The sequence below is a fragment of the Nothobranchius furzeri genome, chromosome 18, assembly GCF_043380555.1.
Source record: "Nothobranchius furzeri strain GRZ-AD chromosome 18, NfurGRZ-RIMD1, whole genome shotgun sequence".
NCBI lineage: Eukaryota > Metazoa > Chordata > Actinopteri > Cyprinodontiformes > Nothobranchiidae > Nothobranchius > Nothobranchius furzeri.
Window position 1 is genome coordinate 23,632,980 of NC_091758.1, and position 71,292 is coordinate 23,704,271.

Below are 71,292 nucleotides of genomic sequence, written 5' to 3' on the forward strand. Positions count from 1 at the left end.
ACGGCAAACATGGCCGTACGAGTTAAGAGATTCCCAAATCCACTCATGCTTCCAGGCAAGCTTAGCTCGACTGACTGACAAAGGGGTTCTAGCGCCCTATTTATAGGCTGGCAGGATGACGTAACAAAACGACGTAATAACGTCAAAGCGTAGAGTGAGAGGAGGACGCAAACGCAGTCAACAAGCTAAACAGGCAGCGTCACGTGCGTCTTCAGCGTTTGTGAGATCTATAGAGAAGGACAATGGAAAATGTAGGAGAAAATGAGGATGAACTTCTCTAGTAAATGTTCACTGATGAGTTTTCGTGTTTGTGAAATTACAAGTGGTCACTCACAAGTTGCGTTTTCATAAAACAGTGTTTCCATCTGAAAATAAGTCAGGGTTTTATTTTAACTTTATTTCTCAGTGTTGCAGCTGGATGCTCTTCTGCGCACCTCTAACAGGCTGCCAGACATTTGAGATTATTTTCTAGTTATTGAATTAAATAAAAATTGTATGATGAATATTTTTCTAAAGCAAAGTTTTAATAAGTTATTAAATCAGACACATCAACAGGTGGTCATATAATAATCAGACTGTTACCAGTCAGTCATTATTACCTAAAGCTCTTCTGTTTTATTTATAAACAAATCCCAATTCTTCTGTTTAAATTAGTATTTTCTTTATTTTTGGAGTAAAATATTCATTTCATTTCTCAAAAATTAACATTTAGAGGTAAAAACTGTTCTTATGGTTTAAGATTACCCCACATGGCTTTCAGTATCAAATTTAATGCAAGGGGGTTTAAGGTCCACAGGATGGTGTTAAATCACTTTCAACTGAACCATGATCAAATCCTAAATAACATTTTTTACCTGGCCTCCAGAAATAACATTGCAGATCTTCTGACTGAACACATTTGCTCTAATGACATTTGAAATAACTTACTGGCTAACAGATGAAGCTAAATGTGCAATCTGTGACATTTGCCAACAATGAAAAAGAGTATCAATCAATCAATCAAAGCTTTATTTATAAAGCGCCTTCCGCAACCCTGTCAGGAAGCCCAAAGCGCTGAACATGGTACAGTTGTAAGTAATTATACTGAATAAATCAACAATAAAAGAAATTCAAATTACAAAATACAAATTACAAAATACAAAATGGAAATTACAAGATAGATGAAACATTCCGGTAAAATACAAATGTGTGAGACACAATTGGATTGAGTGGATGGATTGAGTGTACCAATGAAAGAATGAAGAGTAGATCTGAACAGGCTTGAGTTTCATTAGGGGAAATCCCCCTGGCAGCCATAGCTAAGAGACGATTCAGATCATCTGAGCCTGCAGCAAGCAGGCTCTTAAAGCTGACTCTTACTGCTGAAAATGACGTGTAAGCTCGAGTCCACATGTTGGATTTAGTTCAGGGTTAATGTTTTAAAATGATATTACCTGCAAACATGATGCCTCAACTTCAGTTTTAATCCACAGAGTTTCAGCCTTGCAAACACAAAATTAGTGAATCGTGTGTTTTATAATAGATTATATTCGTGGGACGTCTTTGAGAACCAGAGAAGTCCTTGAAAGGCCTCTGAAAGTTTTGAAAAGACTCTGATTCAAGGCCACCGTTTCATTCAGCCTCCAGCTGGGTATTGTGTGGCTTTTAGGCATAATTGCTCCACAATTTGAGCTCATTTTTGGTCCTTTAACGATAGTTTCTGTGTGATTTAGATAATTTTTCAGCTTATTTTGAACTAAGTTGGGTTCATTTAGTGACGACTTTTTTGATTTAGGCATGTCTGCGTGCATCTGTGTCCCATATTTAGTCTGTTTTGTCATTTTTCATCTGTTTAAAAAAAGATAATCACTATTTATTGTTTCCCTACGATTCTGCATGCAGTATTTGCTAATTTAGGCTATGCTTCATAATTGTCTTATATTTTCAAACGTTTTAATTTATTTTATGTCTCATCATGAAAAATTGTTGCACCTCTTTGGATGCAGACTTCTTTTTATATTGAGGCCTTTGTCTCACATTTATGGTTTGTATTTCTTCAGAATTGTCTCATTTTGGCTCTACACTCTCCAGATAAGTCACACTGGGTTGTTTTATTACTGTTGATGATTTCTGGAATTGTGGGTTTTTTACAAGGATGATTTTGTTTTAGGAGTCAGATATAAAGTTAGTTTATTAAAAAAACACAAAAAACATGCATTAAGACTTATAAAGTAGGTAAACTGTGAATAAAGAGTTTCTTACCTCTTAATTGTTTAGATTTTGCAAGTAAACTGCAAAATAAAACAACAAATAATAATAAAATAACCGCAATGTCATTAACTGTCCACATGATGGCGCCAAACCACCATAAACTGAACCACGACCTTGTCTAGAGTGTCTTTGAAAACAAATTTTGTTCTATTTAACAATACACATTTAGTTAACAACAGAGATAAATTTGTGAAGCTAGCAGTAATGTGTATCAGAAAACAACAATAATGAACCCTTAACTATCTTTCTCTTTTTTCTTCCTTTCTTTACTACCCTTCATCCCTTCTCCATTAACAAATGGAAAACATAACAGTTAAGATCAAACTGAACATTTTTCACTTTTCTGGCACAATTTCCGAGTTTCTTGGTAACATTGATAAAAACAAGAGATCAGTTGGTCAGTAAATTTGAATCACTATCTCAAAATCACACAACCGAACAGCAAACTTAATGATAAAAGTCATCGGTTGAGTGAGAAACTACCTCCCATGCCATGTGAGTAATTTAACAATGAACTAGAAAGTTTCTGATCAACATTTGCATGAACAGGCCACCATTCAGCAGGGCATGGATGATGAATATAGTGACATTAGAACAGATCAGTGTCAGGCATGGGTCTACCACGCCCCTCTCATATTTGGAAAAGCAAAATAACCATTGCGATGAGAACTTGTTGCCAAATTCACAAGACAGAGTTTTGGATTTATTAATCTTGTTTTCATTGATTAAGTTGTTTTTATATTAAGTATGACATTTTCACTTAAAAAAATCTAAATTTCTGCATTTAATTAACTAACGACTTAATTTCAGGACTCAGTTCTCCAACCATAATCTCTGGTTTCTGTGATCATCTGAAACTGGAGTTAATTTGCCTTTTTCAAAGTGTTCTGCATGATTTTTCTGCTTCGTTGTGCCTCAGAGTTTAAGTTCTTTTACAGAGTCTGAACTGTTTTCATGTTCTCAGACTAAAAACTGCATCAGGATGTTTCAAATTATTCAGATTTTTCTGTTTTTTGGGTCTGCGTGAGACAATGTAGTCACTAATGTTTTTGGATGCACCTGTTTGTCTTGGGTTACAGTTGTGTTATTCTTTACTTAAACCAAATGTAAAAGTCTTTATTAACAATGTTTGTGCCTGACTTCAGCTTATCAAAAAGTTTCTGACTCAGAGTGAGAAACTGAAGTCAGCCAGCGTTAGAGGGACCGGCTACCATCAGCCTAATCTGATCTGCCTGAATACTGAAAATAAATCAAAGATTGTTCCATTATCTGACAATCTGATTATGAAAAAACAACTTCAAAAAAGAAAAATAACTGAAAATGTGGATTTTTTTTAAATAAAATTGAGAACTTATTCAGATTTAGATGTATATTCTCATTACATTTTTTGCAAAGAGGTTTTAGGTTCAAGTGATTTTATAGAAGCAATATTTTAAATAAATGTCAGTAATAAGGTCTGACTTTCACTGATGATTCATTCAGAGACAAAAACCCAGATTGAGGGTGGACTGTTCCCAGGTGATGTCGGAATCCATTGTTAGAATGGAAGGAAATGAGCTCTTGGGTCAGGGTGGACTCAGTGACGTTAGCAGACATTGGCTGACTGCAGCATTAAGAAGTGATGCTAACAACTCATAAAAATAGACCAGCAACTGCAACCCCTAATAACAATGACATGCAATGATTACTGTAATATTTAAAATTTATTATAACAACAATTAACATAGAAATCAGATTTCACCTTGAAAAATATGCATAGAAAATCAAACTAATTTTACACAAATTAAAAGTTTAATTTTATTGTTCCTGTCAGAAAAGTCCGGTGAAATATCCGTTTCATGAATGGGGTTGCTTGAGGGTGGGTAGCAATAAGCAGCAATAATCTCTGAATGGCAGCGTTAATGCTGAAGTCTTCCCTCTAACCTCACTAATCAACCTGGGCGGCTGTGAAGGAGCCTTTGTTACTGGGGGATATGGATAATCCTTTTAGGTGATGCTTTACCAGGAATCAGTTCGTCAACACTCCCTCTCAGACTGGATGAGCTCCTCCGTGTTTAACAGGACCCACAATAGGCCAGGTTCTCAGGTTGTCCTCCTGCTCCTCACATTCCTGTGGGATACGTCCAGATCTTTCCAACCAACTTGGATATCCGTGGTCAGTCAGCGGAGCGGGGGGGCCAGCAGGGACACGGACTGAGGCTGAACCAGGATGGAGATGCTGAAGGGGCTTTACAAACGTACGTTTTCTGTGAAAGTCAGGGAGTACGTGAGGGACTACTGCAAGAGGAACGGACTGCTGACGCTTTCTGTCTTTGCTGTGGTTACTGGCTGTGTGCTTGGATTTACTCTGAGGACATTTAACCTCTCCACACAGGTAGGGGTGGAAAGATAAAAACAAAAGCAGATGCAAAATAACAGCAAGGACCTTTACGTGTTTACAGAATAATGTGGAATAAACTCAAGCAAACTCAAGCAAAAGTAAACCGAGTGATGTGCCTTAACCCTGAGGACTTAGTTATGTAAGCATTTGAGTAGACTAGCTGTAACAGAGGTTACATCAGAGGTAAGCACAAATAGAAATAGTTAAAACTGCTACCATCAATAATGTACATTAATAATGCATTATAGAGGAAAACTGCCTCATAATAATCAAGACTCTAAATTAGCTTTTTTAAATATTTGTTTTTAATTAATGAGTCAAAAACAGGGTCCACAAAAATCAAGATTGAACTTGTCTTCTTTAGCAACCAGAAAGTTTTTAAAGCTTTAAAATGTATAGTTATTTCTGCAAATGAACACAATTTTACTACTAATCATTTTCTCTCATCAAAGTTTTCCTTTTTTCAACTCTTAAATGACAGTACTGACGCATTATGGAAAATACTGACTTTTTGACTCTACAGGGATCTTTATGTTCATGCACATGTACGTGCACATATGCATGTGTGTGCATGTACATGCGCACACATGCATATGTGCATTCATTAAACACACACGCGTGCAAACACACTCACACATTTTTAAAAGTTGGGCTTCCAACAAACAAGAAACTGCAAAATGAAAAATAAAATAATCCGAATCAGGTAAAATCCCTCTCAGGCCTCTTGGCTTTAACTCAACGTAAACAGGATAAATTAAAAGGTAAAAATAATTTCAAGAAATAAAATATTAAAACCTCTATTCTCATAAAAGCTCTAAAAAACAAGTCTAAGTAAAAAATATGTCATTTGAAAAAGTGCATGTATTTGTATGTGCCTAAAATACACCTCACTTAAAACGCTTAGGCTAAGACCATTCTACTGTAAGTCCTTTTCTAACACACATCTGTGTCTAATCATCAAACCTTTTAAAGATTAAACAACTCAATTTCTAAAAAGTCATTCTTGAAGTAAACAAAGATCAGATTTGTGATCACAATCACATGACTGATGAAGTAAACCTGTTGTATTAAGCATGAGCCTTTAGTGATTAACCAGCGTAATATTAAAAAAACTCAAACATTCATAACCAGAGATTTCTGTTTTGCTCGCAGGCCAAGATCTACTTTTCCTTTCCTGGAGAATTACTGATGAGGATGTTGAAGATGCTGATTCTGCCGCTCATCACCTCCAGGTTAGAGCTTGTTGGGTTTTTTTGAACAAAGACAGTCAGTTGGTAGAAAAATTAGCCAAAATAAATGTAGAATTATGGTTTTGTGAGTATTTTCTTCCTTTTTTTATCTATTTGCCCATCTACAGTGAGGAACAGAAGTATTTGAACACTGCGATTTTGCAAGTTATCCCACTTTGAAATTATGGAGTGGTCTGAAATTCACTCCCACTGTGAGGGATTGCATTTAAAACAAATTCAGAAAATCACATAGTATGATATTTAAACTAGTTGTGTTGCACTGCTGTACATTAGTGTTTGAACACCTGGAAATCAGCAAGAATTCTGGCTCTCAAATACCTGAAACTCCCCCTTTAAAAAGTTCACCTCTACTTCCCCTAATTAGTAGCACCGGTCTGAGCTTGTTAAAGTCACCTGTCCACCCCACAGTCAGACAGACTCCAACTTCTACCATGGCCAAGAACAAAGAGCGGTAAAAGACACCAGAGACAACATTTTGGATTAAGGGGCAATTGCCAAGCAGCTTGGTGAAAATAGATCAACTGTTGAAGGTGAAGATGATGTCAGTCTCCCTCCGACGGGGGCTCTATGCAAGATGTCACCTTGTGGGGCATCACTGATGATAAGAAAGGTAAGGATCCAGCCCAGAACTACACAGGAGGAGCTGGTCAATGACATGAAGAGAGCAGTGTTGTTTTTGGCGGGCATCTTAGTTTCAGTCTTAGTCTTCATGACACAAATACATTTTAGTCTTGGTCAAGTTTTAGTCAACTAAATCAAAAAAAGTGTTTAGTTAGTTTTAGTTGAATAAAACCCAAAAAGGTTTTAGTCCACAAAGATTTTTGGATTCAGTTTTACAAAAAAGTATAGCCTTGTGTATCCGTGTCTCTCTTATTCCAATATGATGCGTGGTAGTACTTTTTCCACCACTCTTAATAAAATTTTCTTCCAGAGACTAAAATTTTTGACTATGTATCAAGTGAACATTTCTCAAGTATGAGTCCTCATTTATAAAAGTTAACTGACGACAAATACCCAAACCGTTTAATTTATATTTTAATGTAAATTCATCTATTCACTCACATAATACGCGACTGTCAATGGATCTCCATCCCCTTAAATATCTCTCTTGTCTAGCTTTAGGGGTGCAATAGTATGGAATCGTTTTTCCTATCTGGCAAGCCGGTGTTTTACAGTTGAGACTTTTATCAAATTCAATTTGAAATGTTTTTTTTAGGAGGGCATCAATTGTTCATTATTTCGCAAATCTTCAGACTGTCTTTTATCCATGCATCCTATTTCTATACCTGCTTATCCACGTAGGGTCGCAGGACTCTCTTTTATTATTGTCTTAACTTTTTGTAATCAACGATTTTAAGATTTTTATGTCAGTGTTTTTGGTGAAGGCTTCAGTTAAGGCTCACTGGCTTTTAACCTCCTCCAGCACTGCAATTTGAATAATTTTATACAGTTTATTGTTTCTTTTTTTCTGTTGTGAGTTTCATACCAACAATATTTATTTTAGGGCTAAAGAAGATGGGACACAATCTTAGACGCCCCACATTTTGTCCAGTAAAACAACAATCCCCATATCATTTTTTTTACTTTACTGATAATCGTGTGACTGTATATCATTTAGTGACGATGAAGGTGTTTGTGAAAACTTTTAAGCCACTCCTGCCAAACCAGCATGCAGAAAAAAATGTGTGTGTTACGGAAACCTGTGAAAACCTGTAATTCCTTTCATTTATCTGCAAAATATTGACTTTTTCAGGAAGCACACGGATACAAAACATGGTAATGTTACAGATACATTTAACAGTAGCCTTGCTGCTCGTAGTTCTAACAATAATAATAATAATAATAATAATAATAATACATTTTATTTAAAAACGCCTTTCTTGACACCCAAGGATACTTTACAGCCATGGGAAAAAATAAAACAATATTACACATTATAAAAAAGTATAAAGACACTACGATGTAAAAAATACAAACAATGAAATTAAAAGTTAAAGCTTGTCTGAAGAGGTGGGTTTTGTGGTTTGATTTAAAAAGTTGTAGGGAGTGAGTTGTGCGAAGGTCAGAGGGAAGAGAATTCCAGAGGTGGGGAGCAGAGCGCCTGAATGCTCTACTCCCCATGGTGACGAGGCGAGTGGGGGGAGCCAAGAGATGAGAAGCAGAAGAGGAACGAAGTGAGCGAACAGGAGTGGCGATGTGATGGAGATCGGATATGTAGGATGGAGCCAGGTTATGAAGAGCTTTGAAAGTGATGAGCAGAGATTTTAAAAATGGATTCTCTGTTTAATGGGCAGCCAGTGAAGTTGTTGCAGGATTGGGGTGATGTGATGAGATGACGGAGTCCTAGTAAAGACACGTGCTGCAGCTTTCTGGAGAAGCTGCAGTTTATGAAGGGATTTGCTCGGGAGACCAAAGAGAAGTGAGTTGCAATGATGAATCCTGGATGTGACGAGGCTGTGGACAAGGATGGCAGTGGTGTGAGGAGTAAGAGATGAAAGGAGACCGGAAATATTACGCAAGTGAAAATAAGCAGACCGGGTAATATTGTTTATGTGAGATTGAAAAGAAAATGTGCTGTTGAGGATGACACCCAGACTCTTTACACGAGGGGAGGGAGTAACTGCTGAGTTATCAATATAAATGGGGAAACTGTTAGAGTTGGAGAGAATATGAGGTGTGCCTCAGGAGGACTTCAGTTTTAGAACTGTTAAGTTTGAGGAAGTTGGAAGTGAACCAACAGAGGGTAAGGGAGGAAGGTGGGAGTGAAGTTGAGGGTTTAGTTGCAATGAAAATGAATGTTGTGTTTACGGAAAATGAAACCTGGTGGGAGAAGGTAAATGATAAACAGAAGGGGCCCCAGGTCACAGCCCTGGGGCACACCAGCAGAATCATTTACTCCCTCAATAAGCGGCTGTGCTGAGCGCTGTACATTCCCATGGCAGGGAAGCGCTGAGCAGGTCTGCAGAGCAGAATGCACGTTGTGGCTGCATGCAGGTGGGACACAGCCTGCAGCAGCAGCAGCAGCAGCAGCAGCGCTGCTACTTGTAGTTTTTGCGAGACAGGCAGAAATGTTCCTTTTGACCATAACTTTGGTCTAGTCTGCTCTCGTCAATGAAAACATGAAAATGGAGTTAGTCACAAAAGAGCTATTTTTAGCACGCCAGCCTCTCGTTTTTATTATATGAGAAAGAAATATGTCAACAAAAATCAAATCGTCATTGTTGATGAAAACAACACTGCTCACAAGGATGAACTTGGATGTTTTGGTCCGTGGGTTGTGGCTGGAACTAAATGCACTATGGCTTAAGTTTTACCATATACAACATAAGCATATCCCTATGTTGTTTAACGCAGTGATAGCTTGGTTCCGTTGTATTTTTGTGCATCCCTTTTTCTTTCTTCCTGCAGGTCTAGAGCACATTCTTGTACACAACCCCCGACCACCTTTTCCCTTTCTCTCCCCTCCTCTCTAACTCTTTCCCTAATTTCTGTCTCCATGTCTGTCGGGATTAAAAACAACCAAAAGCATTTCTAATAAATTTTGATATCATGCAGAGCATTATAGCTGAATCATAACGCTCCATCTGTTTTCGGCACTCAATTCAATTCAAATTCAAAGACACTTTATTAATCCCAGAGTGAAATTAAGAGTTTCAGTATACACAATTCTGAGATCAGACATACATACATAGGCATAGACCCATAGATGTCAGCCAAACAGGACACAGGAAATAAGTATTTTAAAACATAAAATGTGATTTCCTGAACTTTTTTGAATGTTTTCTCTCACAGTGGGAATACACCTACAATGTACATTACAGACCCCTCCATGATTTCGAAGTGGGAGAACTTGCAAAATCACAAGGTGTTCAAATACTTTGTGCCGCCTACACATCTGGGTCATTACTGTTGGGGGAGGATCGCGCTAGTTCGGTTTTATACGGGCAGTTTTTGTTCACATAGTTCCGATTGAGTTCTCAGAAATGCGGATCACACAGGCCACGTTTGAGATGCGTGGGAAAGTCCTGGTGTCCTTAATAAGATAAACAAAGGTGAGCATGAGCTGTGTTGCTTTTAAAGACTCTGAACCACAATATTTTATTAATTTGAGGAACGTGTTCTCGTAACACTCTCTGTCCTCTGCTTCTGCGGGCCACACACACACAAGTACGCTGCTTTCTCCCACTAAGCAGCTGTGGTGAGAGTGCCAAGCAGATGTTCTCGCTGCTGCGGAGGACAAACACACGCTGCTCTCTTTTTTTCCCTTTCCCACTGGCCAGGAGCTTCGTGCTACAGACAGAGAAGTTTTCTCAAGAGTATCCAGGATGAAAATGAATCACACGTGCGGGAAGTCCCCGCTGGCTGATTCTACTCGCCAATCAGAGGTGGTAGGCATACATTTCAGCTGGCCAATCAGTAGTGTGAGTAGTGTCACCTCTGTCCATGTCGGATTTCCGAGGAACAAGTCTGAAAAAGAAAGTCGTCTCAGAATGGAAAACGCATATCTGACCCAGGTGTGAAGCCAAATTCTGGTCCCGAACCTGACCATACCGACCCAGATGTGAAAGTTCCTCACTGTATATCTTTGCACCTGGTTTTTCTGGGGCAGTTTGTGGGTGGGGGTGTGCTTCAGAGAGGTCACCAATCCATCACATGGCCCAAATATTCAAAATTTCAGCAAATTATCAAGCAAAAAAAAAAAAAAAAAAACCAAAAAAAAACCAAAAAACAAAGATTTACTCAAAACAGTTGCTGCAAAAGTGCAAAAATCAACAGTACATCCAACAACCCAATATAATGCTAGATGATAAATGACCTGCACTTGTGTAGCGCCTTTTGAAGTCAGAGGACTACAAAGCGCTTTACACTACAGTCATCATTCATCCATTTACCCATCCATTCACACACTAACAGTGTGTGCTACATTGTAGCTGCTTTGGGGCACACGACAGAGGTAAGACTGCCATACACTGGCACCACCAGTTGTTCCCACCACCACCAGTAGGCAAGGTGGGTGATTTCCCAATGACACAGCAATTGACATTGATGGAGCCTCAGCTTGGACAAGCAACCAAACAGTTACAGGGTGAATTCCTAACCCCTGAGCCACTGTCGCTCCTAACAGATGAAAGTAAAAAGAAGCCACAACAGACCTTAATTTACTACATTTTAACTGATTTACTCATAAAATCCCAAATATAAACTCAAATCTCCATTCAACAACAACCTCATTTGTCCTGCAGTCTCATGTCTGGCCTTTCTGCCATGGACACAAAGGCCAGCGGTCGGCTGGGAGTTCTGACCATCACCTACTACCTGTGGACCACCTTTATTGCCGTTATCGTCGGCATTGTGCTGGTTCTGATCATTCACCCGGGGACGGGAGCAGAGAAGGACGGCCCCCACGGAATCACAGGACCAGTCATGACTTCTGCTGATGCTCTACTCGACCTCATCAGGTTAACACACACATCTAAATCTTCACCCTACGATACTGCCTTTGAGCAGGTCAATTCAAGGAACTTGACTAAAAATTTAATGTCGTTTTCCATGAATTTGGAGTAATAACTTATTTCTGACATTGAAGCAAGTAAATTGTCCTTGCTGCCAGCAGTTGAACCTCACTACCCTTGTGTTATTAAGTATAAGGACAAAATGTTTGGAGGATAGTTGCAGCGTCACTCCCACGCAACAATTCAGCTAAGAATAGGAAGGCAATTACTTGTGATCTGCTTAGCCTGCACCTTCTCCGAAGCTCCCTGCGTGGTGTTTCACTGTGTGAGACTGAAAGTAGTCTGCTCAGGCTTACTGCAGAGCCATTCAAGTCTAAAATCCACTAAGTCCTTTGTCTTAAACCCAATTATGTCACAGTGATGGGAGTGTGTCAGCCTCGTTACGTAGCTGATGACGTAGCTACCTTTGCTGTTGACGTGTGTGGTTTAAATAAAAACAGCTCCAGGACAGAATGACTGACCGGGAGCTCAGAAATGTGAAACGGGAGTGGGAAAGCAAGAGTTAGACTGTTACAGGAAGACAAAGTTATGGAGAGGGAAGATTTAAAGAATGCAGCATCATCTGTAAAACCACGATGTAGGTCACTTGAGTTAACTTTCTAAATAAAACAAACAAAAAAGCAGAAGTCTGAAGATTGGTTTTGTGGTCAGGTGTAAACCGTCTGCTCAGTCAGCCAAATGAAGCAGTAGATGGAGGTAGAAGAAAGTTCAGGGCACCTAAAGGAACTGGACGGAAATGCTCTAGAAATGAAACCCAAACCGTCCTTTCCTCTGTAACTTCTAGTAGCTCTATTGAAGGGACCCCAAGGCGTTCCCTGGCCAAATTAGATGTGTAATCACTGTAGTGTGTTTGTACTTGGCCTGGGGCTGTCATGCCAGAACACGGACAAACACTTCCACTAGCGAGCATCCTTAACAAATGCCCAATTCAACTTAGCTTGCTTCTCTTCATGTGGAGGAGCAGCTGTACTCAAAGTCTCTGTGGAATGGGTGGATAGGGCTGAGCCTGGCTATCCTGTAGAGGAAGTTCGATTTTGTTGCTTAAATTTCTGTTCTTGTTCTTTTGGTTTTTACCCCAAACCTATGACCATAGAAAAGGAAGAGCTTTGCTTTCTGACTTAGCTCCCTTTTAACTACGCCATTCAGCACCGGCACTACTGTGGATGCCGCTCCAATCTCCCACTGCCTCCCTACATGAGCAACACCTCGTGAGACTAAACTCCCCCACTCAAGGAAGGACCTCCTCGACCCAGAGTCAGCAATTCACCCTTTTCTGATTGAGAACTGTGGCCTCAGATTTGGAGATGCTGATCCTCATGGCTATGAACCTCCTCAAAAATTTTATAAATCATAGTTTGATTAACCCCTGGCACCAAACCTCACACCTCCATTTCATGGCTGCACCTAGAAATGACAAACAAACCGTGGTGACACAGGACAATCATGGTGAAGCCCAACCTTCACCTGGAAAATGTCTTACCCACTGTTAGCAATGTGGACCAGCCCACTCTCTCTTGGTAGAGACTCGAATGGGCCTTAAGAGAGGGCCATCCAATCCATACTCACTGCCCCACCACAGGGATCCCCTGGAGACACGGTCAAAAGCCTTGGTTGGTCATACTCCCATGTCCCCTACAGCACCCTGGCAAGGGTACAGACTGAGGAGTTGGGACACACTCTCTGGTCTTTAAAAAAAAAGTGCCTTTTAGAATCCAAGAACGCCCCAGATACTTTACAACACAGTCAGTTCACCCACTCACACCTTGGTGGTGATGAGCTACAATTTAGCCACATCTGCCCTGGGATTTACTGACAGAGGCGAGGCTACCGAGAACACCATCAGCCCCTCAAACCACCACCGTGGCTTAAGTGCCTTGCCCAAGTACACAACGACAGCAACGAACTGGGCGGGGTTCAAACCTGCAACCTTCTACGGGGCGAACACTTAACTCCTCTGCCTCAACTGCCCTGGACCACTATCCCAGTCTGCCACTCCGCTGCCAACGTGCACGAATTGTTGCAGAAGGATGTCAGCCAAGACAGTCCTGCAGCATCTATAGTCTTAAGACACCCAGTAGGACTTTACCAATCCCAGAGCTCTGACAGCACAAATATTTGATTACTTGAGCAACTTTCACATGTTGGTGGAATTAAGGAGCTTCTAAAATGACTGAAACCTACAGGAAAGCACTACCTTTAGCATGATCACAATAAATGATAGAAATCCAGTTTATTTATCCTTATGGTGCTGTCAGGATCTCGGTACTGTCAGATGAGTACATTGAAAATAAATATAGATGAACTCTAACTACAAAAATGTGAAATAAGCATTTTAAGCACCTTTTGTATTTTTTGTACATTTATTTTTTAGCAGCGATTCTATTACTAATTATTGTGGGTTTAATCATTTTAATGTGTTTATTCTTTTATACAGGAACATGATCCCATCAAATCTTATTGAAGCTACTTTTCAGCAGGTGAGAGGAAAAAAGATATCTTTAATACTATCTGGGAATGAACCAGTTATTTTTGCTAATGGTGATGTTTTATCCCAGTATCGAACAGATTTAGTAGCAAGTGTGCAAAACTCTGAAGAGAAAGAGTCTCAGGCCAACTTTGTGTACGTCATGCCCGACTACCACAACCCTCGACTTGGCCACCCAGTGTTCTTGGAGATCACTCCGGCACCTGACATCAAGTATAAAATTGTTCCGAGTACAAGCAAAGGCATGAACGTGCTGGGAATTGTGATCTTCTCAGCCACCATGGGTAAGAAGATTTAAACACATAAACAAATTAGAGCAAATTTCATTAAATTGGTACTTGATTAATAATAATGCTTAAAGTCCTATTCTGCTAAAATTGTTGACAGGAAGGCAGCAAATTTGACCCCAAAACAAATTGTCATAAGATGACTGTTAATCAGATCCAAATGTGAAAACTACAGAGAAAATAAGTGCAAAACAGCTATGAAGTAGGATAACATTGTTATTACAATAATTTGATATTTGTATTAGTATTTATTCATTTATTTATTAAGAACATTTCATTATAACAATTCCTTAAATATATTTAAAAGATAAAGAAATAAAAATAAATAACGTTTTTGTTGTTCTTTAGGGGTGTTGACATTGAAAATTAAAGTAACATCAAAATATTTTTGGAAATAAAAAATTAAGGCATTCTCAATAAGACCAGAAACAAAGATTAAACTGAATGTTCTGAAGCTAATCCGTCAAATTGTTTTTTATGTATTATTAGCCGAATTCTTAAGGTCATTTGTTTTGGCAGAACCGATTATTGTTAAATTACTAAAAAATATAACTAAAATGACTCTAAATGCCACTTCTTTTAATTGATGCGAAATCTTAATTCTTTGTAATTTTACAGATTATTTGCTACGTGGGTCATGCAAGAAAACAAAGTTTTAGCTAAAGATACTACAAACATGTCACCCAAAAAAACCTGCAAAGTTATTAGAAATATCTACTTTAAAGAGATGATGTGTAGTTTTTACCAATGATCTCTGAAAATATCCATCAAAATGTTGCTGAAAATGATTGAAATGATGCCCAGTTGTTGAAAAATATTGGTGGCATTGTAATATTTAACCATAGAAATCAGGTCTAAATTAAATGGGAGCGGGTCTAAGTCTCTGGGCGCCATATTAGCTGCCATGTGTGCTTCTACGGGAGCCTATTAGGACAAAATGCATTTACTGATTTGTAACAATTGGTTACAAAACTTTCGTCGTTCCTAAATGTTTTACACATTTACCTCTTCACTTGTTGCCATGAAAGGGAGTCTGATGTTCTTGTTATTTTGCTAAAGTTTGCACTCCCCGGGGCTTTTTGATCATAAAGGGCAACCCTTGGTAAAGTCCAATACAAAACTACTGCTTGCTTGCAACGATTTAGGTATCTACTGCCCCCTATCGCCAGGAAAAATACACACTGTCACTTTAAATCAGCTCAATGCAAAAGGTACCTATAAAAAAATCTTTGTATTGTTTTATCAGTGAGTCGTGGAGGATGGCTGCTTATACTGAGCCAGGATTCTCTGGAGGTTTCTTCCTGTTACAAGGGAGTTTTCCTCTCCACTGTCGCTGCATGCTTGCTTAGTATGAGGATTGCTGTATAGTCACTGACACTAGTCAGTGACTTGATGCAATTTGCTGGGTTCCTTATATAGGAAACATTATTTCTGATTGGCTTAATGAACTGTGAATTGGAATGTTTATTATGTGAAGTGCCTTGAGACGACTCTTGTCGTGATTTGGCGCTATATAAATAAACTTGAATTGAATTGAATTGAATTATCCCTCAGGGTTGCTGCTGGGGAAGATGGGAGAGCGTGGATTACCGCTGGTCAATGTGTGTCAGTGCATAAACGAGTGTGTGATGAAGATCATTAACGCTGCTATGTGGTGAGTTTTTATCTCTCTTATCCTTTTCTGTAACACGCTACTGCACACATCCAACAAGGGACTCACAGTTCACATGGCAGAGCCAGATTAGATCTAGAAATAAATCTGACCACACACATCAGGGAGGAGTTAGTGATGGCATTTGAAGTGTCCTTATGACTCCTTACAGGAGTTGCTGAGTCAATTACACTGGTCGGAATGGAGCGAGGGCAAACTTTAGATTAGTTCTTCAGCTCCTCAAATGGAGTTTGCTGGAATCAAAAGGAAATGAAAGAGCACCATGTCCTCTTGGATGTTACACTCCTATGTGTGATTCTGAGCATATAATTCCAAAGCATTAATCTGCGATAGCAGCCTGGCAATGGGGATTTGATCTCATTCCACCACAAGAGCATTAGGGAGGTCAGCTACTGATGATGGACAAGAAAGTCCAGTTCAGTCTGTGCCTGAGTTAATCCTACAGGTGATGGGTGAGGTTAAGGTCAGGTAAGTCAGAGCCTTCCAAAACAAACACAGTAATCCAACACCTGAACATGTCTTTGTGGGGAAGGAAATCCTATAGAAACATGTGTCTTTGCAGCTTGCTGGTAAGCCGTCCCACAGACTTAATGTTTTGGGTAATTTTAGTACGATTTTAAGCACAAATTACAAGTAAAGAAAAAAAGGGCCAATAATAATCAAAAATAATTTCTTGGTTTAGCGAAAATAAATGAATAACCCTAACCAGCTCCCATTTTCGCAGGCATACAAAACTGTAGCAAACTTCAGGCAGAAGTGGTGGAAACCAAAACATCCCATAATAAAAGCCAACACTGCTAAAGATATCTTCGGTTCAGATCCCGGACAATCCCCCAGATGTTATGACCCAGCTCAAGGGGCCAGAACAAAAGGAAGACGCACTATGTTAAACCGACATTTAATCATATCAATTCTATCAGACTCACACCTCAATCAAGATGTCTGTTGATGACAGTGGTATAAGTGGTGTATGAAACATGGTCAAAAGTGAAAAAGAATTTTTTATACATTTTCTCCCTCTTTTGTGCAGGTACTTTCCCTTTGGCATCATTTTCCTAGTTGCAGGAAAGATCCTGGACATGCACGATCCAGCGCACCTTGGAGAAAAACTCGGCATGTACTTCATCACCGTCCTATCCGGCCTGCTTGTGCATGGTCTCATCCTGCTGCCTCTCTTCTACTTCTTCTTCACACGCAAAAACCCCTTCCCCTACATCAGAGGCCTTCTGCAGGCTCTTGTAATTGCTCTGGCTACTTCATCCAGGTACGAAGAGATAGATGTTCATGACTGTTTCAATCTCAAACACAATGCCCCGGTCTAACTCGAGGTATTTTTTCTATCATTTGTCCCGTTTCAGCTCAGCCACTCTGCCAATCACCATGAAGTGTCTTCTAGAGAACTGTGGAGTAGACCGGCAGATCGCTCGCTTCGTTTTACCAGTGGGAGCCACCATCAACATGGATGGGACGGCCTTGTACGAGGCAGTGGCTGCAATCTTTATCGCGCAGGTCAATGAGTATGACTTGGATTTCGGCCAGCTGGTCACTATTAGGTGAGAATAAACACTGAGGATATTATTAGCACAAGGTAGTTGTGTTGAGAATCAGTAAAAATCGTATTTTGTTTTTCAAATCAGTATAACAGCAACAGCAGCAAGCATCGGTGCGGCTGGGATACCTCAGGCAGGTTTGGTCACCATGGTGATTGTCCTGACCTCCGTTGGTTTACCACCTGCTGACATCTCCCTGATTGTGGCCATAGATTGGGTCCTGTACGTCTCACTTTAGATATTTCTAATAGCATAATGTGCATGAATGTAGTTATGGCAGAGTCAATGATTTTCTGTTTTCTTCTTCAGTGATCGGTTCCGGACGATGATCAATGTTCTGGGTGATGCCTTAGCAGCCGGAATTATGGCTCATTTATGTAAGAAGGACTTTGACAAAGCAGCCGCTGCGGCAGCCACTCCTACTTCTGCAGCTGTCGATAAGGGTCGGGTAAGAGACATTTGTTTCTCGACTGAGAAATTCAATTCTGCTGAGGACATCATGAATGAGACAAACTATTTTTCTCTACCAGGATATAGTCATGGGCTATAGGGAGCCTAAGTCTCCTCCCTCTCCGGTCGGCTCATGGGTCCCCGGAAGAACGGAAAAAAAATCATACAAGTCAACGGGACTAAAAGAGCTATTTTCTAATCCGCCTTAAGTCCTGGATCACACATATGTTGTACTGCAATTTAAATGAAAACTGATGATGGGTGTTTCAACCACACCAGTCACGTACTTTGAGATTTATCAGCTTGTAAAAGTTCGTAATTAGCATGACTACAAACCAGACATTGGCACGTCGCATATATGACATCACCACATAATCTCTTCTCGCCTAACGTAGCTGCTACTTACCAAATGGCCAGATTTACGGTGGTTCTTTCCTTCTGAAGGAAGGATTTCAAGTTTGTTGAACTTATAGCACGTTTCCCTCTGTTTTTCTCCGTGTCTGGTTTGATGATGTCACTTTGTGAAACGCATTTGTGGTCCTGGACTTATTTTCACATAAACCAAAACTAACATTTCCCCGATTGAAAATAAGCGCATTCTTGGTATCAAAATGCATATTTAAAATTCACTTACATCATATGTGAAATCCATGGCACATATATGTGGAATTAGAAAATAGTGTTTTTAGCCGCATTGACTTGCATTCTCTCGTTCTTCCACGGACCCATGGTCCGGAAGTAGATGGGCGTGACTTAGGCTCCCTATAGATCAGTACTTGTTACTTGCTTTAGCCTTACAATTTGTGTGTTTTGCACAGAGTTTAGAAACTGTCACCTAAACTTAATGAGAAATAATTTTTTGAAATTTATTTGTACAAACAAACTATTCTCAGGGCCCTTCAGAAAATTATTTATAAATGTGTGAAGGTGAATTTTGTTAGCCTGGCCTGCCAGACTTGTCTTCTGTTTAATTCTGCAACAAGAACATCCCATAAGGAAGCAGGGGGCTGGCTGGTTAGGCTAGAATTTGTTTGCATATTCACTCTTTTTCAATTTTCATGCGATTTTCTAAATTAAAATTCTTGATTCCCTCCTAACCTAAACACAAAACTGCTAAGATTTAACGCTAAGTTGATGTTAGTTTAAAAACTCCTGTCTAACATTGGTGCCCTTTCGCTCCCTCTGCAGAGAGACACGGTAATCTCCTTTGGCAATCAAAGCGTGGCCCTGTCTGATGCTCCTCTGATTGCTCACCGCTGTGATTACGTGTTTGAGGTGGATGGAGACAACGTGATGGTGGAGAAACCTCTGCCCTGCTATAATCTCTGCCAAGTGTGAGACACTTCTCCAAGGACAGAATGGGATACACTTGTCTCACAGGGATGAAGGAACAACATGAAGCTCAGAAAGTTCAAGTCCTGCTTGAATGTCAAGCGCGTTGTCAGGGCCGTGTGGCTAAAGTAAACTTTGCCTGTGCCATGCCTAAAAACAGAAACTCCCTTTACTTGATCTGGATGGAGATAAAAGGAACCTGAATCTTAAGCTCGGGTTGACTGAAGGTGATGGATGTATCACTGAGGGAAGAAGGTGCGGACCAGCCAGTAGTGAAACAATAACAATCCCGACGAAGCTGATCGCAGGTTTGGTTTCAAGGTTTTAAACTGCCTTAACATGAGCCGAGAAATGGAAAGACTTGAACGTTAACACAAACTCACAATAGGAATATATAGAAACTAACAGGAGCTTTATTCATGCTACACATTTTAGATGGACAGAAAAGCTAAACTAAAATGGATATAATCCTGAAGGACATAATCTCTTCTGATTTCTTACCAGTGCTTTGAAGTTTGTTTTTTTAAAATAAAAACCTACTGCTGTGATTTTATTTTGTTTACTCTTTCAGACTGTATTGGGACGTATTGCCCTCTAAATAAGGGAGTTATTTATTATAATTGTATTCCTTTGTATTATATTGCTTGATTTATGCTTTCCAAGGATTTCTTGGTGCACTGACCAATTGCACATTGGTTATGAAGGCAGATGAGTTTCTTCCAAACATGGAGTGCAGTAAACTGAGTCAAGGGATCCTGTTTCTAAGCGGAAAATTCCTCAAAAAGACCATTTTTGAACTGCAGCTCTGTCAGCACTAATTTCAAAGTGAATCTTAGATAGGCTTAAAGACATAAAGCCCACTAGGGCTGCATGGTGGCCCTTTTTGTTGCTTAGCAGCAAGGTCGCAGATTCAACAGCTGGATGTGCACTTCCTGTGACGGACTGGAGACCTGTCCAGAGTGTCCAATGCCTGATGACTACTGAAGATTGACCTTAAAGGTTCCCTTTGAACTTTAAATAAAGAAATTGTTACAAAGACTATGGTTACCATTAGATTAGAATGACAGGGATGGTAACAAAATAATTTTTCCTCACTTGTCAAACTCTGGAGAATATGGCAACAGACTAAATTTTACTTACGAGTGGAATATCGCTTTAATCTCAAAATACTTGACAATCTTAAGCTTGATTATTGTCACTAAAACATATGATAACCAAGCTTAGTCTGTCCCATCTCCATATACCAGAGTTCACATTACATAAATTTAAATTAAAGTGGATTTATATCTGGCCCACTTTTTACATTTAATTTGTCAATTCGTTACCCAAGTGTAGTTATATTTTTAATAAAATCTTAACTTTCTACTTGTGTCAAAGATGAAGAATTAATGCAGTCTTCTGAAAAAATATGGAGCTAGGATTGGGACAATACATGTAACTTGTACTAAGTTTCTGTGACTTGTATGATGTTTTGTAACTGTAACTTTCATTATATAGCATGTAATTCTTGTTTTGTAACATGTAACTTTCAACTTATAACTTGCAGAAAAATCAATGTACAAGTTTCAAGTCACAACCCTCAAAACACACAACTCAGTCTACAGTTACAAAACTCATATCTACAGATAGAAAACTAAATCTACTTGTTACAAAACATTTTGTGCCGATTCTAGCTTCGTTTCCCAAAGTAACCAATGACAGGCTTTGTCTGACCAGCCAATCACGAGTCTTTGATTCCTTTCCAGTCATGGCCAGGGCAGAGGTCTGTTGTACTCGTACTGCTCACAATCAAACTTGCTCACATTCTCAATCTTTACCAGTAGGTGGCAGTAATTGTTAAAAATCAAACTGATAAAGAATTTACATTTTGAATTAGAGCAGGATTTAATAACCGAGACACATGATTGGCTGATAAGACAAAGCCTGTTATTGGTTCTTTGGGAAGGAAGCTAGAATTGGGACAACATGTTTTGTACATGTAGGCTGTCTCAATTCAGGGTCTGCATCCTTCGAAGGACCCAGCCCACCCGGCCGACGTGGGCTGAGATGTGTGTTTTAAGAGTTGAGATTTGAAACTAGTCAATTTTTTTCTGAAAGTTATAAAATAAAAGTTTCATGTTAAGTACCAAAATTGACATGCTACAAAACAAGTTTGTTACAAAACAATTTACAAGTTGCCAAATTCAACAACCTGAAAATCAAAAAGGTTTGAATGTAAACAGAAAATCATTAGGAATCATCAAATTCACAATAAGCTTCTGAAGACATTTAATTTTTTTCCATTCTGAAATTTCTACACATTTCAATGAAATGAAATTGGTAATGGATTTAAACTTGGTGTTAAACACATTAAAAAATACAACTCCATAAACCATTAAAAACACTAGAATAAGTATCAAGTATGACAGCGTACAGTCAAATAAATAAATGCCACTTCCTGTAAATGACACTGGTTCCATATATAAATTAAGGCAGGCCACAGCTGATCTTGTCTGCCTCGAACAAACTGGCTTCAATATTTCATACACTTCCACCGAGACTGTCCAAATAAAAAAAATACAAGCAGAAACATGTCAGTAGAAAAAAACGAAAGCGAGATGAAAGTCCATGACCATCACTTGCTTAATAGTTTTAAAATATTGCACAAAGTTAAGGACTGACAAATGTATGAAAATCAACTTAAAATGCACTTGTAAGACTGAATATAGAAGCTTGTAATACTTAAAAAAAATGGGACACTTGTTTTAAACAAGGATTAATGAAGTCTCAGATGGATTATTGCAGGATTGAGTCAAATTACTCTGAAGTGATAAGAGCGAACGCCTCTTTCGATTTAACAACCCCTTAAAGATCTGTGATATTACAGATCTGCTCTTGCTCTAAATGAAAAACTTAAAAATCAATTCGTAAAATAAAAGGTACATTACTAGGGTGATAGTGTATACCTATTCTAAATTGGGTGAACTGATATATTGATAGACGACTCAATGTGCGTCATAAGTTGAACTAAAATCCAGCTTTTATTTATGAAGGGTTATATGTCCGATGAGCACAACCGTAAAATCAAATTAGACTTTTATTGTGAACTAAATAAATCTGCTTTGGCCCATTTTAAAATAGCTCAAGTTTAAGCCCATCTCTGTATGACTGATAATGCATTTTGCGGCAGACTGATTTTGGATTATCTAAAATTTCCTAATGGTACTGGAAATTTCCCTACTTTGAAAAACAATAAAAACAAAAAAATAATAAAATAAGTTCAAAACCATATATCAAATAAAAATGTATAAGAAATGGGGGGGGGGGAAAAAGAGAAAAAGCAAAGAAACAAACCAAACAAAACTCAGCAAAATGAAATAAAATTTAATGGTTTATGTTCAAAGTGAAACAATCAAAACAAAATGAAAGAAAATCTAAACTCAAGAGCAAAGGCCATTAGTTTCTCTCTGAAGCTGAGATAAGCACTCCTTTAGACAAAGTTGGAAACTGAAACAAAAACTTTTACTAAGTAAATTAAATTAAAAACAACAAAAACAATATAATCAAAAGGAGAAAACAGGGATGAGGCTCTCAGTGAGCATTAAATACAAAGTCAGTACCAACTGAAAAATCTTCTTCCAAAATGGTCAAACTTAGATTTGAAAATCTAGTATTAAAAAGATGAAAATTGTCCCTGCCTTTGGTCCATCTAAACATTGTGTGTCTTCATTGGCTTTTCTTTTCTTTTTAAATTGTCTTCAACAAGACTCTTCAGTAATGCAACACATTATAAAAAACATTTCGAACAGGGCTGCAAAAGGGTCTACAAGAAGAATATTCAGAGCAACGTCACACTATCAGGTCAAAAGTGCTTTGATCCTATACATCAAAATCTGGAAGATTCTATAAAAATTTTGAGCACTAAATAACTTACGGGAACTTTTCCTACAAGTGACAGATCCAAGCCAGAGAATGCTTTTTCTAAACTAAATTACTCACCGAAATGTTTAATGATCATTTAGGGTTTTTCTATGTTTTTGTTAGTGTTTAAGTGCCCTGTGAGTTCTTTGTTTCTCGTGTTGTTCTAACACCAAACCTTTGATGCAACACACCTAGACAGCTTCTGAGAACATTTTCAAAAGGTAAATTGGGGGGGGGGGGGGACTCCATTTCCACTCTCAAAAAATGTTATTAAGCAACATCAAGTCTAAAGTTAAAAAAAAGATGTGGATAACAAAAAAAAAAAATTAGACACTAGACAAGTACAAAAGGTGCAGAGGACTGAACTTTTCTTACTTTGAATACAATAAAACAAATATTGATGTGTCTGACTTCGCCATCACACGTCATTTTCTGCATGCCTCCACATCAAACTGTCCTGCTCCGTCTACTTGTGGCCCTTACTGGTCTTAAAGGACACTTGCAGCATCTTATCCCCAAGCCGGTACCCGTTCAGGCTGGTGATGGCCATCGCCGCCTCCTCGTAGTTCGTCATGGTAACGAAGCCGAAGCCCTTGCATTTGTTGGTGTTGAAGTCTCGGATCACCTTGACGTTGGTGACGGCACCAAAAGGGCCAAACATCTGCCACAGGATGCTCTCGTCTGCATCTTGGCCCAGGTTGTAAATGAAGATGCACCAGCCGGAGGAGGAGTTCCCGGGCATGTTCACACCCCCCATGTTGCCCATGTGGTCAACACCCATGGGGGAAAACCTGGAGTATGAAAGGAAAGTGTTTTTGCAAAAACTGAATATCTTACATTTCTGCAAATGGTCTTACCTGAAGCGCTGAGCCTGGTGGTGTAAGGGCCCTCCAAAGCGTCGGGACTGGTTGTGGTACAGCTGAGAGATGAGCTGCGTGTTCTTCACCTGGTTTGGATTAGCAGCAAACTTCACCGTGATGGGTTCAGTGACTCCTGGTGGCGTCTGGCCATTCAGGTTTTTCACAGCCTCCTCTGCTTCTGCTCGCTTATCGAACCGAATAAAAGCCACACCACGAGACACACCTAGAAAAGCAAAAGCAAACTGACTTTTTAGCTCAATTCAACTCCAAAAGAGCTATGCTTCATCGGGTGTTACTGGGTCAAAAAGTTTTTTAAAATAAATTAAAGAAAAAGAAATTTATTCACCTGTCATACCTGTAGACTGATCAATCAATACCCGAGAATTAATGATGCGCCCATAACGTGAAAACATGTCTTCCACATCCTTCTGCGACATGGACTTGGGCAGACCGCTGATGTACAGGTTGGCATCCTTTATTGTGTCCGAGCTCGGTCGTGCAAATGACACCTAAGAGAGGGAGAAATGGCTGCTTTATAAAAAAATAATAATAAAAAGAAAAACTGAGTTTTAACATAAATAAACAAAAGTAACCAGAGGTGACTTAAACAACATGGTAAATCTATGGGGGGGAGGGGGGGGGGGATTATTTTCAACACTGCAGCAAATTAAAATTAATTTATTAACTTGGGAACTTCAGTTTTTTTTATTTTAGACTCCAAAATAAAATTGAATGACAATTTTTTTAAACAAACATTTACCCACTTGCTTTTTGTTTGTTTCACACCTCCCACACTTTTTCTCAGTTCAAACAAAACATGGCTCAAACAATATGGCAGCAAAACTATGAAATCAAAGTACTAAAAACAATGTACTTAAGAGTTAAAAATTGTCAAACTTAAGCCAAAGTCAGACATGTCAGATGAGATGAGCTGTTAAAAAACAAACACTTCCTTCAGCTGATGTGTCCTAGCTAGTTAGCGAAGAGCACAGGAGCCGCAGGAAAGTAATATGACATGACATCTTTGCTTTGAGAATTGTAGAACACCTTATTGCACGTTACCTTGATAGTTTTGGACTGTAGCCTTAGTCCATTCAGAGTACTGATAGCTCTTTCTGCATCACTAGGGTTAAGATAGTTAACAAATCCGTACCCTAAACTGTGGCCTAGAGAAAAAAAAAGGAAAACAATAAAATAAAACAAAAAAAAAATCGATCAAAAAAATCTGCAAACAAATATTAAAAACAAAAACAAGTCTTAACATTGCATATTTGTTGAAGTTAAGCTTTCTACAAAGAACTGAAATACTTCCAATAAACAAAATAAATCTATGATGTTCCGAAGGTTTAAATAAAAGCAACTGGATTTCTTTGGTTTCTTGAAGACGTTTCACTTCACATCCGAGGACTTTTGTCAATTCTGACTGGAATATGCGACGGTCAAGCTTATAATCTAATGCATCTAATCAACACAACAATTCATCAGCGGATGGAGAGGCGGAGTACCCAGAGTTGTTTCGGCTTGTTAAATAAGAATAGACAGCTACAGCTTATAAGCTTGACTCTCCCATATTCCAGTTAGAATCGACAAAGCTCCTCGGATGAGAAGCGAAACGTCTTCAAGAAACCAAATAAGTCCCGTTGCTTTCATCGGAACCCTTTGGATTACCATGACCTGGATGACTGAGAACCTTCACCAGCAAATCTAAGATGGTCAAAATCTACCAGTAAATTACTGTTACAAATAGGGGTGTAACGGTACACAAAAATCGTATTCGGTTCGGTTCAGTGTTTTGAAGAGCTTGGTTCGATACATTTTCGGTATATTCTTATATTTATTTATTTATTTATTATCTGAAGCGGCTCCTACAGTGAGCAGAACCAGGTGTCATCACAGGCTGCTGATCTAGCATGATGTATTTAATTATTTCACAGGTTACAGTGTTTCCCCTAGGAATTTTTCCTGCTGTGGCGGGGGGTGGGGGGATTATGACAAGTCTCTAAATAAAGTAAAATTTTCCAGTGCAGATTGGAGACAACCCATAGAAGCACTGATTTGATCTCATTTCAGAGAAAAATAGAACAGGTTAGATGCACCTAATAAATAAAATTACTAACAAACTCAGGAATCTTTCTTTGCTTCACTGTTCTGGTGCTGAAAATATCACTAATGCGGATCAAAGGAGATACACAGATGAATGCACCTCTTATTTATTATTTGGAAACTACATTTACTGCAGCTGGCAGAGGCAGAGATTGTTTCTATTGATACACGGAATTTACAGAATCATTTTAAATTTTAATAGGGGAAGACTGCAGGAGGGAGCGGTAAAATACAGGGGGTCCCCAGCAAAAACAAGAAACTACGAGTCTGATGAAACCCGCTGGATTTCCATCAGGCAGTCACGGGGCAGCTCCAACGACCCAGTGGCTGTGCTGGGTCAGATATCGAGCCCAGTCCGGTACCGGCTCGGCCGTGAACGAGCCGAGGCGACGTCGTGCTCTGCTTAAGAAGAGGTGTTATTTTACCGCTTCAGAAGAAGCGTCCAACGTGTTTTTACGCTTTCTCCGAGACATGTCACGTCGCCAAGTTGTTAGCTCCGCGCGCTAAAACGTCAGTAGTGCAGCGTAGCCTGCTGGAGGTTTTAAGGGTTCCGATGAAAACACCCGACCTCTCAGGCTGCTCACACATCGATCTTAAGTTGTCGCTGTTGCGCTCACGCCGTAATACAGTATTAGATGCGGACAAATGTAAAAAATAAATAAATTTTACAAAAATAAGTGATGCTTAGCCTGGTGGGGGGAGGAAACCCTGTCAAGATTGTCAACACTCGTTTATCTTAATGCTATTGAAACATGTAAACCAAAATGCATTATATCCACTGCTACCTTTCTAATTTTAAACTCAGTAACTTATGCTGTAACTGCACCTTGCTCTGCCTGCTCCTTTCTTCTTGCTGCCCGCCGGCTGTGATCACAAGCGACAACATAGTAGTTCCCGCTGCTTCTTCGGGAAACGGCGCAAAAAAATATGTAAAACTTAGGATCTTGTAGGCGTGGCGGTAAGATTTCAGCCGTGGCGGGCCGCCACGGCTACGCCTATGTAAGGGAAACCCTGGGTTATTTGGCAGCTATGAGTGTCACGCTCATTCAGACAAGCGTTGTGTTTAACTGCTGATGCTCCGTGATTTTATTTCTGCAGTGAGTCTTAAAAACTCACCTCACACCACCCAGACTTTCTTCTTTAAAACTCGTATTAAAAAACGAGCTTCCGCCGCGCCAGATTTTTTGTTGTAGGATGAAAACTTTACATCACTTGTCCCGGGGGGGGAAGTTCAGCAGACATGTTTGTTTACATTTTTGCCACTGCGTGCCTAAACAGTGTGAGAGAAGGGAGGGAGGGGCGACGCTACGCTCTGTTCAGCGTCTCTACATGCTCCAGTAGCCGCTACAGCCAGCTGGTTTGATCCGCTCTGAAAGGCGTTGATCAGAATTTGCAGATCACATTTTTTTTAAACAGAGATCGGGCGCGTGCAGCCATCATGTGTCACCCAATACAGCGTTTGTGCGGAAACTCGCCTAGGAACTTTTATCCGCTGCACTTAAATCACGCAAATAAAAATTATTATTTAACGGAAATACTAAACAGAAACGGTACGCAAGTGGACCGAACTGAACTGGCCAAACAGAAACGGTTCAACACACCCCAGTGTACCGTTACACCCCTATTTACAAAGGTAATGAATTTGGGATATTTGTCGAAGTCCTCTGCAGATAAGATAGGCCAAGAAAACAACTACATCATGAGTTTCAACAGACAGAAATATCCAGAAGTTGATTCAGACAAAAAGAATTAGGGCTTAGAAATGTCACCCACTGGTAGGTTCTAAAGCAGGGTGGGTTATATATATATTTTTTTTTGCCTTTTTTTGGGGGTTGGAAAAAATAAATTTTGCCTGCTTCTTCTATTCCTGATCCAGGACAACCACTCGATGCGTAAGCGGCGCAGCATAACGTAACTCAACACAACCTCAGCGATGCCACCTTTCCAACTGGGAGCACTTCAGACCTGCAGTGGCTCTGGATGCAAATAAAAATAAAACCCGGAAATTAAATTTAGCAGAGTGGTGCTTCTGGGATGCACTTTACTCACTCGGTGGAAACAAACTCATTGATTAGATCACTTCCAGGCGCTACCCGCTGCTTACGCATCCGGTGAGAAGCCAGGGTTACCCCATTCCTTTGAAATGTTCTTTTTTGTGAGTGTTAGCTTGGTGTGGCGTTTGTGTTACTGCTTTACGGTTTCCTCATACCTGCAACTTTGTCCCGAACCAGCTTGGCAGAGTCCACCTCTCCGATACTGTTGAAGAGGCTCCTCAGTTCATCCTGCGTCATACTCTGAGGCAGGTAGTTCACTATCAAGTTAGTCTTGGCGTCCTTCCCCTCGTCCCCTCCCATGTGGTCTTCATAACCGTTAGACATCTCATACGCCTCCTGTAGGTCAGCCAGGTGGACCAAGAAACACAAAGCAGGGTAAAAAACACAGGCTGAAAAGGCAAAAGGACCTGACAAACATCAAGAAGTCTGGAGCTACTTGCACCAGCTTCTCAGTTGTTTCATGGATTGTTTTTCAGGCACAGTTGTTAATAAAATAAATAAATAAATAAATAAAACACACTAGCCAATTATCACTCAAAGCTATTACATTTTACAGAGTAAAATGTACTTTATAGACAGTAGCCTACCTAAGCCAAAAGGCTGAAAAAGCTAACAGGCGTCCAACACTATTGTAAAACAGTGTCATCTGTTTTTGCTATTTTGCAAAACATTAAATGATTCACAAAATCAAATCAACCAATACGGCACTAAAAACGAGTCCTACAGGGAATCAGTAGACATCTTTAAAACAAAACAGATAAAACAAAGTGACAAACACTTTGTCATTATTTAACTTTCTACTTAAAAATTTTCCACAGGGATGCTTGACTATCAACATTATTTAATCATAAAAGTTTCAGTCAATATTAATTCCTGACTATTTTAAAAATGAATACCTATTAAAGTTTGAAATTATCCAAAGATCCCATTTTATAGAGACATATTATTTACACATGCAGGTCATTAGTCATTCTGCTTACTGGTGATTATAACTCATGACCAGTGACAACATGTTTAGTCAAATGCTGTACTTCAACCACTGGTTGTCTAGGTGGTGTCCTGAAAACAACGTGGGCTACATTGATAATTGGAAAACTTTTTGGGGAAAACCTGGTTTGATGTTAAGAGACCGCACCCATAAACATATTTGGGGAAAAAAAAAAAAGAGAGACCGCATCCATCCCCTGTTGGATGGAGCAGCTCCTCTTTCTAGGAAAATGGCCAATTTTATTAGTCCTCATTGACAACCCAGGGTCCAGACCAGGAAGCAGATTTGTAGTTTAAATCACCCTTCTGCACCGTTACCCACCCAATACCCACTGAGACAATGTCCTGCCCACGGCGAAAATCAAACAGACAGATTAAAGATTAGTCTTAATAGAGGAGTAGCAACCATTTTTCACTCAGATCTGTTAATCAATCTCTTACCAATTAATAGTTACAGTTCTTTGAGCATCTTATTCTTAGTTTTCCTAATCCAGATAGCAAAACTGTAAAACCACTCTTGTTTGTAGTTTTGCATCATCCACTAGGCCCTTGCTCTCAGTTTTAGGATCAGATCTTAGAATTTTTTATCTGATTTGGTGCTAAATACTGATAAGGTCATTGTAGTGGGGGATTTTAACATCCATGTTGACACTGAAAATGATAGACTCAATGTAGCCTTTAGTAATATCTTAGACTCAATTGGTTTTACTCAAAGAATACATAGCTCCACCCACTCCTGCCATCGTATATTAGACCCAGTGCTGACTTATGGCACAGAGTGAGGAAATAATATTTCCACCCAATCCAGTCGGACTACTTTGATAACTTTTGCGTTTATTATAACGAGTTCTCCAGACATGAAAGTAAATTTCATTATAGTTGATCTCCAACTGACAACGCTGTAGCAACTTTTAAATCAACTGTTCCATCTTTACGGTCAGTATCACAGAGGAACTTAGAGGACAACATTTTTCATTTCTAACTCTTCACAAATTGATGGTCTAGTTCAGGGATTTCCAGGTGTGGTGCGCGCACCCCTGGGGGTGCGCGAGGTGAAAAGTGTAATGGCTGCAGAGCTCAGAGAAGTCTGTCATAGGTCACCATTAGCGTAGAAACTCATTTGTGGGTGGGCCAAAGAAAAAGTAAGTGGGCACAATAAATGTAATTGAAAACAAGTATATTTTTGAGCGCGTGTCCTCCACATGTGCCCTAGCTTCATAATAACAATGCGCCGAGCTTCAGCACTCTGGCCTGCACACGCCGATATGTTCCGTCGCGCGCGTGCGTGTCCTCCGCATGTGCCCTAGCTTCATAATAATAATAATGCGCCGAGCTTCAGCACTCTGGCCTGCGCTGATATGTTCCGTCGCGCGCGTGCGTGTCCTCCACATGTGCCCTAGCTTCATAATAACAATGCGCCGAGCTTCAGCACTCTGGCCTGCGCATGCCGATATGTTCCGTATTTGATCATTTTTAACGGTGTTGGAGGAATCTGAAGGTGGCGAGTCATTCTGGCAGATTGTAATTAACAGCTGTCTCATGCAGGTGTTCTGACATTGTAAACCTCACACACAGAACATTGTGGATGTAACAAAATAACAAGAAATGATTCCCATTCAGGCTATTGACAGCGCGCTGAAGATCTGAAGTTCAGAGTGCTTCTGTCAGAGGTCAGACGCGTTCCGGCTGAACCACGGCTCACGGGTGCACAAGTGAGCACATCTGGGCTGGGCAGAAGTCATTTTACAACATTGGTTTAAATAGCGCGAGACGCGGTGACTTGAGCGGCTGTGCCGCGCGCGCACACACAGATTCAATAAGCGCACACGCTGCTTTAACTCCGGCGCGCCGTCAGACTGAAGGCAGAAACGAGTGCTGCCTCCACCGTGATAAAAACTTTTAAGAGGTTATTTTTCATTCAAGGTCAAATTAAGATATTAGCTTCTGGGATGAGTCGGGTCCGCTCCAGCCAGTGACTCCTCATGAACCTGACCACATCTCATGTTACTGCAGCATTTGTTGTTCCAGTCCGCATGACAGCGGATCACAGATTCAGCCACACCATAAAACAGCAATAAGTTGGTCTGAGGTAAAAGTGAACATCATGGCTATATCTTTTCCCCTATAGACATTTGATTATGCACAAGTAGGTGATCAGCTCAGGTTTACGCAGAGCAGAAGGAAGGAGAGCGCTCTGGCCGCACAGGTTAAACGTTCCTACTTTAAGAAAACCGTTAAATTGCATTGTTAATGTGCTACCTGGGCACTCTAAATATTTATTTAAAATGAAATCAAAGGAAATTGTAATGGTATCGAATGTTTATTAATTACTATTTAAAAAATGAAAGTGATGGGGAATTTTTTTAACCTGTCTGTTTAGCTTGACATCTGATATATATATTATATATATATATATATAGAGCCATGCCCCGATGTGGGGGCTGGGGGGGGGGGGGGGTGTCGACATGGTCGGGACATAGAAGGGGGTGCGCGGCTAAATAAGTTTGGGAACCACTGATCTAGTTCATAGTGTTACTTTTTTACGTGTGGCATTATACAATAATACCTTTAAAAAAAAGATAAATACGGTAAGCACAGGAAGTTGGCTCCCAGGTTTAATTCTGAGCTGTGTACAGAAATCCAGAAAACTCGAGAGAACATGGCGCTCTTCACACAATGAATCAGGTGCACAAAAAATGCTTATTTCTCTGTTCCGACCAGGAGTATAGGTTAGTTAATTCCGGCTAGTATTATGCAAATGAAAATATGTGGTAAATGAGAGGATAAAATTTTGCATTGATTAGCATGTCTGTTTTGGTATGTGTGTGTGTGCATCAACCAACTCCCCACCCCCTCAAAATGGATGAAGGTGAATAGCAGCAAAGATGGCGAACGGCTTTGAGGTCAATGAAATCACCACCAGCTAGTTTCACTTATCGTCTGTAAAGGATCCCAGATAATAAAATCAAAGCACGTCCGAGATGCTCTGAACTAACAGGGGAATAGTGATAGTGATTCATACCACATCATTGGCTAAATGAAAGACTTAATGGGCAGATAATGAATTGTTTAGAGGCTGCACTGCTGCCACAACTCCCATTATGGATATATGCCCACAGGGTCCGAAATTAACACTCGCCAAATGCGAGCAAATTGCTCCATTTGGCGAGTAAATTTTTTAGCCCTATCTGCCACATAGCGAGTAAATGTTTGCACCAAATTAGTTATGTTTATCAGTCATCTTCCATGGATTTCTGTGATACTCCTCCCGCCTGCATGCAACGTACGCGAAAAGTGAGCGCCGCATACAACGTCATTTCCACCTATCCCATTCAATCAGTTTATCAAGTTAGCAGTTAGCTTCGTGTTAAAACTAGCGGTGAACTGTGGCAGTTTTTAACTGGAGTCAGCCAGCCTTCCAAAAGAGAACTCGTCGAACTGGAAGAAAAACCACCAGGACCAGTGGCAACCAGAAGATTTTGTGAAAAGTGGTGAACTGGAGATGGCGGAGTCGTAAGACAATGGCTACATTATGATGGCCACGTAGATGTGTCATGAGATTTGAAGCGTTGCTGCCTTTCACAGACACTTTTTCCTGCACGTGCTGCAAACAGGAGCAGTCTTCTATCAACTGTCCCTCGGCATTCTTCAAATATCCAAAAAATGCCCATACTTCCAACTTTGTCTTCTTTGAGGGATAATAAATGTCCTGCGCGCTGCCGTCTCCTCCTTTGGCCATTATTTCAGCTTTAGCTTCAAGAAAGTTTTGGTCGTAAACAACAAAGTGTGCATGTGCCGCCGGCAACTTCAGCAGATGATATGGTGGCTGGTAAGGGTCACCGCGCCTACACCGCAGTCACGGTAATCCACCGATAATATATTTTTTTAAAAACAAAGACGGTTATTATTGTTGTCAACTTTTTTACTGGGGTTTACCGCTACACCGGTTACCGTGACAACCCTAGCCCTGACACACTTTCAGATATTCTCGTGCCGCAGCTGTGTTTTCCAGAGATCAAGGACTATGACCCAAATGAGGCTATAATGCTTTGGCACAAAGACGGTGTCAGAAGCAGGAGGCCAGACTTCATGGACAGAGAAAACAAGGAGTCTGACTAGATTTCAATGAAAGAGTTCATAAAAACATCTCTAAAAATAAATAAAAAAATAAATAGCAAAAATGACAAAAGAGTTGTTTTTCTTATTAATTGATGTTTTAATTATTTTGTCACTCTGTTTGGAATCAACATAATATAGAATAGCATGCTTTAGGTAGATCTAAATCATTTAGAATTCTGGCCGGTAAAAATATGCTTGGCTGGTAGATTTTAATCATCTACCAGCCAACTTGGCCGGTGAGTAGTGTTGTCAAAAAAATCAATACCTAGATATAAATCGATACTAAAAGTGGTATATAAATTAGATATTGCATCCCTGTGGTATCGATATTATGGAGTCTCACATATACACAGCCTTCTTCAAGTACACCGACACGCACGACAGCCAGATGCCGTAAAGCAGCCTCCGTCTCCCAGACAAACAGAAGAAGAAGACGCCGCATGGCTACATTGCAATTTCCCGCGCGAGTTGTTTCCGATCCAAGTTTTGTTAACAATGGCAACAGCGAATTTGGGAGGCGCTTCACAGCCCAACTTAATCGACAACAAAAAAAGCAAAAGTGCAGTGTGTAAACACTTTGGATACAAGGCTGATGAGTCGGGGAAAGCAACAGACCGTGACAGGCTAATTAACCGCCGCTTTTAATGACGTCACTGCCATGCGCCAGTCTGTTTTTATTAAGATTAGATGTACCTTTGTCCTACTGTGGAGAAATTCGTTTTCTCCCTTTATTGACCAACAGAGTTGTTCAAAAGTACAGAACAAAACATATGGCATTACATCTTATGACAAAAATGCAACTTAAAGAGCAAGTCACCCCCACATCACTTTTTTTTTGCTGATAAACTATATAAAGGAGTGTCTAATCATGCTGCAGACATGTGTAGTCAATAATTTGGCAGTTCAGTGCATCTTGGTTAAAATTCAAATATTCTGCCTAAAACTGTCAGTGTTGCGCCGTCGTCAGGGAAAAATTCTGCACTGTATTTGAATTTAAATCTGCCACCGCTATTGGCTAAGAGGTATGCTATGATGTCATCTGGTAGATTATGATGTCATAATGCCATTGTGAGCCTGTGTGTGTGTATTTGTTAGCGGCTCCGCCCTCTCGGTCTGCCAAGCAACAGCATTTGTTGCATTTTTCAAACATGAAGTGGGAGTGAAGTAAGTTTCTTGTAGGTGGTGACTTGCTCTTTAAACAGAGTTTAAGCAGCAAAACATCACTCTGCAAATAGTGTATATATAGTGAGACAATTCATGATTTAAAGTGTTAACTTTCACCAGTTTTTGCATGCACCTTTTAAAAAATGCTGATACTTGAAAGGTTTAAGCACTTAATACACTTAATTCTTAACATTTAATTTTTGCAATATAAACTGAGGAATGTTATTTTTTGAATAAACTTGTTCAATAAATTGGTGTTTTTAAATAGTACCGAAATCGAGCATCGAGTTTTTTCCCCAGTATCGAATCGAGTTTGAAATTTTAGTATCGTGACAACCCTACCGGTGAGTAAAAATTTTTATGTCGGACCCTGTATGCCCAGATATATCCTTATGTAAATTAACATATTGCATAGTAGAAATAAGGTCCAGGTAGCAAAAAGAAAACAAAAAATGACTAAATAAACCCTGTAGTTACTGTTTAACAATAATACGTGTTTGTCATGCCACTTTTAGTAAATTTCGCACTAGTTGGCACATCCGCATTGTCTACTCACCATCTTAGTTCATAGCGACAGCAGCTAAGCAGGTAGAGTGGGTCTTCCAGTAATCTGAAAGTTCCCGGTTCGATCCCAGCTCCCACCAGAGAATGCTGCTGTTCCTTGCCTGAAATTCTAGCACCACGAATGTAACCCCCCCCCCCCCCCCCAGTGAAGTAGTCCCGAGCACGAGCATTCTCTTCCCCCCGCTCTCACAGATGGAACGCGGCAGCGAAACAGACCCGAGTGTGCACTCCTTGAGGCACATGCGAATTAGTGGCAATCCAGATCAGCCATCGAATTAGAATCACCGAAGAACACAACCTGGCAAGTCGGCAACGTAGCACAAAGGTTTGGAAGCATTTTACAAAAACAAATGAGAAGCAAACAAAGTGCAAACTCTGTAAGGTGAAACTCTCGTTTCATGGGAGCACATCGGCGATACAAGAGCATCTTAAAAGGAAGGACGTTGCGTGAAGAACACAGAGTCGCCTCTGTAAGTGTACCTCTTGTTAGCTGCTAGCATCATAGGTGTAGCAACAACAGTAGCGATGACAATCTTATTACCTTGGTCACAAAGATTTAGCCACACTAAGCTGGATAAATCTTTTCTGTGCATCCCTGCCACTCCCACCCCATCGGAAAAGATCTTCCCTAAAGTTGGAAACATCTGCTCTCAAAAGAGAGCAAGCCTCAATTTCTCCAGAACATGTCGAAACTTTCTTACTGTAAACAAGAGCCTTGTGTAGGAAAAAGTGATTTTTTGTACAGTTTATTTTTGGTTTTAGGTGCCTACCTCCATTTGACTGTGGCATTTGTATTAACAGGTTACAAAGATAACTAAAAGTTGTTTGATAATCTATCATCTTGTCTTTATTGTAACTGCTCATGAAGGATATTTTGTTTTTTGTGGAATAAAACGCCATGCTCCAACTGATGTTCAACTGGTTCTTTATCTTCTTGTTACCAGCAAACACCGTGAAAAACTACGGTGAAATGAACAACAATAAATACAAATATTAATTTTAGAAACATAAACTTATAACTCAGATATTAATGCAATACAGATAAATATACAAACACACCGTGTGCGCCTCTCCACTTAATATTCACAAGCAATTTCAGTCCATGTCCACTTTTCTTTATCCGATGTGAGCTTCTTCTGGTCGCTTCTCCGTGCTTGTGTCAGTTAATCATTCGCTCCGCTCGCGCGCACCTTCCAGTGTCAAATTTCAATCCAGCCAGCAGGTGGCGTCAAATCAACAAAGAAATTAAATTAAATATTTCCACAGTTAAATCAAACAAATGACAATGAATAACCACATTTAACTGCGACAGCTACACTGCCACCAAAATTACAATGATTGAAATTCACTACACATTAAAGAACTTTAAATCTTGTAATTTTCAATAAAATAACTATCAACCATAAACCTTTGTTATGAAACACACAGAAATCAGTAACTTGATAAACTCAAATATCACATTTTAATGTTGTATCAAATTTTGTACTTTACTGTAGTTTAGGACTCACTTTTAACCAAAACCACTAGTTTTTGAACAGGTCTCTCCAGAAAAGATAGTTGTCTCAGACGTTCACCTTTGTTCCCTAAATCTCTTTGACCTACTTGGATCTTAACCTTTCTCACTAAACCATCTGAGTTCCTCTTCAAAAGCTTCCTTCTGTGCTAGCTGGAAGAGTACAGAAGCAGCCATTTGTCTTTCTTTCACACTGATGGCTCCTGATTTGTCTCTTTTTGCAAGACTTTTAATCCTTGCTACCACATTAAGTGCTGTGATCCAATCAGAGCATTTCATGAACCTCTCAAGAAACCTGTCTTGCTCAATAGCATCTGTTTTAAGAACTTTTACCTCTGGGTCACCAACAAGAAGTTCTGGAGATTGTTGGTTCGTGATAATTTCTCTTTCCCAAGGGAATTTAGGTCCAGTGAGCCAGTTTGAGTTTATTAGCTCTGCCACCTTGAGGCCTCTAGATGCGTGGTCAGCTGGATTTTGATCAGCTTTAATGTAAAACCATTGGTTTGGGTCTGTAGTGTCTCTTATTTTTTGAACTCGATTTGCAACAAACACATGAAAGCGACGAGCATCGTTTTTTATGTACCCAAGAGTCACTTGAGAATCTGTCCAGAAAAACTCCTCATCGATTTTCCGCTCAAGCTCTGCTCTAAGAAAGTTACTAACAAAAGCAGAAACTGCAGCTGCAGTGAGCTCGAGGCGCGGGATTGTGACTATTTTTATAGGTGCCACTCTGGCTTTACCCATAACTAGAGCACAATGCACTTGTTCATCTGTAACAAACCTAATGTATGAGCATTGTCCATAGCCACTGCTGCTAGCATCAGAAAAATGATGCAGCTCAACCCTTTTGATTTTGCCTAGGTTCTCAGGAAAGAGGCATCTAGGTATTTCGACCTTTCGAAGATTTTCCAAGTCACAGAGCCAAGCTTTCCACTTGGTTTCCAGTGCGGAAGGAACAGGTTCATCCCATCCAACTCCACTTTTGCACATTTCCTGGAGTACTTGTTTTCCTATCAAAGTGTAGGGTGAAAGAAATCCTAACGGGTCATACACACTTGCTACTGTTGCTAGAATTCCTCGGCGTGTGGCTGGCCTTTCTTTGAGGGCTCCACTGAATGTGAACACATCGGCTTCCACATTCCATTTTACTCCCAGCACACTTTTCATTGGAACTTCAGAGTAGTTCATGTTTACATCCGTAGTGTTGCCAGCTCGTTCACTTTCAGGAATAACACTCATGACCTCTTTGTTGTTGCACACAAATTTGTGCAAACGCAACTTCCCTTTAACACAGAGTTTGAGTGCTTCACAGACTAGCTGCTTGGCTTTCTTATCTGTTTCAACACTGAGAAGCCCATCATCCACATAAAAGTTTTTGTGAATGAAACTGGCTGCCAGTGGGTAGTCCTTTTCGTTTCTTCTGGCGAGATGTTTCATGCCAAAGTTAGCACATCCAGGCGATGACGCTGCACCAAACACATGCACTCGCATGCGATATTCCTTTGGCTCAGTATTTGTATTTCCATCCTTCCACCACAAAAACCTTAAGAAATCTCGATCCTCTGGATTAACATGGAAGCGGTGAAACATTTTCTCCACATCGCACATTATTGCGATTCTGTTCTCTCGGAATCTGCACAATACTCCTGCCAGAGTATTGATCAAGTCTGGGCCTGTAAGTAAGTGGTCATTTAAAGAGGTGTCTTCATGTTTAGCAGAGCAGTCAAAAACAACTCTAATTTTTTCTGGCTTTCTGGGGTGATACACACCGTGGTGTGGAATGTACCATGTGTTACCATCCTGTGGTGTTTCTTCTGCTTCCTCTGCATCACCATCTTTAAACACATTATTCATGAACTTTATGTAATCTTCTTTGTACTTGGGGTTCTTGTCCATTTTCATTTTCAAATATTTCAGACGAACTGTTGCAAGCTGCTTGTTATTTGGAAGCTGTGGACGTTCTTTAAAAGGTAAAGGCATTTCTAAATGACCTTGCTCATTGTAGTGAATATTTTCATTTAGCATCTCTAAAAACTGAATGTCCTCTTGAGATATGTTCCCTTCTTTGGGGTTAGTGTCCAGAAAATCAGCTTCAAGTGCTTTAATCACAGATGCAGGTGTAATAGATGGCAATTCCTTTACTATTACACGATGGCAGGTCCCAGTTGCGCCCACTGAACCTGTCCATGGCTTAATGGGTCCCACAATGCTCCATCCCAAGTCTGTTTTAACTGCATAGGGATCATAATCCTCTCCTGGTATGACCTTCCTTGGTTTTAGAGCTCTTGTACAGTCATAACCAATGAGGAGAGCTACAGGACAGTCCAAGAGATCTGGCATTTCATTTGCAATGCTGAGTAGGTGGGGCCATTTTTTTGCAGTCTCTCGAGTTGGAATACTGTTTTTCTCAAGTGGAATGTATTCTCGAGTATATGTAGGTGGCAACTCAATATACTCTTGTGAGTGGTACCCTCTAACTCTCAGTCCTTCCACTCTTTGACTAGGCACAATAGAACACCTGTCAGTTATGGTTGTCAGCTTTAATTTAACGGGTCCTGTTCTTGCTTGTAATTTTTCACAAACATTTTGATCAATAAATGTATTGCTGCTTTGGGTGTCTAGCAAAGCATAAACCAATGTCTCTGGTCTATTTGTTGAAGAAGAAAGCCAAACTGGGACAATCATTGAAGTGCAATCACTGTTGTCCAATTTCACACTGCATGATACAGTGGCTGCATTTTCCTCTTTCGGTAACATCTCAGGCTTATCTGGTTGTGGATGATCTTCATGAAGAGGAGAAGGGTGCTTCCGCTTGCAAACATTACATGTTACTCTTTGTTGACAGTTCTTGGATATGTGACCAACACGAAGACAACCAAAGCACATATTGTTGTCGATAATGAACTGCTTCTTTTCTTCAAGAGACATTGCTGTAAACTTGTCACATTTGTAAATAAAGTGATTTTGCCTGCAGCAGATGCATTCAATTTGCCTTTTATTCTGAGTTGAGGAAAGGTTGGGTTTGGATTTTTTGTTGATCTGTGTTGCAGCTGTGGCCTTTTCATTTGTAGACACATTCATTGTTGTCATCAGGACACTGGCTTTCTGACGTTTTTGTTCCTTTTCAGGTTTTTCAAATGTGTTCTTTAAGGCAAACAAAGAAGAAACTGGATTGCATGCTATTCGTGCTTCTTCTGCCACAAAGTCAGCAAACTCTGTGAAACCTGGATATTCCTTTCCTTCATCTAACAGTTTTGACACATGACGGTTCCAGCGGGTTGTTGCCCAATCAGGAAGTTTCAGTAATAATTTTTGATTCTCCTCACAATCATCCAACACTTTGAGGCCCTGAACATGGGGCATAGCATTCTTACAGGAAACAAGGAAATCACTAAACTCTCTCAGCTTTAGTGACTCTTTTGGTCCAATCTTTGGCCAACTGCTTAGCTTTCCCCGAAAAGCTCTTTGAACTACAAATGGGTGGCCATAACGGTTGTTCAGAGCATCCCAAGCTTGGTTGTAAGCTTCCTCATCACTGCGATAGAATGTCCCTTCTAAAACACCAAGAGCTTCTCCATTAATGTATTTCTTCAAGTAGAAAAGTTTATGGGCTGAATTTGTGCAACTAGTCTCAATAAGAGCCTTGAAGCAAGTGCTCCACTCAGTAAACTTCAGTGGGTCTCCTGTAAAGGTAAATGGCTCTGGTATTGGAAGTCTAGTCATTGCTAAAGACTCCTTTAAAGCTTGAACTAGAGATAACTCACTTTCTTTTGACGCTACTCTAGTATCACACTTGGGCACTGGAAGATATTTTGGGATCTTGTTGGTTATACCTTCAAAGTTAGGAGGTGCCGTACTCTGGATAGCTTGGGTGTATGGAGGACTGTTAAGAGGTTTGGGAAGCTGACTAAAAGACAAAGTACCTTTTACTTCACTGTTTCTTATTTCAGCATTCAATTTTGATTCCTCTTCAGCATACACATTGTATTCAGCCTCAATAACCTCAAGATCTCTTTGCTTTTCCAACAATTTTAATCTCTCTTGTTGAGCTAATATCTCCTTTCTTTGGGCAGAAATTTCCTTTTCCCTGCTTATTTCAGCTCGTTTAGATGCCAACCGTGCAGCTGCCTCTGCTTTCTTTGCAGATACCTGACTTCCTTGCTTACTATAACTGTTCTGGCTACTTTTTTCAGCCCTAGACACAGTTGAGCCATACATTGACTTAGCATCTTCTCTCTGAAGCAACTGAAGGAGTGAGTCTTTTACAGCAATTGCATCAAACTCCTTATCAACATCTGCATAGCGCCTTTTCAGAAGCAACATCATTTCAGTGGAAACTGAAGAACAGCTATCCATCTTTCTTCTGAAATCTTGAGATGGAGTAGTCAGTGTACGTAAAGCTACATAATCTTGCTGTAGGTCAGATTCACATTTTCCTACTGATTTGATCATTTCAGTTAACTCTGCTTTTGAACATTCCTTTTTAAGTTTGGACCTAGAGAGTTGAATCTCTGCTTTAAAGTTTACATATGTTGACATAAACTTTCTTTCTTTACTTGTTATCTCAGACTGTTTAAAGTCACGCATTTTTTCTGTTAGTTTTCTTTGACGCTCTGAGCGTCTCACTTCTGTCTCAGGTTGGGATGATGGCTGAGTCAAACCTATTTTATGTATTTCAAGGTCTGCATAAATTTCACCTAAGCGTATTTCAACTTCCTCTCTTTCTGCATCTTCAACTTCAGTTTCTAATTTCTTTTCTAAATGTAACTTTTCAAATTCTAAAGCTACAAGTACTTCCTCTAAAACACGAGTTTCTTGTACACCCTGCTCCATTGTGAACAATATTTTAAACCAACAGCTAAGAACAATGAAAGAAAACTTAACATGAGAACACTACTTCAAATTTCAAACTGTAAAATAGTAACAAACCTTTTTTCTTTTTAACAAACTTTCAATAATATCTGTAGCATACACCGTTAATGTCCGTTTTTAAACAACTTTCAATATCTGTAGCATACACCGTTAATGTCCGTTTTTTAAACAGCATTCAATGTCTGTAGCATACACCGTTAATGTCCGTTTTTTTTTTAACTCATAGATACAGTCTGACCTGGTTTCGTATGATGTTGAAAGGCTCTGCAAAACTGCTCAATTCCCAAAACGTCGTATCGGCCCTCTTTATTTCATGCGGATTGGGCCGCAGACTGTGGACTGCCGTCTTCAAAGCATGGCATGCAGGGCTCTGGCTGCGTACTTCTTAACAGGACACGTTTTTCACTGTAACTGCTCATGAAGGATATTTTGTTTTTTGTGGAATAAAACGCCATGCTCCAACTGATGTTCAACTGGTTCTTTATCTTCTTGTTACCAGCAAACACCGTGAAAAACTACGGTGAAATGAACAACAATAAATACAAATATTAATTTTAGAAACATAAACTTATAACTCAGATATTAATGCAATACAGATAAATATACAAACACACCGTGTGCGCCTCTCCACTTAATATTCACAAGCAATTTCAGTCCATGTCCACTTTTCTTTATCCGATGTGAGCTTCTTCTGGTCGCTTCTCCGTGCTTGTGTCAGTTAATCATTCGCTCCGCTCGCGCGCACCTTCCAGTGTCAAATTTCAATCCAGCCAGCAGGTGGCGTCAAATCAACAAAGAAATTAAATTAAATATTTCCACAGTTAAATCAAACAAATGACAATGAATAACCACATTTAACTGCGACAGCTACATTTATTATTAGATTACACATAGCTGATCACACATAAGACTAGAAGGTAATGATGGGTATATTAGAGCATCCTGGTGCAATAAGCTAAACTTTAATGAATGACACGGTTAGTCGACAAATTGTCAAAACTGGCGATTAGTCGACTATTAAAATTAGGGCCCGACCGATATGCTTTTTTTGGGGTCGATACCGATATAAAACTTTTAACAAAGGCCGATAGCCGATATAATGGCCGATAAATCTCCCTCACAAAAAAATAAATACAAATGTTCTTAAGATTAAACCCTTCATTCTCTGCCTTTTTGATGCAAACTTATTTCTCTATTACACACCAAAGAACTGTCTCAATAACTCACTAGGGTTTCCAAGTAATGCAAATAAGATTTATTTTGCAATCTCAAAAACAACAGAACACACAAACTACTACTGAAGATGAGCAGATGCTGCAGATGACATCACCAGATGGATCTTTAATGAAGTAGTCCCACACCTTACTACGACCCTCTTTTTCCATCTGTAATAAAATAATCAGCATAGAAGTACAGTTATATATCTGTTGATCCTAAGACAAAGTAAAATACATTAAATGTGGCATTTTTAAACTTAAAAGTTTAAAAATTCTCATGTAAATAAATGATATTAGACATTATGGTTCAAAACCAATGGCTCTGTTTTTGTTTGGTTCCCCAGCTGTTAAGGTTTTCTCATTTAGTATTCGTCTTCTGTTTGTTGTCAGGTTTTTTTCCAGTTATTCTTCTTTCCCTTTTAGGATTCTTTCTTCTTTAAAATTATTTTCATTTATAGTTCCTCCTATGTTCCCCTGCTGTCCTCTGCTCCCACTCACAGCTCCTCCTCATCCTCTGTCATCTCTCACTCCTCAGTGCATACGGTTCAGTTTCGGTCATACTCTGCTGGTTTCAGCGTCCTAGCTACCTGATTTTTGGCATTAAAATACTTTTGAGTTTTACACTTTTGTGTTTCGATCCTTTCCAAAGCCGACAGTATTAGGAAAATAAAAATAAGATACGTTAGATTAGTATGTGGCAATGTATAAGCCTTATGTAAAATATAAGGCTGAAAAATACAATAGATTTATTCTATTGCAGAGGGATGTTTATTTTCTCGTATTACCGCCCCCTCCTCTCCCAGCTAGGGAGGGGGGGGGGGGGGGGGGGCTCCCTGCACCGCGTTTCATAGCTTTGTTGCCAACCCCCCCTCGCCCGTCCTCAGCTGCGACAACGGTCGTGTGCCGCCGAAGCGCCGCTAAACGGGGACTCCTTCATTTGTCGCCCTTGTTATCCTATTCTACAGGCCACATGGGCCGCCGAAGCGCTGCACGCTCCGCCCGCACCGTGCAGCGAGTTTCAGCGTCTGCACTATTTTTTTCGCGAGCCGCGGGTGAACCGAACCGCGTGAATTTGAAAAGACTGCTGAAAAAGAGCGGAGGAAATTGTCTGAGAATATTCCAGAATGTCTACCAGAATAAGGCCAATGTTACTTACTTACTGCCCTGCATGACTAAAGGGGAAACAGCGTGAGCTCTGCATAGAGCGTAATGCTGCGGCAGTATTTATTTTATTTTTTCAGGTTAACTTTTCAATACGAGGCCACGAGGCACACAATAAACTTAGGAAGCATGTTGAGGGGAAACATACTTTTGTCATTGCTTATTTTACCGTTCAACTTACCATTGACACAAAAAAAAATGCTTAAAACTGAAGACTTACCTCCTACTTCCTCATCACCGTCTCGTCTCTGCTTGACTCCGCTGCATGTGTGCTGTGATGGTGGCTCCACCCCCCGAGGAGTGGAGCCCACAACATGAGTTCATAAAGCTGGCGCCATCTGCTGGATAGGTAGCGCTATATCGGCCATATCGGCCGTCTTTTTGGCCGATAGCCGATAGAGTTAATGACCCCTATATCGGCCGATAATATCGGCCGGCCGATATATCGGCCGATAATATCGGCCGGCCGAGATATCGGCCGATAATATCGGCCGGCCGAGATATCGGTCGGGCCCTAATTAAAATAGTCGTTTGTGGCAGCCCTACAACAGACTCCAAAACAGTGGGGTTCCCAAGTTTCCTACAGCACTGGAGCTGTGCTGTAGCTACAGGCATTGGACAGGAAAAAGTTAGCATGTCTTTTTTCTTAATATTTTATTGCATTCCTTAAAGTAATTTATTTTTTACTAATTTTTGTGAATTGTGTGATTTCCTGAAAATTATCGGGTTTCGACATACTGGGTATCAAATGATACGGAATTGAATCGGGGGCAAAAAAAAGTGATCAGAACATCCTTAATATTTTTCATTCGAGAATAATAATGGATCATTTATTACATTTCTCTCTCTATAAAAAGAAAACACAACATTAGGGAACACTTAAAAAAATGAGCAGGATAAGATCAATTATCTGAGTTCCAGTTTAATCATCATCTCTATTTTCACCTTTTTCATCCAGTTCAATTCATACACATCACAACACCCCTCCTCACCCGACCTCAGCACCGTTTATAGAGTTTGTTGTCCATTTGCTCAGTTGTTTGTAATTCACTGGATTAGGGCTGCAGCTATCGAATATTTTTATAACCGAGTACTCTATCGAAACTTTTATCGATTAATCGAGTACTCTAATAAATTACCCTTTTGCGTTTGTAAACCATTATATCAAATAGCATGTTATAAAATATGAAAGACCTCTTGAAATGAGCAAGCAATTGCCAGTTATTCTTCAAGTTTTATTCAAAATTAGTTTTCAAAACTTCAGCACTTCAACTTTACAGTAAACAAATGCGAGCGGCTGCGGCCCTAACAGCACCAGAACCACTCACGGCACATGCCCAAACATGTCTCGCCAGCTATTTCCCTATTAACACACATCTGTTTTAATTTCTACACTTTCTTTTCTCACACTAACAAGGATTTTCGAGAAAGCATGTTTGACGTGGTTATGTCAAGTTATACTGATTACAGAACATTTATTTACTTTCTTTCATTTTTCCTCCGCCACTCACAAATACCTGTGCCCTCCTGCAGCAATCCCGAGGGACAACAGGCATCAATACCAACACAATAAAAAGTCTGACGTGTTGTAAAAACTGCTATTTTTAGCACATTTTAAGACCGACGTGTTGCTACCAGATGTACGGTGTGAGCTGAAACCAAGTGCTACAAATGAAAAAGTCGCAGTGTCCGCAGAATATATAGAAATACAGGCTAAAATGCATTATCTTGTAGAGGTTCCGAGTCCACTTGCAGAAGTCACATTTACAAGTGGATGTTTCCTGGTCAGGTTGCAGCATCGAGGATGTGGTGTTGTGGTAGGCTAAACCCATTTTACAGTATTTACACTGGACTACGTTTTCCGCCTTACGACGTGAAAAATGGTCCCACACCTTTGACATTTCCTGTTTTTTTCGCACTCCACCGGGGTCCACATTGTCCGCCATGGCTCAAGAGAAAGTTAAGTTACATTCGCTACTCGCGTGTGCATTCAGTGCAGTATGTATGTGCTTTAGGGTTGTCATGGTAACCGGTGTAGCGGTAAACCCCGGTAAAAAAGTTGACAATAATAATAACAGTCTTGTTTTAAAAAAATATATTATCTCGCTCGGTGGATTACCGTGGCTGCGGTGTAGGCTCGGTGACCCTTACCAGCCACCGTATCATCTGCTGAAGTTGCTGGCGGCACATGCGCACTTCGATGTTTACAACCAAACTTTCTTGAAGCTAAAGCTGAAATAATGGACAGGAGGAGATGGCAGTGCTCAGGACATTTATTATCCCTCAAAGAAGACAAAGTCAGAAGTACGGGCATCTTTTGGATATTTGAAGAATGCCGAGGGACAGTTGATAGAAGACGGCTATCCTGTTTGCAGCAGGTGCAGAAAAAGTATCTGTGAAAGGCAGCAGCGCTTCAAATCTCATGACACATCAGCGTGACCATCACCCACAACTCTACAGTCAACGCAAGGCAAGTTAGTGTTAGCGTTTTAGCTAAAATGCGTGATCCGAGGATTTGGGTTGAGGGAGAATGCAACTAGAGCTGAAACAACTAATCGATTTAATCGATTATAATCGATTATTAAAATAGTTAACAACTTTTTTAGTCATCGATTAGTTGTTTAATAATCATATTTTACCGCATAAAGTCTATTTTTTACCACAATCTGACATCGGTTACAAGCTGTTAAATTTGCCGCCAGTGTGTGGCAGTAATGAGCCACTGATCTACCAGTGGAGCCGTAGAAGAAGAAATGAGCCAATGGGTGCCCTCGGTTTTCATGACGTATCACGTTACTGACGCTCATCTTGCTGTGAGAAAATGGCGGAACAAGAGGAAATACGGAAGAAAAATAGAAGCGACAAAACTGAAGAGAAACCCCGGACAAAAACCTCACGAGTATGGGAGCACATTTGAGACGAAAGCATGTGGGGGCTGATGCAGCAGAGGAAGAGCACCGCGGTCAAGTGAGCCGTCATTTGGAAGAGCCAGCCCGGTAAGTAACAGAAAATAAACAAGCTGGACTTAGTGTTTTAGCTGAGTTCGTTATAGTGGATGTTAAACATGTTTTTTTGCCGCGTCAGTCTGCGGTGTTCTACTTCTGATTGACTAGATGCAATCGTGAATCTCCTCCGTGTTGTGTATCATGCGCTTGCCAAATTTAGCACGTCTGTTTATAAGAATGTTCTCGTTAAGAGAAAAACGGCACAAACCCATAACTATGTTCCTCATTCAAAAAAGGACAACTCCGCGGAGAAAAATATACAGACAAGCTGTGTCCAGGTGAATATAACGCGGCATAGTTGTACACTTTCAATTTTTAAATACAGGAGAAATTCAGAAAAAGTCATTTTTTTACTATTAAAAGGCTGTTTTACTATCGCTGTAAAACGCCTCACAACACATTTTTATCATGTTTCTTAAACAGTATTACACAAAATAAACATTTTTCACATTTCTCTGGCTAATTTAAACACTCCCGACTCAAAGTAAAAACCTCATGAGCTTCTTACTTAGAGCTTTTTAATAGTAAAAATGTTTTACTTTTTTTCTGAATATCTCCTGTTGCGGGCTATTTTGTAGAACGTAACCCTCAAAATAAATGATCACTGTATATTGTTAATTAATTCAAATAATATAATATTGATTTAGTGTTGTAGTGTGTGTGCTGCTTTATTTTATATGTGTACTTATTTCAGTCTATTTGTGTTTCTTATGCAGAAAAAAACAAGCAACGATGGACAACTACATGGGGAAGAAGACACTCACCCCCCAGCAATTCATACCACTTACAAACTCTATTCTAAACATGCTGGTAAAAGACATGAGGCCACTATCCATGGTGGAAGGAGCAGGCTTCCAGCTAATGCTAAAAATTATTCTGGACTGATATTTTGCACTGTTTAGCTCATTTTATACTGCTGACTGTGTTCATGTGCAATAAAATAGATTGCAGTCAACTGCACAATTCTCTTATGTTTTTTTGTTCTTAACTGAAATGCATCCATCACTTGTATAGGTTAAATAGCTAAACAATAACAAACCGATTAATCGATTAATCGAAAAAATAATCGACAGATTAATCGATTATGAAAATAATCGTTAGTTGCAGCCCTAAATGCAACAAGTCGCTACATAAAGCAGCCGCAGCGCCGCTACCTGCATATAAACCGTGTAGCAGACACACCCATGTTGAAATGACGCTATGCATTACGGGGCTCCCAGGGGCAGATAAGAGTTGTTCTCTCTCCGAGAATAATTATGAATTTAACAATGATTACTGCCTGATGACATTTTCCCACATCTGCAAAGCTCACTGGAACACAAACCGAGGACAATATTTTCCTGATATAGGGTTTATTACTCAAGTAAGGGTAAAAAAAAGTATCTGATTAGAAGGCTACTTGAGTACTGAGTATCATCTCGTCTAATATTTTTAAAACGATGACATCAAACAGACAAAAAATAAGTTATGGGAAAATATTGGTATTTTAAAGACTAAATGGGAAATATGTAAACAAATAAACAACATATTTGCAAAATAACACATTTTAGACTAAATTTAGACACAAACTGAGGAAAATATTTTCCTGATATACAGGGTTTACTTAGTTGTCTGAAAATGTAACACGCTTAAAAAAAATACTGTGATAATACAGAAAACCATGATAATTTTGGTCACAATAACCGTGAGGTTAAATTTTCACACCGTGACAACCCTAATGAGCGTCACTTTTTTCGGTCCAGGTGAAACATGACCTTGGGCGATTGCAAAGCCATGAATTAATTAAACATGAATTAAACGAAGCCTCGAGGCAGAGAATTTGACTCGAGGATTTTTTGTACTCGAATTATTCGAGGTACTCGAGGAATCGTTTCAGCCCTACACTGGATAAAAGCTATGATTTAAACATGCATGGGATGTGTGCAGTTCGTTCAGACTACAGTGTCCACAAGACAGGAGGCCAAGAAAAAACTCAAAATGCCTTTTTTCCTGATTTGTGAAAGTGAAACATTCAATAGGGCATTTTTGCTAGCAGCTGAAACAGGACTAGGTCTAAAATGGAGTCAAAATGACAGAGGGCCATTCATACCCGAGAGGGACTGTGATTCTGCTGGGTGAAAAGCACAGACCGTAAGCACAAAAGTGTCTTTTATCAAACTAATAAGCATGCACAAAGCCATAGAGCTACACCGGATTTATTCCCAATTTATATAACGTAAGATTTACTAATACTTTTGTTTTTCCTTTCAGAAAAAAGTGACTGCTGTCAGAATTTAATTTATATTTGCCAACTAAATGTCAAAGGCTTCTCACTTTGCAAACAGGTACGGCACGTACAACTAAACTGTTTAAAATGGGAGCTGGAGTTTAATACTCACTTTTAAGTATTTATTGTGTCCTCGACGAACTGCCATGAAGACACTTCACTGCTCCTGAGGCTGAGCGGAGATGAGACAAAAATCAGACAATGTGATTGACTAAAAAAGCCAACCCGTAGTCTGAATAACTCAACAAGCTTAACATCTAAACAAAATGGATTCATTTAGAGGGTTTTTTAATTTGTATATCAGTATTTCAGCACAGAAAACAAATATAACTTTAAAATAAAGTGATGCCTTTGCCTTTAACAAAATAAACCGTGACCAGCACATTTGAGTGTATAGTTTGTTTTAAATCGAGTTTGTAACACCAACATCAACAGAAAGTAAGTGAAATGTGACCTTAAGAAGAACCATAAGATAAAATGGTCTTTTCCCCACTTAGATTTGAAACCACTGTAGGTAAATAAAAAAGCAGAAGAGAGAATTTTAGAGATGCATCAGAAAGTCAATGATGATTGCAATCAGTCAATTTCAAACTCACAAATCAGATAGCTGTTTTCTAGTCTGTAACACTACCACTGCTGAACAGCCAAACCAAAAAATAGCCTTTACCATAGTCTCTAAACTCACCATCTCTTATCACCAATTCACACTGGCAATAAGATTATTTTTAACTTTCAGAATACCTTTTTACGTTAATCAGAAATTTGAGAAAAGATTTATTTTGCAAGATTAAGATGAATAGGAATCAGCAGGTCAGGGCTGTACAAGAATTAAATACTGATATTGACCTTCAAACAAAGAATCTCTAAATGTTTACTTAGGTCCAAGCTGGAACAAAAAAAGAAACATAAAAAAAATAAACCATTCATCTGCAACACTGCCCCCGGCTTTTCTCCAACTCCAGAAATGCAATATGACAAAAAAATAAAAATAAATAAAAAACTGTTTACTAGATAAAACTTTGTTAACTTAGGCCCTTATGATGCTTAAAAGGTCTAAACCAATTGTTTAATCAGTACATTTGCCGTGGTCTCTAGTGGGAATGAATGCCTTGTAAGTCGTGGGATTTAGTTTTTTTTTTCCTTGATATTTGGACATTTCACCTTGGAGTGGACAACAGCAACAAGACTACCACTGCCTGAAGGACTTGTGCCATGTTGTGGAGTTGCTAATGCTAATGGTTAGCTTTTGCTAGTCGAGACATTCTTTTCTGGATGCTAAACCAACAACAGACTTCCCCATCTCGAGCCAAGATGGGTGAGTCCATGAATGTTAATTGACAGTGTGACATAGATCAATCAGATTTTCAAATCCTAGAGTTTCATCACTTATTTCCTATCTGAAGCTAATGCAGGAGATACATGTAGAAAACTATTTTATTTTCAGCCTAGATGAAAATCTCAAGCGTGACCAATTATAATCAGAAAAAAAGTGGTTTATCAGTGTTAATAAGGTTAATGGTGTAGTATGTGTATGCATTTATACATTCATGTATATATGAAAAACCATCTCATTGAATAATCAAGAAGGCATGATAGTAATGCATGACATGACACGACATGTATAATACGAAAATACAATATAAAATACATTCCAGTTGCAAACTAATACTTTCCCAAGTCGTTTTTTCCCCCATAATTATCCAGGCATGGAAAATGTGGAAAAACAAATTCCATATTTTACAAGAATATGGATGGTAACAATGTGTGTTGGAGAACAACACAAATGCTACTCCTAATTCAAGACAAAAAATGAACACAAGGTATAACATATAGCTTTGGTATAATGTAATTGTAAAAAAAATACGTGGGATTAACATGTTGGCTGTTTTTAAATCAGGCAAATCTCAGCGGCCTGAGTAGCACACCTAGGCTACTAGCATTAGCATGCTAACAGGTTGCATGCATGTCGTTTCATTCCTGAGAAGTAGGAAAATATAAAATCCGTCAGAGATTGACACGAGATGGGAGTGATGCAACTTTACATAACATAAAAAACATGTAAGCAAGCGACTTCCACGAGCTATGAAGGGGTTGTATTTTAGAGCCTTCCCGCTTAGCTACCCAAAGCACCGCGTCCTGATTTTTGAGCACGTGCTGTGAACACTTTTCTGTCCCCGAGCCTAAACCCCAGCGCCCTGGTAAGCAGGCCCCACTAGCCTCCACTAGCTCCCGTCTATGCAGGCCCTCTGCGCGGCATGCCTCTCGTTCGTATTTGACAAACCTTCTACATCCAAAACCTTCAAATATTCCCACGAGGGGCTTCGAAGTATATTAAACATTACAGAATCTTACCAGCTGAGTTTGGGTACCAGATGTTTCTGTTCCCCTCTTCTTTATCCCCTTTTTCTTCTTGGCGACGTTGAATTCTCTTCAAGTCGGTGAGAAGAAACCAACAGACGACGCAACTACGTGACGCTCGGATGACGCCGCGCGCCTCTGCAGGACAGCATGGGTCCTATCATAAACAATCCTGTACGCAACTAGATGCCATTTCATATGCTTTTACATTTTTGTTTCAACATGAGTAAACAATTCAAATTATGCATTGGATGATTTTGCATCATAGATTAAGGTTTAAGTTTTGACTAATAAAAAGTATATTTTCTAGATGTTTTGTTCAGAGTGCAGGTTTTTGCACAGCCTCCCTGTAGTGGACGTTTGATGGAGGAACCAAACTCAAATTATTACTATTAAAATTATTATAAATATTTAAACTATTCTTCTTCATCATCATCTTCTTTTTCGTATTATTATTATTATTATTATTATTACCACCATTTTAAAATATGCAACTTTTTGAAAAACAATGCATCATTTGGGACATTTAATCTTTTTATTTAAATTAGATTTTTTTACATTAATCACTAATTTGCTAGCCTGGCCTGCCAGACTGTCTATTTCACAAAGAACTCATTACAATTAGAACTCTTGAAACTAAAAAAGCAATTAAAACTATATGTATTATGGACAAACTTAATGTGACTTTGATAAATATTATCTCTGGCTGGTTGTATATCTTTTTTCTGTTCTATTCTTGTGTTACAACATAAATTTACTGATACTTGGTATTTTGTTCCGTTTAACTTGTACTGAAATATTTTGAAGCTTAAATAAAGATTTTGGAAAAAATAAAATAAAATAAAAAAAGAATACACAGCCCCAACCTTCCATAGACATGAATAAGTAGACGTATCATTTGGCACTGGAGATTATACCAGTGTCGCCGCCTTATTGGATGGGTCTCCACACTCAGTAGAGTGAGCAACTATGCCTGTTTTTGTGCAGCTTATGATTACAACAACCGGCACACAATTGATCACATATAGGATTATTAAGGAGTTTTCTAGCCTGATCTGATAATATTTTATGTTTAAATTTATTTTAATTTTATCTTGTTTAATTACATTCATGTTTTAAGCATCATGCCATACCTTGTGTATAATTTGGTGTAAAAGTTTGATAAAATGTGTTTTTTAGTTGGGGAAACACCTTCCTCTGTAGAAATGAATGAACTGGAGGTGAATGGAGATATAGACATATTGGCTGTGTCCAAATTCAGGGGTTCATGAGTACCCGTCCTCATTGGTCTCAGGAGAACGTGTTCTTCCATGACCGATTAGACCAGATGTTAACAGCTGTGAATATGGACAGTCTAGCCCTAAATAACAGTCCCGCCTCTACTTCAGCAGATGTCCGCCTGTCACCTAGCAATGATACTGCACTGAGAAGAAGCTGTAGAAATGGAGCTTGCACATGTGTTAAACTTTTTCCTTGTTTTGTTTCCGATTGAAGAGCTACAGTAGATATACCGCCGGCATATTTTGTATACCTGGCTTAGATGCTATAATATGCTGTTTAATATCATTTGCCTTTATTTGGTAATTTGCTCTTATCAATTTAATGTCAACTTGAGCTAGCTTCATGACATGAGTAATTTGGGGTACATGAAAACGCTACTGTATTTCATATCTATCTGTGTGATATCCCACAGTGCATCTCGGGATTTATAGAGGTGAGGAGACTACATCCCACCTGTTCTCAAAATCGGGGAAAAGAAAAATGGATTTCAAGACCGTATTCTGAGCACTCTTTGAATTTGGACAGTCGTTGTTACGCTGTGACATCACTGGTCTTAAAATCTGACCTATGATAATGATAAATGACCTGTGCTTGTATAGCGCCTCTCAGAGTAAGGACTCCAAAACGCTTTACACTACATTGTATCATTCATCCATTCACACACACATTCACACACTGATGGTGATGAGCTACGATGTAGCCACAGCTGCCTTGGGGCGCACTGACAGAGGCGAGACTTCCGAGCACAGGCGCCACTGGGTCCCTCCGACCACCACCAGCAGGCAAGGTGGGTTAAGTGTCTTGCCCAAGGACACAACAGCCACAACAGCAGGGATTGAACCTGCAACCTTCCGATTACTGGACAACCCACTCAACCTGTTGAGCTACTGCTGCCCCCTATGGACTGGTGCTGCCTGATTGGAGCTGCTGTAGTGGCTGGCCGCCATTTTTGATGGGTCTCTACACTGCTTTGCACACTCTTGGCATTCTCTCGATGAGCTCCGAGAGGTAGTCCTTTAACACTGTTGGAAAACCATTTCAGGTTTTGAAGTTCAATACGAGAATACCAAGAATACGCAAAGCAGTAATCAGAGCAAAGGATGGCTTTAAAAAAAAGCGTATAAACATGTTTTCAGTTATTTCACTTTTTATAACTCCACGTGTTCATTCATGTGTGTGTGTGTCTGTGTGTGTGTGTGCAGAGCATATATGTGTGTTTGTGTAGATAATATAAGTGTGTGTGCATCGAATACGTGTGTATGAGTGTATAATGTGTGTATGTATGAGAAGAATGCATGCATGTGTGAGGAGGATATATGTATGTGAGAGTAACAGAATGAAATTTGGCTTACACGGCCCCTGAACAGGAAGGAATCCCTGCTCGTGTACCACTACAACCCTATAGCAGCTTCAGCTGGAGGTCAAAGAGCCTAATGTCCAACTCTCTCAGAACTTGAGATCAACTAATATGTATTTTTTATTTATTTTATTGCCAATGAGAAAAGTAGAGGTCATGGCCAGCCAGTTGTCAACAAGCGCCGAGTTAGAGAAGCCAATGAGCTGCTTGGTTTCTTCTCTCTGCCTGCTTCCCTGGTGGGGAGGTGAGTTTTACCACTGGTCTTGTGTATGAAGATCTTTAATGCTCACCTCGGCACTGTGTGTCCAGCCGTAAACATTGAGGAGTTATTTATTCATGTAAACTTAATCAAAGAAATACATTTCCTTATTGTCATATTGATAATATTATCAAGTGCAGCAGTCACACTTTATAGAGTGACAACTGCAAATTAATTATGACAAATAAGGTGTGATAATTCCATATAAATATGAAATATCAACCTGATTAATCTTTGAATGTTTAATCAGAAGATTATAATTACTTTTACTTGTTCAGGGACCATAAACACACTTGGTATTAATTCAGGCAGTCAGGTATATAGTTAAAAAGGAATTTTATTCTTTTCTAAACTAATGATTATACATGACTGTCATGGTGAGGTTCAGGCAGTAACCCAATTGCAGGAATACCCAGCCTTGGTTCTGGTTCAGAGTCTTTAATAACCAAAAATCACCGCACACAGTGGGAAAAACAAATCAGAAGTCACAAACACGAAGGCACACTGCCTCTATTAAGTTATACAGAAAAAACAACGCCACACTGAGGGCTGGAGACTTAAGGGTGGTAATTGGGCAATTGCAGTCAGCTGCGACACTCCAGAGAAACCCACAGGGGGGCAGGGCACCTGGAAGGGGCTGCAGCTGACCTGCACACAACACAGAAACAGATTATTAGAGAGCCAGTATATATATATATATATATATATATATATATATATATATATATATATATATGTGTGTGTGTGTGTGTGTGTGTGTGTGTGTGTGTGTGTGTGTGTGTGTGTGTGTGTGTGTGTGTGTGTGTGTGAGGTGATAGAATGTGATGTGTAGGTGGTGTGATGTAAGTTAGATGTTTATCAGAATCTTTGTATCTGAAAGAAATCGTGAAATCTGGGTGTAAAAGAATTTGTTGTCTGCTATAAACTAGAGAGTTGATTATTAATAAAACAGCATCAGATGCAATCTGTTGCGTCTACAAACCCTGGAGCAGACCCCAGCAGATCCGGACTGTCAGAAGTCGGGTGGACCTCACGGCACCGGGATTTCATAGATTAACTCCGATTCGACCCGTCCAGTCTTGAGATGTCTCCAGGTCACAACAGTAGCTGGAACGCTTGTTTGCGTCCAAAGTGGATGTGGCTCTTAGGGAGTCGTCTGGCTGTGTCAGTTTGCAGCGTGCAAACAGGTTTTTGACTGTATGTCAAAAGAGATGTCTCAAGGATGCGTGTTCCGAATTGGCCGATTCGGAACTCCGTTAGAAACTGAATTACTCGAGAAGTAATTTTTGTTTTATTAAACTACTTTGTTATGATTTCTGGCCAAGTTTGGCCAATCAGAATTTGACAGGTTTATGGGTATTTACCAACATCCCTCAGAAAGCCACGCCTTCCTTCGGTTTCAAAAATGTTTTTATCACTGTGAATGAGAATGGCTTAAAACACTTATGTGAGGTAAACCTTAACCTTAATTTGTATCTTATGAAGATGTGTATGTGTGTAGATAATGATAACTTGTTAAATCAAACACGTACTGATCATAAGATCTGCAATTGATCATTGTAAGAGCAACATTCGTTTCAACATTTTTGATTTAAGCACAAATTATTCAAACATTTCATTTAAACATCTTGTTCATTCAACCATATGATTAATTAACTTATAGATTGTAAAGCCATGGCAGTTTATTTATGTCCGCATTGAAGAACAATAAGTGGGCAAAAGGTTGATGTGTGTCTGGATCCTCCAGATGGTGTAACCTTGACTTTGCAGCTCTGGCGTGTATGAAAGGTTATGCTGTGTCATTTAGATGGCGAAAAGTGACCCTTTTGAATCACAACACAAAAATGAAGAAATCTTAAATATTTCTAATAAACCCAAACATATTTCTACAGAATAAAATACATTTACGTACATGAGTGTGTATCTTTGTATCAAAGTTCATGTGTGTCCGTCATTGATGGAAAACAAATGGGAGACTCCAAGTTTGTCCCTGCAAGCCTGATTAACCCGTTGTATTGAGAGGACCAATCAAAGCAGACGAGCTGCAGCTGTGAAATCTGCAGTTTGAGGGTTTTTAAACTCACAGGTTTCAGCATGGCTCAGTATGAAGAAGAAAGCATAAGAAGCAAGTTTGTCCTATCTCTTGGCTGTGCAGTGCAACAAAGGTTTGTTTAGTTGTTTTCTTATGATAAATTATGAGTTTATTGATTGATGGAATGGATATTCAGAAGTTGGTCCCTTAGTGTGTGTGTGTGCTCTCAGGGCAGCATCTCTTGCAGTTTTGTGAGCCTACTTTTGTGAGCATATCTGCCCCATTTGCAAAAATGATTTATCATCTGTTTCATTGTCCCTCTCCTCCAACTGCAGGTACTACATGACAAAATCCCTAACAGGACTAAAGCTCGATTTAGGCTGGGGTATGGCTTAGACGTGGTGGTGTCCCTATAACGGGAGGTGTGCACAAGCCCATAGGTCTGCATCTAAAAGTGCATCTTCAAGTCCTACGGTAACTGTTCTTCCTGCAGCCCCACCCTGGTGCTTTAAAGGTTGTCACCTGCTTTAAAGGTTGTCACCTGTCTAACACTGAAATTGTGTTTCTCTTCCACCAGGAACACTTGAATCATCTTGTTAAAGCTGTGATGGGACAAAGTTTGTCTGAAGTAGACTACATAACTATTGACTTGGAAAGGCAATTCAAAAATGGCACTCTACCTTCACACTGGGAAGACCTTTTGTTCAAGAACTGTTTAGCTTTGCCTTCTGTGTGGATTCTCATGTGTGTGTTTAAACTTAAATAAACCTGTCTATAAACTTACTTTGAAATGTGTCCTCCTCTTTGCATTTTGAGTGTGTGTATATAATAAAAGCCAAGCTGAAATGGCATGAAAGACTAGAAGCTAAATACGTAAATTTGCTCATGACTTGGAAGACCAGCTTGCCTTGAATTCATTGAGAGTCCAAAAGCTGCTCTAAAGTGTGGGTGTGTGTATACCGTAAATATATATTTGGCCACAAACAAGGAAATGGTTTTTACAAGCTGGATTTTAAATTTAGGCATCACTAACCAAATGGTGTTTAAAAAAACTAATGTGAAGCAGATGCAGGGGTCACCAACCTGTGGCACCATAAGGTGCCCTTTGACCAGGGTATTTTAAAGGCAATTCACGAGTGTAAAATACTCAACTAAATTAAATACAGCAGCACATATGTCTTCAATTGTTGGCCCTAGAAGATCACAATGAAGCTCTGGGAAAGTGGAATAAGAAGGCAGAACACTCTGATGCCAAGGAATTGTACAGATGCTACTTTTGCTTTAAGGATGCTGAAGATGGATGACAGAAGAGCTGCATTGCATCTTTGTAGATTGTAAGGTCTGAAGGGCAGAGGATTGTTAAAAATGGGGCAGAACATGTGAGTTGTACTGACAAGACTGCAAGGATTGGATCTGATAACCTTGTTTGCTTTGAACAGACATGTTATATTAGACAAGACTATGACGTTTGCAGATGACAATGATCTCTAGTGAGAGCGGGGTGCAGGTAGAAGGAAAGGCGGAGATAAGGACTGGAAATGAAGACTGAATCCATGTGTTTAAAAAGCAAGTCATCCCCAAATCAACCTTTTTTTGCTGATAAACTAAATGAGTGTCTAAACGTACTGTAGACAAATGTCAATAATTTGGCACTTCAGTGCATCTTTGGTAAAATTTCAATATTCTGCCTAAAACTCTCGCGCCGTCGTCAGGTAAAAACTGCACTGTATTTGAACCCCATCTCGGCCTGTCGGTTCATAAATCTGTGATGCTTGTTCCAGCATATAAACCCATGCCGAGGAGAGCCAGGGCAACCCAGATGCACACCAGAGTGTGGCCAGAGGGGGCCGCCTCTGCACTACAGGACTGTTTTAGTTGCACTGATTGGGGGATTTTACAAACTGCAGCATCCAAGGGTGGGCACTTCACTAATATTGAGGAATATGCGGAAACGGTGATGAGCTACATTGCAAAGTGCACAGGGGATGTTACTGTATTTAAAATGTATACAGTACAGAACAACCAAAAACCTTGGGTGTCTGCAGAGGTCCGTCAGCTGCTAAAGGCCAGAGACACTGCCTTTAGAGGAGGGGACAAGGCTGCTCTCCGCTCAGCTAGAATAGAGCTCTCTAGAGGTATTAGGGCAGCAAAGAGAAGGCATGCTGAGAAAATCCAGGAGAATGTCTGCAACACAGGGAACACCAGGCAAATGTGGAAGGGGATCCAACAATTGACACAGTATAAGAACAGGCAGGGAATTGAGGACAGCAATGCTTCTCTCCCAGACAGACTCAACAAGTTCTTTGCACGATTTGAATAAAGGGGGGAGGCACCAGGAGGGGAGAGTATATCACCCCCCCCCCCCCCCCTCACCTGGTCTGCCCCAGAGGTCATCAGCCAAGCAATCACCAGGAATGTCTTGGCAGGGGTTAACCCAAGGAAAGCGGACAGCCCAGACAGCATCCCGGGGCGGACGCTTAAAGAATGTGCAGATGAGCTGGCGGATGTCCTGACAGACATTTTTAACATCTCTCTCTGTCAGTCCAAGATTGCATCCTGCTTCAAGACGTCTGTCATCGTTCCTGTAGCTAAGAAGTCTGTTGTGTCTAAGACAGCATGTAGAAAACAGTAGAAGACAGTAGTGAGACCGGTCGTGCTGTCTGGTTTAGAGACAGTGTCCATGAGGACAAGACAAGAGGACCGAACAGGAGATCGCAAAGCTCAAGATGTTGAGGTTCTCTTTGGGAGTGACGAGAACAGATAGGAGTCCATCAGAGGGACAGCTCTAAAACATCTATATATAGATGTTTTAGAGATAAAGTCAGAGAGGTCCGACTGCAACAATTTAGACAAGTCCAGAGAAGAGACAATGCCATAACAACAGCAGTTCATATGAACAACCATGTGTACATTGATTCGACTTTGGGCAAGACAGTTCTGAGAAGGATTCTTGTTCATTCAAAAGCAAATCAGTGAATCCAGCATGCAAAATCGCACCTGCTTAAGTTTAAATCCCAATTTTGTCAGAGTAGAAAACTTACCCAACACCAGTTACGGTCCATGTGTGTTCATAATAATAATAATAATAATAATAATAATAATAATAATAATAATAATAATAATAACAACAATAATAATAATAATAATAATAATAATAATGTAAACGCTAAGATACAACAAAATTAAAATTAAATTAAGAACGATAAAACCAAAGCAACAAAATTTAGGTTTTATCCTCTTTTCCTGATGAATTTATAGCAACTTGTTTGTAGGCATTTCGGGACCACGTGCATGTAATATCACTACATATCCACAAGAGGGCAGCAGTTCTTTTGAACAGGTCTGAACAAAGATCAAAATTCACAAGATAGTTCACTGTATTGTCACTTCGTCCATGGTGACTGCCTTTGCCAGTTCGATATGTTTTACATCTACACACTGATTTAACATAACCTTAGTTTTAAAACGACAGCACTTTAAATGGTTTGTATTTCAGTGAGCCTTTGAGGGTCTTTCTTGTAATACTTTTCATAGACTATCAGCATTTACTTGCCAGTGTCTTATTTCATGTAAACATCAAATAGCCATCTACTTTTGTTAATTTTTTTTATAACAGTTATGTTATTAATACAAGTAATCCACTTTTTGTTAAAGATGTCTCATCCGTTGCCAACAAGGGACTCTCTGATTGGTCAGAGACCTAAGCCCCTCCTCCAGCGTCGTTGCCGGTTGACAGTCAGTCAGCATAGTTCAACCATAGATTAGGAGAAAGTAGCGGGCTAAGTTTAGCAGAAACAACCCTTCTTTTGCCTTATAGCTGTGCAGCTTGACCAGAAGACCCGATAATGAGTCACCTGAAAGAGCGCTTCGTGACTCTGCTCCATGAGAAGAACTTTGTGACAGACCAGTTGGAGAAGCTGGAGCAAAAAACCGGAGTGAAAAGAGAGTTCATCGCTTTGGGTAGGTGAAAAATAAAAGACCCGACATCGCTTTTACACTTCCACAGAATAAATGTTTAAAATAATCAAGTTTTAAAGCCACGTTTAGCTGCGTTATCTGGGTCACGTGATAATTTATGACCGTTTACAGGCCGCTTGACTGTCGTGGTTTGTGTGTCGCGCTAGGTTGGCTTTGTTTTATTGCTGTTCAGTCTGGAGTAGCAGCCTGACTCAGCTTTCATGGATTATAATCCCGCACATGTCTGAATGTTTCCTTCTCATGATACCCCACCAGCAACTGGTCCCTGGGGTATTTTTAACCTCACAAAATATCCTCTGCAGGATAGGAATAGCTGCAGATCCGGGGCTGGCATTTGGTTACACGCTTCTCCACCCATTAGCTTTTTGGGAGTTGTGTATTCACAAGAGCTCAATTGAATCAATTTGCACAGCAGGTCAATAAAAACGAAACACCCCAGGCAGTTTAGTGCCTGCAGAATCACTTAGCTACAGGAAACGTGCCAACCAGGGTGACCTACATTCACACCACTATTGGCATTTCAAGTTTTAAAGTCAGATTTCAGTTAGGTTTGGTTGCTGCAGATAAGTTGGATGAGAGCCAGAGGAGCAGACTGGTGTATTTCAAGCAATCTTCAGTGAGATTGTTATGATGTTGATGGAAATCAAGAAAACCTTAACTGATTTTAATTTTAGACCTGAAAGGAGTGATATTCAATGTCATTTTTCCTTTTCCTCCCCCACATACAAGAAAAATCCAATTTGCCTTATTGAAAAGTGCAAACTAAAATTACATCTCAACCAACCTATTCTGACTAATCTGATTCTACTGTGTCTCTTTGAGAGCTGTCTTGTTGTGATAAAGTGGTTGAGTAGCTATCTCCATCCTGTCAGGGCTTGATAACATGCCTCCCCTTGCTCACTTTTAAGGAACAGACCGTTCAAATAAAGCTGACCCATTAACAGACTCTAAAATACCTTTACAGTAGCATTTATAATGCATCCTTAGCATAAGAGATGTAGATAAAATTTGCTAGTAGGTGCGTTTGAAAGTGTCTGAGCATCAGAAGAATCAACCGTGATGAATTGGATGGTAGTTTCTCTTTTTTTTATTTACTGGAACAGCAAAAGCTTCAACTACAAACGAGTATTTAAATAATATCAAACTAAAATGAGTCAAATTAAACACATCCTGAGATCTCATCAACAGTATTTTATCATTTCAGGACAAATAAACTCCCTATACCCAGTTGATTTAAACATGAAGCATCTGGGTTAAAGTGCAAAATCCTTATTTTGAGTCATGTTTCATTAGTACAGTTAAACAGATTATAAGTGAACTATTACCCCTGCTGCACACTGGAAGCATCAGCGGCGCAGAATGGCTCTGCTTCAAGTAGAATCCATTGTAGTCTGTTTCAAGCCAGACGCGTCCCAGAAGCGGCACACCGCAACATGCTGCTAAATATAGGATTGGTTTCTATTTTTTTTTCTGCGAGCTGCTTCTGGGATGCCTCAATTTCTGCAAGAAAGGCTAGATTCAAATTCAAAGGTACTTTATTAATCCCAGAGGGAAATTAGAGGGAAATCACACATGGTTTCAGTGTAATTTCCTCTGTAATTTTCAAAATAAAAGTATTGCAGCAATGCATTTTCACACATGCATACAGCAGTATATGGGACAGCAGTAGCTCAACAGGTTGAGCGGGTTGTCCAGTAATCTGAAGGTTGCAGGTTCAAACCTGGCTCTGGACAGAGAATTCTGCTGTTGTGTCCTTGGGCAAGACACTTAACCCACGTTGCCTGCTGGTGGTGGTCGGAGGGACCAGTGGCCCAGTGCTCGGCAGCCTCGCCTCTGTCAGTGCGCCCCAGGGCAGCTGTGGCTACATCGTAGCTCATCACCATCAGTGAGTGAATGTGTGTGTGAATGGATGAATGATAGTGTAAAGCGCTTTGGAGTCCTTACTCTGAGAGGCGCTATACAAGTGCGGGTCATTTATCATTATCATACATGCATGCATACGTTTTGCTTTTGGCTCTACTAAACGGACACTAGGGGTGCCGAAACAAGCCCAAGCTGCCTAGTCTCCCTCAAAATAATAAAAATTATTGTGAGTTTATAAATTGGTCAGTAATTTCACACACATTTTACATCAATCCTGGTGATGAATTAATAAAAAAAATTAAAAAAAAAATGTGAGGAGCTGTTTGAGAGCCAAAAGAGCCGGTTCATTTCAGCGAGCCGAGCCGTAAGAATCGGTCCTCTTAAACGAGCTCCCATCACTACACTATACTGAGTCTGTTACAAAGCAAAAGTCGTCTAACATACATTTCCTGTGCTGGCTATTATATGTGTCTTTGTAGACAGAAGCATGGTTTTTACAGCGGTATAGACTTAATCTGTCAGAAACTCCACAGAATATCCAGGTTTCAGAACCGAGACCACCAGCTTCAGGGAGTGGAGAAAAGCCTGATGATGTCAGTCATTCAAGTGTTTTCATAATTTTCAAAGTAAAACTCTAAATTTGCAGCTGATAAAGGAAAATGCATGGATGCAGCCAAAAACTGATTTTGGGGTTGTTTTCTTGAGGAAATAACAATGTTGCATGGTAGAAATCTCCAAAACGTGGATTTCCCACAGTTATGTCCCCTTTAAAGGGACTCTAAGGAAGTTTGAAATTTTTATGCTCACGATCGCCACTCAGGCCTAACGCGTAACTGCAGCTTCAAAAGTAAGCTCGTGCATGAGGTGCGCATGCTATACGTGCACACTCCTTTACAAAAATAACAGCTGAGACAGTCCTGTGTGTGTGTGTGTGTGTGTGTGTGTGTGTGTGTGTGTGTGTGTGTGTGTGTGTCCCAGAGGACAGAAGAACACAGCAAATTAATAAAAATAATGTGCCTCTGTCTCCGCAGCTGCACTTTCTCGTCGGCCAGCCGAACGTGGTTTGTGTGTGTGTGTGTGTCCCAGAGGACAGGAGAACATGCAGCTAATTAATTAAATAATTTGGTTCTGTACCTTTCTCTTCAGCACAGCTGACAAAGGTTTATGATGGGTCAGTCCTCCTGCATGCTCAGATCATTCCCTTCCCTTGCTTGAAAAATTGTTCCAAAATGAAAGTTGAACCCACATCTTTTTTATCTGTGAATTCAATGCCTTTCGGCGAGTCTCAAATAAAAAGTTGGGCGTCTTATTACTGTAAAAATATATATCATTAATGTAAAAAAGAAACTCCAAAAAACATTATGTTCACACCTGGAGTCGAACCCAGGCCTTCTGCATGCAAGTTAGACCTCTTACTAGGTGAGCTAAAGCGCCAGTAACAATTGAGGTATCTGTAACGTTTATATCCTTAATGACAGCTGAAACAACCAATCCAAAGAACGGTTCTGAGCGAAACATTTTGTTGCTAATTTGCAGGAAATATCTAGAAGAAAGTTCTACAGAAAGTAGCTAAGGGTCCTCAGAAATGTAGCTAGGTTTGTCACTAGGCGTTAGGAACAGTGACAAAGTGGCACTACCTCACTCTCTGCTGCTAAAGCTACTGATAGCAAATGCTACGGGCTGTGCCTGAGCGTGAACGCGCATGAAGCAGCCTGCTGGACCCGAGCAGCTCTCTTTTTTCTGTGATTTTTACAGAAAAACAGGCAATCACAGTAAAAATGCCAGGGCTCATTCTACAAGAATGTATGAAGAAGAAATGTATTATTTCTATACATGTTTTGGCTGTCAAAGTTCCTTATAGGCCCTTTAAAACTTGAATGTAAAATGTAAAATTCAATATCTGATACTGAAATATTTTTCATAAATTTAGCCATAATGCCAAATGAAGTTGGAGGATTAATAATCTGGACCTATGAGTTAGGATTATTGCAATTGAACTCAAATGTTTTTGTCTTCCAACCAGCACCAAACTGGTTTCTAAAACAAATACTGAAGATCATCAGTGACCGTTGTATTGGCTAATGTGTTTCTCTGGTGTTGATACATTCATCTGATAGTGGTTTTGCATGGTTTACATGAGCTGGGTTCATCACTTTCAGCCTGTTCTGTCCTTATTCAGAGCTGATGCAATAAGCGCTTCAAAGATATTTGTTTATGAACTGCAACAAAGAAATGAGATGTAAAAAGCAGCTAAGCTATCAGACTTTTACTGCTCTAGGATGATGTGAGACCTCGTGCTCATAACATTTTATGGGGTCTAAAGGGTATTTAAGCAGATGTGGTTTGCATAAATGAGTGTGATTATCTGTTGGAGGAGATGATAGATATTTAAGGATTTACACTAAAACTGCTCTAAAGCATTCAGAACAATAAGATCCTCATTTATATGTAATGATGATTGGTGCTTCATGACACCAGACTGTGAGATATGTTCTTATATAAATGAGTTTACAGGATCTACAGAAGGTATTTATTAATCAGAAGATTAGCTCAGTTGTCCTCCTGTTCCTTTTATCGGACTGCTCCATGACAAAGTGTTTTCACAGTAACACGATACCCTACATCCCCACCCCTGCCACCGATTTCTGCCCCACCCTGAACTCTCGCCTCACTCTCATTTCTTTATCCCCTGCAGGTGGTTTGGGTTTCGTTGGCCTCTACCTTTTGTTTGGATATGGAGCTTCACTTCTCTGCAACCTGATTGGCTTCATCTATCCGGCGTACTTCTCGTACGTATGGCATCAAATAAGCACCAAAACACTCAAATGTCACCTAGCAGATAAGCATTACAGTGTATTTTTGACTTTTGATCGTGTTTCTCTAATCAGGTCTCCGATAAGCAGTTTCTCACTGATAAATCTGCAAGGGCAGACTGTTAATAATTAATTTTGATGGAATTCTTTGTGGGGGTCTTTTTTTTATCATATCAAATAAAATGTTTGGAGAAAAGCAGTGCATGCTGGTACTGAAACACTTTCCTGCAAATCTCATTGAATAAGATTTTAAAGGGCTGCAAACAAAACCACATCTTTGTTTTGAACTCATTCACTGCCAGCCGTTTCCTGATCAGAAAAGCTCTTCACTGCCAGCGTTTTTCAGCGTTTTTACTGGTTTTTTAAGAGTCACATAACGTTACACGCTATGATGATGTCGACGCCAAAATGACCAAAACAAAGCGGAGACTCACCTCTTACATCAGGAAGAATCCGCGCGTTTTGAGCGTTATCCATCTTTCCACAATGCGTTGTCGAACTGTGATCGGCAGAAGCTTTTCTGGTTCGCGCCTCACTTTTTTTTACAGCAGTGGCCCAAAACGATCTCCTAACACATGGATTTTCTGCTTCCTGATCACGTGACATGTTACATACGTGGATGAAGATCGGCTTTAGAGCTGGGATGTTTGTTCTCATGGTGTGGGGGCTCGTTCCGACGCCCACACAATAAAAAAATGTAAATGACGACTTTAGTCGTCGCTGGCAGTGAATGAGTTAAAGGTTGTTGAGTTGATGGTGATTTCAGACACCCAAATGAAGTTCTACAGAGCTCAAAAAAATTTTTGTTCAGGTTCATAAGCCACCACAGAAATTACTATTTGCATGAAAACACTGAGACCTTTGAGTTTCCTGAGCTGCTTCTGTCCTGTCTCTTCAGCATCAAGGCCATTGAAAGCAATAATAAGGAGGATGACACACAGTGGCTGACCTACTGGGTTGTTTACGGACTCTTCAGCATAGTGGAGGCCTTCTCTGACATCTTCCTCTTCTGGTTCCCCTTTTACTATGCGAGCAAGGTAGGCTGATATTTGATATGAGCATTTCCCCTTCATTCAGAGCCTAGCTGCTGGCTGCTGTGTGTATTCAGTAGGGCTGTAGCGAAGCCTCGATGACGTTGACGGCTCGATTTAAAAAAATTCGTCGACGTCAGATCCGGTAGTTGACACACCGCGCCCACTTGTTGCATCCCCAGGAGTTTGTAAATAGAGGAGGAATCTGCCTGTTTTTCCTCTAGTTCGCCCTCTTCTCCACCTTCACTAACATCTCCGCCAAATACCGAAGACCCAGAACAATGTCCGTCCACTACTAGATTCCTTTCCTGTTTTGCCCGCCTTCGTCTCCCGGCAACGGACAACAACTTCCGGGGTCAGATGCGCTGCTTCGTCTCTATCGCAAATAGGGATGCACCGATGGATCGGCATTTGATCGTAATCGGCCGATAGCGCCCCTATCGGTTTTGATCGGAATTTTCAAAATAGATCAAAGCAGACCGATCAGGTAGGGTTGTCACGGATAACCATTGTAGCGGTAAACCCCGGTAAAAAAAAAAGTTGACAATAATAATAACAGTCTTGTTTTTTAAAAAAAAAATATTATCTTGGTAGATTACCGTGGCTGCGGTGTAGGCGTGGTGACCCTTACCAGCCACCGTATCATCGGCTGAAGTTGCCGGCGGCACATGCGCACTTTGTTGTTTACAACCAAAACTTTCTTTAAGCTAAAGCTGAAATAATGGCCAAAGGAGGAGACGGCAGCGCTCAGGAGGACATTTTTATCCCTCAAAGAAGACAAAGTCAGAAGTACGGGCATATTTTAGATATTTGAAGAATGTTGAGGGGCAATTTATAGAAGACGGCTATCCTGTTTGCAGCACGTGCAGAAAAAGTGTCTGTGGAAGGCAGCAACGCTTCAAATCTCATGACACATCTGCGTGACGATCACCCACAACTCTACAGTCAACGCAAGGCAAGTTAACGTTAGCGTTTTAGCTAAAATGCGTGATCCGAGGATTTGGGTTGAGGGAGAATGCAACGAGTCGCTATATAAAGCAGCCGCAGCGCCGCTACCTGCATATAGACCGTGTCGCGGACACCCCCATGTTGAAATGACGCTATGCATTACGGGGCTCCCAGGGGCAGATATGAGTTGGTCTCTCTCCGAGAATAATTATGAATTTAACAATGATTACTGCCTGATGACATTTTCCCAAATCTGCAAAGCTCACTGGAACACAAACCGAGGACAATATTTTCCTGATATAGGGTTTATTACTTAAGTAAGGGTAAAAAAAAGTATCTGATTAGAAGGCTACTTGAGTACTGAGTATCATCTGATCTAATATTTTTTAAATGATGACATCAAGCAGACATGAAATACAAAGTTATGGGCAAATATTGGTATTTTAAAAACTAAAGGGAAAAAATGTGAACAAATTAACAACATAATTACTAAATAACACATTTTAGGCAAAATTTAGACACAAACTGAGGACAATATTTCCTGACATACAGGGTTTATTTAATTGTGTGAAAATGTAGCACGTTTAAACAGTGTTGGGAGTAATGCGGTACAAAAGTAATTAATTACTGTAATGCATTGCTTTTTGCTGTAATGTGGTAATGTAAGGCATTACAGGGAAAGAAAATGGTAATATTTACTCGGTACAATTGTCAGTAACGCGGTAATTACAATGCATTTTTAAACCCAGAATCAAGATGTGGGTTTCTTAAAAATCAAAATTGCGGAGAGCCCCAAATAAAGATCCGGTATCTACATATATGACGTCATTTATGGACTCCGCTTTGCGGGCATTCTATGAGCAGAGAGGACGCAGCGGTAACGGCTCAAATACTCCAGCTGCGTCCTGCGCGCGGCCGCTGTTATATTCACAAAATTGCTCCACCAAAACAAAATAATTCACTTGCGATCGTTCATATCAGCCCATATTCTCTGTACTTTCTGTACTTTTCTGACCTGCGTTGCCTCAGCTGAGTTCATAATCTGTGCCCTCGCCCGGTGATTTCAACTCATTGCTGCCGGAGCGCAGCGCATATTGAGCTTTTTTTGCGTTCGGTAGATCCCTTTGGCTTATTAGTTAGAAAGTAGGAAATCTAGGAAACAGTTTTTCTGGAAGACGGAGAAAACATGCAGCACGCAGGAAGGTTAGAGAGAGAAAGGGCCGGAAATGATTCAAATAAAATCAAGAAAACAAAACAAAGTGCTTGAAAAGAAAAAAGTAGGTAGATTTATCGCCAATAAACATTATAACCAGTGAAAAGCATTTAATATTTATACATGTGATAGAATCAGATCTCCCCAGAAGTCAGTCCCACATCCAGGGCCGTATCAAGGCATTTGGGGAAAAAGGCAAATATAGGCTTGGAGCCCCCACCACCTCACTCCCTGATCAGTTAATATAAGATGGCAGCGTGCTGAGAGTACAGATTGTTGTTTCATGTATTTAATAAAGAACTGTTATTATATCTGACTGTTTTTAACAGCAATCCTAGCTCAGACACCACATCGCCTTCCTCTGGATGTGTCATGGGTTCACTGAACATCACATGACCTAATTCCTATTGAAATTGTTTTGGTGAAAGTAACTGAAAGTAATGCAAAGTAGTGTAATGCCTTACATTTTAAAATCAGTAATATTGTAATGTAATCAATTACATTAAAATGAGGGTAACAAGTAATAAATAATGCATTACAGTTTTGAAGTAACTTGCCCAACACTGCGTTTAAAAAAAAACGCGATAATACCGAAAGCCGTGGTAATTTTGGTCACAATAACCGTGAGGTTAAATTTTCACACCGTGACAACCCTAATACAGACCATTGTAGATTAGGTTACATTTCCTTTATTCCCAGATTATGTAGTTTGTAGCACTCATTATAATGTTGTAGAAAATTTCTGGCCAATCCACGTGTTCAGTATCGGTGATTGATCTCGGTGATCAGCATTCTTTGATATCGGTGATCGGCAGCAAAAAACCTGATCGGTGCATCCCTAATCGCAGATGTAGAAAATCACCGGGAGCGTTTCTCCCTTCATAAAGGAGCTTCTTTCAGACATTAGGAGAGCTGTTTTGGTGGTAGCAGTCTCTCCTCCGTGCTGGTCTGTTTGCTGCTGGGTGTTTTTGGTTTATTTAAACTTGGTAACTTGAACTTAACGTTGGTAAAGCTACTGTTAGCATTTTCGCTAACAGCTTCTTGCGTTTGGATAAGCTGTTACGTTTTGGTTTAGAGTTCATATTTTTTGTGGTGCAGATCTCCCTTTTATTACATTTAGAGTGTTGTGGGTTTTCGGTTTGGTTTAAAATATCATCTTGAGTTTGGTTTAACCGCCCAGTTTAGAGTTTGGACCTTTGGAGATCCTTATTTTGGTCCAGAACCCTGTAATCTTTGCCCAGTGGGACATCCCTAGTTATTTGTACTTTTGTTTTAATTCCCCACAGGCAGAATTAGTTTTATTATTCCCAACCTGTGGATGGAAAGATTTATGTTTTTTCGTAGTTGTAAATAAACCTGATCATCATTTTAACTTTTAAATCCCGTTATTGTCCCTTCCTTTTTGCACACGAGCCAAACTTCCCAGGAAGAGTCGTAACACCACTCGCCTCACGCACATAAGTGACCAAAACAAAGCAGTATGGAGACACTCCGTCTCCAACCACCTCTCAGGCAGCAGCCTGCTCTCCCAAGTTCTACATGCCACCAGAACGAAAGCAATATTATACAAAATGGAAGGCCTGTAGTGTTTATTCTCTTACAGAAACAATTTATCCATATTTTTGAGGAATTTATTAGATTTTTTGGTTTTTATTAACTGTGCAATAGAAAAATAATCATTAGATTAATTGTCTAAATAGTCATTAGAATAGTCGACTATTCGATAAAATAATTGTCAGAATAATCCCCCAGCCCTAGTATTTAGTAATCTGGGTTAGCAAGCTGCACGTGAAGATTTATGAACCATGCTGTAGATGTACACGCTGGTTTACCGCTGTTGGACAGCAGACTTTTAGTTTCATCAGTGTTAAATAGATTTTTATTTTTGGGATTAATAGATTGTTAAGCCTCAAACTTTTTCATTAATCTAAAAAAAGATAAAAAGCAAAAACTTAGATGATTAAACTCTTTTCAGAAGTCAAACATTATTCTTGATGTCAAACTGAATCTGTGAGCCATCTATAAAGTTTCACACCTGCCTTAAAACGATCAGTTTAATCACTACTGATGCAAGCATTTCCTTTTTTGGTTGGTATGACTGCTGCATTCATATTAAAAACACACCTTTTATGTAAAAGGAATGCTGAACTAAATTCTACTGATTTACTTTTTTTTTAACCATCCTGATGTTTGCCAACACTGCCCTCTAGTGGACAGTGTTAAAAATGTATATTAGTACTAAGTTCTAAATCTAAATGTACACGATTGTTTTTGTTTTACATTCACGCTACATTTTTTTATTTTGGTTATTGTAGACTGCACTGCACAAACAGGTTTCTAAGAAAGTAAAAAAAGCCTCATTTTATCTTATTTTTAGTCTAAAATGAAAATAATTTCTTCTCTAAAAATAGTATTATCTAAAATAAGGTAAATATTCTTAAATATGATCCAATTTTTCTTTTATGAGTAGAAATATCTGCCAATGGGGTATGCAAAAGTAGCTTGGTTAGAATTTAAAAGCTAGCAAAATAATCAACATTTTGAGGCTTTTTTACTTTCTTATTAATTAGTATTGCAGTGTTAAAATGAGCCTTTTATCTCTAAAAAGTGGAAACTTTCCTAAAATAAGTTTGTAATTGAGTAGAAGCTGCTGACAGCTGAAGTTCTGGAGGATCGGTCCAATGACAAAACAATCAAAACATTCTGCTTAGATTAATTCTGCTCTTTCCGAATGCGTTTTCCCTGACTGTTCAGAAAAACGACGATTTGTGTTAGTTACAAACATTTTTATATAAAATATCTAATCTTGTGATATCTAAGTTCTGAAATCTAATATTTTTGCAGAAATTTCACAAACTTTGTTTGTTTTATAAAACCTTGTCAGATCCAAACTGCAGCATCGGTTAAGCATCATTTTGTTTTGCTTCCCCAGACCTAAGCACACTTTTCCGCCTTGCTGCAGTTCTTTTTAAATGACCTCAAATTAAGATAAATTGGTCCAGTTTCTGTATTCTGTTTTGTGTTTTCATTTTAAACATTAAAACCCCTAAAATGACTCCAAACATCGCTACAGTCTGCCTTTAATTCTGTTCAGGGTCACTTTACAATCCCATTTTCTCTGTTCAATTCATGAACTCAATCCTGGAGAAAATAGGATTAACAAGCATCTCATCCTGTATTGCGAGCGATAGTAAGTAAAGGGTTT

The 71,292-nt window shown here is 39.7% G+C and overlaps 3 protein-coding genes and 4 long non-coding RNA genes across 11 annotated transcripts in view; 4 read left to right on the forward strand and 3 right to left on the reverse strand.

Moving 5' to 3' along the window:
* The first annotated feature begins 4,313 nt into the window (after window positions 1-4,313).
* LOC107392097 (excitatory amino acid transporter 5) lies at window positions 4,314-19,351 on the forward strand. 3 transcript variants are annotated; one of them, XM_015969675.3, is made up of 11 exons: window positions 4,314-4,624; window positions 5,783-5,862; window positions 11,124-11,339; window positions 13,828-13,870; window positions 13,949-14,162; window positions 15,720-15,819; window positions 16,868-17,101; window positions 17,196-17,390; window positions 17,475-17,609; window positions 17,697-17,835; window positions 19,026-19,351. In XM_015969675.3, exons 1-11 carry the CDS (start codon window positions 4,460-4,462, stop codon window positions 19,173-19,175), a joined length of 1,671 nt encoding a protein of 556 aa, XP_015825161.1. In that variant the 5' UTR covers window positions 4,314-4,459; the 3' UTR covers window positions 19,176-19,351. The 3 variants fall into 3 exon arrangements, with proteins under 3 accessions (XP_015825161.1, XP_054598150.1, XP_054598151.1); XM_054742175.2 differs by having other exon boundaries at window positions 13,828-14,162; XM_054742176.2 differs by lacking the exons at window positions 4,314-4,624; window positions 5,783-5,862 and adding an exon at window positions 6,405-6,490.
* Window positions 19,352-22,589: 3,238 nt separating this feature from the next.
* On the reverse strand, window positions 22,590-51,443 carry elavl1a (ELAV like RNA binding protein 1a). 3 transcript variants are annotated; one of them, XM_070546839.1, is made up of 7 exons: window positions 51,307-51,443; window positions 49,066-49,126; window positions 28,242-28,433; window positions 24,992-25,095; window positions 24,276-24,438; window positions 23,927-24,152; window positions 22,590-23,860 (listed from the first exon to the last, which is right to left on the reverse strand). In XM_070546839.1, the coding sequence occupies exons 2-7, from the start codon at window positions 49,100-49,102 to the stop codon at window positions 23,536-23,538; spliced, it is 1,047 nt and encodes a 348-aa protein (XP_070402940.1). In that variant the 5' UTR covers window positions 49,103-49,126; window positions 51,307-51,443; the 3' UTR covers window positions 22,590-23,535. The 3 variants fall into 3 exon arrangements, with proteins under 3 accessions (XP_070402940.1, XP_070402941.1, XP_070402939.1); XM_070546840.1 differs by lacking the exons at window positions 24,992-25,095; window positions 49,066-49,126; window positions 51,307-51,443 and having other exon boundaries at window positions 28,242-28,406; XM_070546838.1 differs by lacking the exons at window positions 22,590-23,860; window positions 23,927-24,152; window positions 24,276-24,438; window positions 24,992-25,095; window positions 28,242-28,433 and adding an exon at window positions 36,298-40,857.
* Window positions 35,829-36,113, reverse strand: LOC129166817 (uncharacterized). Its single transcript, XR_011517195.1, has 2 exons — window positions 35,980-36,113; window positions 35,829-35,880 (listed from the first exon to the last, which is right to left on the reverse strand). It is a non-coding gene; the product is annotated as an uncharacterized lncRNA (long non-coding RNA).
* On the reverse strand, window positions 41,769-42,055 carry LOC129152985 (uncharacterized). The gene is made up of 2 exons (XR_011517194.1): window positions 41,920-42,055; window positions 41,769-41,820 (listed from the first exon to the last, which is right to left on the reverse strand). It is a non-coding gene; the product is annotated as an uncharacterized lncRNA (long non-coding RNA).
* LOC139063890 (uncharacterized) lies at window positions 46,501-47,651 on the forward strand. The gene is made up of 2 exons (XR_011517192.1): window positions 46,501-46,679; window positions 47,405-47,651. It is a non-coding gene; the product is annotated as an uncharacterized lncRNA (long non-coding RNA).
* A 5,148-nt stretch (window positions 51,444-56,591) lies between the features above and the next one.
* LOC107392058 (uncharacterized) lies at window positions 56,592-57,024 on the forward strand. Its single transcript, XR_001573748.3, has 2 exons — window positions 56,592-56,715; window positions 56,819-57,024. It is a non-coding gene; the product is annotated as an uncharacterized lncRNA (long non-coding RNA).
* Window positions 57,025-59,951: 2,927 nt separating this feature from the next.
* The window catches only part of zgc:101744 (Receptor expression-enhancing protein 6-like), a 12,012-nt gene continuing 671 nt past the window's right edge, over window positions 59,952-71,292 (forward strand). The window contains exons 1-3 of the mRNA XM_015969679.3: window positions 59,952-60,201; window positions 64,778-64,871; window positions 65,794-65,932. Of these exons, the coding sequence (XP_015825165.1) occupies window positions 60,087-60,201; window positions 64,778-64,871; window positions 65,794-65,932 (348 nt within the window). The 5' untranslated portion in view covers window positions 59,952-60,086. The remainder of the gene's footprint in view (window positions 60,202-64,777; window positions 64,872-65,793; window positions 65,933-71,292) is intronic.

Excerpts from the sequence above, each read along its gene's own strand:
- LOC107392097 (XM_054742175.2), top strand. The coding sequence starts at position 4,460 with ATGGAGATGCTGAAGGGGCTTTACAAACGTACGTTTTCTGTGAAAGTC. Across the intron at positions 17,391-17,474 it reads GGCCAGCTGGTCACTATTAG|TATAACAGCAACAGCAGCAA; the intron begins GTGAGAATAAAC and ends TTTTCAAATCAG. Across the intron at positions 17,610-17,696 it reads GTGGCCATAGATTGGGTCCT|TGATCGGTTCCGGACGATGA; the intron begins GTACGTCTCACT and ends TTTCTTCTTCAG.
- elavl1a (XM_070546838.1), bottom strand. The coding sequence starts at position 49,102 with ATGGCAGTTCGTCGAGGACACAATAAATACTTAAAAG. Across the intron at positions 40,858-49,065 it reads ACACAATAAATACTTAAAAG|CTGACCTACAGCAAGATTAT; the intron begins TGAGTATTAAAC and ends GAAAATGTGAAT.